The following is a 72,089-nucleotide window of genomic DNA, read 5'->3' as shown; positions in this document are numbered from 1 at the left end:
GGGTTCTTCATTTCACAAAATAATAGTTTAACCTTCTTCCCTTCTACATCGTTGGTGATATTAGACTTTTTAGAGTTCTGTCCAGAGTCAGACACCATCCATTCCCCTTCATCTTTCTTCCAGCGATAGGTGACCGGACCTGAATCTCTGAGGTTCCCTTCACAGACCAGTGTGCAGCTGGTAGAGTTAGATGTACAAGGTACCACAATAGCCACCGTTGGTGTTGGAACATTCCCTGTTGGGAAAAAAAGAATGAACACAGCTCAGAATTAGTGGTGATATTGTCTCCAGCCTGCAGTTAGGACATTTTGATATTAGAAGACAGGCAGCATTTCTAATGTAAAGGATTGTGGGATTGACTGCGGAGTGGAGCAGGCGAGGGGAGCGTGGAAAAGTTGAGATCATCTAAGCTTTATGCAAATGAGCAGCTAATTTTGAGCTGAAGTCGTTCCGATCATTGAATGAGACAGGGCAGCAACCGTTTTGGTATTGGCACACAGCAGACAGCACCACTTGAGTTTGACAGAAAAGAGACAATGTTTAACATGGATAATATTGGGTGTCCGGAGCTGAATGGATAGGCAGGAGTTGACATTATAAATAGCCCGGATGTACTGGGGCCAGAGAAAATAATGTTAAAAAATAATAATAATACAAAGAAATAACATCTCAAATTATTTCCCTGTGTTACTTCATGTGAAATCACATCAGTAATAGGTAGATATTTGTAGTAGGTAGATATTTGTATAGAAAGGTCTAACCAGGGACTGGGGTCGCAAATTAGCCTAGGCTATAAACCCCATATACAATGCAACGGTTTCATGTTTTGTTTCATTGTTTTTTGTATTGTCCCTGTCAAATAAACATAAATAATAATAAGAAGAAGAAGAATTACCGCTACAACATAGCAATTTGTATCAACATAGCATATCGTTGCACTGGTCTGTAGCTGGAGCTCAGCACAAGCAGTTCACGGCTGTTTCTTTTTTTCATCCTTTTCAAAGTTAAGTAGAGAAAATATCATGTATATTTACTCACTAAGGTTGTACAGCAGTGTATGATAATGACTCGTCATGTCAGCAATGACTTGCCATCATACGCTGGTGAAAATAGCTGATTTACAACCTCACAATGCGACATGTTGTGAGCTTGTAGAGCGGCTTTTTTTCGTCAGCAGTTCTGCTAAATCAGCCTACAGCAGCCTATACTGTTTGCCTGATCAGCTGCAGCACGCAAGTGTGCTGTGTTTATATAGCGTAATAATCCCAATGCAAATACCTAGCCATTAGAATGTATTTCTACTTCCTGACAAGGACAGGCAAGAATACATTTAATTATACAAATTATAATACTCAGCAGACATTTCACCCTCCTGAAATCAAATGAGGTAGGGTAGGCTATATCTGTTTTTACAATGATCTGATAAATGCCTAAATGTCAACACAATTATTGTAATTGTAATCTTATGTTCTTTATATAAATGTATAGTAGTTATTTATTTACTTATTTACACATATGGAATAGTCCCCAATGTGATCATTTATTTATTTATGTATTTATTCAATTCATGTATTTATTACTTGTGTCAATTCTTGACATAGATTTCTGGGCCAGTGGTTACAATGGCGCACAGAAATCTTGAAAAGCCTCTTAATGTCTCCGCCTTAATGTAGACCCCTGGATAGGGACTGGGAATCAGAGGGTCCACAGCTTGTCCCTCCCTCCCCGAACATGACACCCAACACTCAACTGTTTTCAGGGCACTGTATTATATAGTTAGGATGTGCAGAGGACAATTTTCACATACAGTATGTGCAAGTGTATAGTGACAAACATATTCCAAAGGAGTGGGGACCATATTATTAATATATTATTCACAGACCTAAACGGCAGCTTAATGTAATAACAATGTCGATGTGTCCATGCTGGTATGAAATATACACACTATTATAAACAGCTTGTCATACAAAACAGAAGAAAGGAACTTTCTCTGCATAGCCAGACTGCTGCCTCCCACAATTTTCAAATGCTTCTATATAGCATTCGGAGATTGTGGAATAGTTGTCTGGCTACGCGAGACTAGATAGCCGGTGGCAGCTGAATGTCATATTAATTATTTAACAGACCAGGAGCACTAACAATCTCTATAGTTTGGCACAGATAAAAACTAAATAAATCATTGTGAAAAGTGTTCATTGGTGCTTCTAGAGGGATTAAACAATTAAACACAGCTTGCATTTTATGAATACAAGACAGGTGGGCACTCGGGACATCTGAGCACCATATTTTTGGGATGACTGGGCACCTGGACGAGTGGGCACCAGGACAGCTGGGCACCAAAACCACCTGGGCACTGGGACATGTGGGCACCTGGACAAGTGGGCACTTAGGGGTTGAGATACCTGGGCACCTGGTGAGGAGGGCACCGGGATAACTGGACTGTTACGACCTTATAAGGTCTAGAGGTTATAAAGGAGTAACATATATTTCAAAACCAAACCAGTGTAGTGGTCAACAAAAGAGTGTACAATTTATTAATAGGATCAACTTAAATTCACAAGGGATAAACAAACAGGGAAAGCGCAAACGTCAGGGTGGCCAAAGCCAGATTAACCCTACCTGAAAAGAAAACAGCCTAATCTACACCGAAACAAAAAGTACAATCTAAACTCCCTAACTAAGAAAAACGGGGACAAAAGGGGGAACAACATAAATGGCGGCAAACCCCTACCAGCTTCCCTGTTCAAAGGCACCCAGGAAAAGGTATTGGAAATATAATTAAGTAGTCTCCTATCTAAGAATGGTTTAGATTACTTTGACTTAGTCTGAATCTAGTTAAGTAAAGACCTATCTAGGAATGCTTAGAATGACTCTAACAGACAGTTAGAAAAAGGGTCTCAGCATGTGGTGTTACAATGGTGTTAGACTTGTGGGCTGTTCTTTCCAGGCTTTTATACTGGCTGGTTGATTTGAGGAATGGGGTCCAGGTGTGTCAATCTTCACGCCACTCCTTCAATCTCCACTGCCAGTGCCACTCCCACCTTCATTCATCATGCAGCACTGAAACCACTGACAGAGGGTTAAACACACACCCACTATGGCCTTATAGGGCCGTAACATGGACACTAGGACGAGTGGGCACTAGGGACATGTGGACACTTGGATGAGTGGGCACCTGAAATTAAGATTGTGTTTTTTAACTTTACATAGCATGCTGCTTTGTTGTTGGTAATTGATATTCAAACCACTGTTCTTTAAACCCCCAAACACAACACAACAACGAGGTCAAAGGTACAATATAAGAGTGTATTTGCCAAAATAGTACTGAGGTCAAAAGTACATTGTAACAGAGTACAAGTGCAATATAAAAAAGCAACAACTGGAATGATGGCCGGTGGAAGCCAGAGAGCATTGGAGAGCATTTACAAACGTGCCATCAGGAGGACCAACACAGCGTGGAAACATGCAGCTGTGCCTCCTGGTGAAACTGCTCCATAATGAAGCAAGCCTATTCCCCATCCAGCTCAAGCTTCTCTCAGAAGACAAGCTACGTCGCTATGAGCGCAAGCAAACTAGACTTTTTCAGGTCAAGTAGGCTACTATATTTTTTCTATCATTTTAGAATGTACCGTTTAGCTATGTTTAAAAAACATAGCTTTGGTATTTTACCATTTTCCCAATTTGTTCTATTTTTATATGATGGTACTTCTTAAATTGTACTTTGAAACTCTGTTGTAATTTACTTTTGACCTCAGTACTATTTTGGCAAATAAACTCTTATATTGTACTTTTGACCTCTTTGTTGTGTTGTGTTTGGGGGTTTAAGGAACAGTGAGTTGAATATCACTTACCAACAACAAAGTAGCATGCTATGTAAAGTTAAAAAACGCTTTTACACAAATCCTAATTCAGTTGCCGACATGTCCTTAGTGCCGAGATGATTTTGGTGCCCAGTTGTCCCGGTGCCCACCTCTCCAGGTGCCCACTTGTGCAGGTGCCCAGTTATCTACACCCCTGAGGGCCCACTCGTCCAGGTGCCCCCATGTCCCTAGTGCCCAGATGGTTTTGGTGCCCAGTTTCCCTGGTGCCCACCTCTCCAGGTGCCAACTCATCCAGGTGCCCAGTGATCTCCACCCCTAAATGCCCACTCGTCCAGGTGCCCCCATGTCCCTAGTGCCCAGATGGTTTTGGTGCCCACCTGTCCTGTTACCGTTCTGTTATGTTAAACCTATCGTCACACTACAGCTACATTGTAGCCTAGGTGCGTAGTCTTTGAGACAAAAAAAAAGGAGTCATCCTTACATTTCTTTTTGTGGTGTGTGAGTCTTTCACCACTTTAGCTCCACAGCCACACCCAGTGGTGTAAACTAACTAGTACATTTACTCAAGTACTGTATATAAGTACAATTTTTAGGTATGTTTTACTTTACTTGAGTATTTCCAATTTTCTGTACTTTTACTTCTACTCCACCACATCTCAGAGGCAAGTATTGTACTTTTAATCCAACAATTATTTGAAAACTTTAGTTACTAGTTACTTTGTAGATTTGTACTATTATTACAAAACATACATTAACCACTTAATTTTGGCCATTTGAAAATAGCCGATATACAAGCTCACAATGCGTCGCGATGCGACACATTGTGAGCTTGTAGATCAGCTATTTTCACGAGATTTGTATACATTAGAAAACTTGAAATGGGACAGGATACCTGTTGTTCGAATCTTTTCACAGAAAGGTTTTACTTTAGGAAGGTTTTGGTTTTAATGACTATTGGCAGCTATGCAGAGTGAATACAGGAACGGTCACCACCAACACCTACTCGGCCCCAGTCAAATCCGGCGACCTCGGCACCCCCATAAGTAAAGATTTGTGTTCAATACTTCAGAAGAATTCTACATTTTTCAAGATTGTTCAACATCTTTCAAAGAAAATACAGCTATTTGTAAAATAGCCGATCTACAAGCTCACAACCCGTTTTACTGAATATTTTATGGCAGGGCAACGCACAATACAGAAACATAACAGAAGAAAAATAAAACAAAATATTGTATTGCACATTCTAGGCCGAGTTAGTATTGGTGCGGAGCGTTCCTGTTACCTACAGTACAGAGTAGAATTCACACAAAAAAAAGGTTTCACTATTTACGGTCAAATAGTTGAACTGACACAGCACTGATTATGTTCCACATCACAGTAATTACGGGGGACTAAACATGACCCTTCGATTAACTCTAACCATTCAAATAAAACATGGATGTGTGTTTAAAAACATGAGCCATAACATTTATCTTTCACAGGACACATTTCCTACTTACTGATCACTTTAACCGTGTACGTCTTGTTCTGCAGTCGACCGTTTACCTCCACAGAATATACTCCACTGTCTTTAATGTTCATGTTGTTGATGATCAACCGTCGAGTTTCTTTATTCAAGTCTGTACGGTCTCTATATGTCCCATAGTAATCCACATCAGGACCAAAGCCTGTATCCCATTCTGCTACCTTGTTGAGGCCATGTTTCCACAGGATGCCAGTGATGGGTTCAGTAACAGAGGTATCTGGAAGCAATTCAAGGATTCCTCCCAACGGTCTGTATGTCACATCTTGTTGGTCTGTGTGGAGAAAATTATTTCAGTCAAGTTGAATAGTTAAAGCAGTCAGTATGAGATACAGTAGAATGAGAGCTTTAGAAGCACACATAAGTAGCTACATCAGATTAAAACTAAACTAAAATAAACAAAACCTCAATAACCTCTACAGTAGCCTATATAATATGTATGTTTTAATGTGTTTGGATGTTTGAATTCAATCAGTGTTTTCTAGCTAAGCTTTCAAAAGGGTCAGCAAGTTGGAACCATAGAGTTAAAAATAAGTTTGGAACATTTAAGTAATGAATCAGGTGTCTGTGTTTTTTTTAGAAGTCTGCCTCTGCACCCAGAATCACAGTTACTGTATAGCAGGTGTAAGGTAATCCTGGAAACTCATAATGAAATATCGGTATAATTTGATTTGACCATGACATTAATAGGTTATCGAATATTGGCAAAAATGTCAATATCGTGCATTCTTAGAAAATGCTAAATGGCAGAAAATCTAGTTGGGGAAAGGGGCGTGGCCTATATGGGGAGTTGCGTCATGAATGAAATGAATCCAGGTGGATCCAAGGAATACAGTTCAAGAGTTATAGAACAAAACGTGTAGCGGCAGGTAGAGAGAGCGCCACCATGGGGCCAATTTGAAAGATTTGGGGTGGAGTGTCTTCCACTGCAAATGAAAAGTCGGTCCAGCAGTTTGTAGAACAGCTACACACACACGCACGCACGCACGCAGGCACACACGCCAAGAGGGGAGCTTGTGTCAAATAGCCAAACTGTACTCAAAACAACCACGGCAATTTGGGAATGTCACCCAAGGGCTTTATACACACAGTGACAAAAAGTCCAGTGAAAACTATCTATAACCTATAGTTAATGCCTCAGAATTGACCTTGCTGTTACAAATAAAAATGATGTTGCTTTTTGGTCTTGTAACATTCACATTCTGTGTGACATTCTGTCTCATGACGCAAACAGTTCCAAATGATATACAGTATACACATACTACTCCAGGCTGCTTAATAAAATAAGCGTAATGCTTAAGACTTCATGTGCCCATTTCTCAGTGCCTTCTTTCTTTTAGTAGGCTACCCACTGCAGAGTCTTCTCGAGGTCCCTCTCTGCTTTAGTGCCCACTCTGGGCAGGTGCCCAGTGTTCTCCTCAGCCCACTTAGTATTAGTGCCCACTTCACCGTGAGGTGGACATAGTTAAATGGTTAGAGAGGCCGTCTGGTAAGCAGAAGGTGACCAGTTAGCCTCCCGACCTCGGTCTGTGTGTCGAAGTGTCCCTAACCAAGACAGCGACCCCCCTCTCCCTCCCCTTAGCTCTCATCATGGCCATCTGAGCAGCCATCAGCTGGGTGAAGCTGAATCTGAATTCCATCCAGGATTAAAAAGATCTCCCTTTCCTTTCACATGTATTTCACTCCTGGACCCTACTTCTTCATGTAAATCACAACAAGGTTTATTTATGTCAGGAAAAAAGCTATTATTTAAGATAAGTTTTACAAATAATTTAGCACATTGGTCTTCAAACAGGGGGTCCGTGGCCTCTATAGGGGGTCCTCAGAGTTACTATAGGGGGCTGGCAAACATGCGTGTGATTTTTGAGAACTTTTTTTTAATTTTCTACATTAACCAAGCTAATAGGCTACTTGATGTATTGACGGAAATACATATAACTATAAGCCAGGGCCAGGGGTGATTCTATATATACATTATTTTGTTTTGATTGTACAACTGTTCCACGTTTGCTTTGGCAATGTAAACATGTTTTCTCTTGCCAATAAAACCCCTTTGAATTGAATTGTTGAATTGATTCTTCTGGGATCAGATTCATCAGACCATTAGAAAGTGACATGCATGCATACAATGCCTTGCAAGTGTGTTCAACCCTCGTGATAAATCAGTGCATAACAATTAATAAATTCATACTTTTGTAATATATAATTTACAATAGGCTACACGGTAACAGCTAAGGTGGGCACCAAAACATTCTGGGCACTAGGTAAAACTGAGCACCTTGGAAGAGTGGTTACTATGGAAATGTGGGCACCCGGAAGAGTGGGCACTTTAGGGGGGAGAAAAGTAAGCACTAGGGAAATCTGGGCACCAGGAAGACTGGGCACTGGGAAAACTGGACACTAGGAAGAGTGGGCACTTTGGGTGGAAAAAACTGAGCACCAGGAAGAGTAGGCACCGGGAAAACTGGGCACTAGGGAAATGTAAGTACCAGGAAGAGTGGGCACCTGAAGTCTTTTGTGTCTGCATTCTAGTGTGACTGTCTGTCACACACTCAGTAGACCACTGTAGTATCATAACATGGCATGCTGCTTTGTTGTTGTTGGGAAGGTTGTTGTTCTAGGTGACCATTAGCACGTTTGATCACAGCATTTGTATATGCAAGTGCATTGAAAGAATGAGCATGAATGGAACAACCACAAACTACTGAACCATTGTCTTTACATAATGTGTGAAGCCAATGCAAAGACGTCATGTCACACAACACTGTTTCCACATGAGAGCTGCTCTTACCATTTCAGCTCCCAAACTGCAGGAATACCTCCGTGCACACGCACGACCATTCATGCGCATCCACACACGCACGCACGCACGCACGCACTCACGCACGCACGCACGCACACACACACACACACACACACACACACACACACACACACAGTCCTATTTACATACAGGCATTTTGCTCATGTTTTCTGATTATTGGTTAGGTGAGCATCATCTAGGCAAGGTTAAACAATTATTTTAACAGTGAACTACTGAGCATGTGACAGTACACCTGGTGCCCACTTTTCCCGGTGCCCAGATTTCACTAGTGGCCACTCTTCTTCCCACCAAAGTGCTGCCCACTCTTCCTAGTGCCCAGTTTACCCACTGCCCGATCAACACACACACACACACACACACACACACACACACACACACACACACACAGAGATAGAGGTGACGGGCCATAGGCTAATAAACATATGCTTTTCATTAAAAAAAAAAAAAAATCATCAGCTTTTCATGGTTTTCAAGACTACACAGTAGGCTAGAATCCTCTGTTTACAAATGAAACTCTCAAAGTAAAATTATCACGTTAAGAAAAACAAACTCACTTTAAGAAGAACTCAAACACACAAACTCATCATGTTTTCCTACAGACATAGAGGGTCAGGGTCAGGGTGTGTCCCATAGAGTTATATATCCTACAGTAAATGTTTTAAAGTGTCTTCTCCTACCTGATGATGTCAGGATGAGTCCAGCTGCTGACAACAGACAGATGAACCATGAAGCTCTGAGGAGAAGAACCTTCATGATGATGATCTATAACTAATCACCAATACAGAAAACAACCCTCAAACATTCACATGCGACTAGACGCGATAATGGAGGAGAGAGATTCAGGATTCTTTTCCGTCTCTTTGTCTCATTAGACCTGCCTCTTCCTTTGGGTTGAAACTTGAAACTGAAAGTAAACTTTAATAACACTAATTATGTTGTTTAGAAGAACAGTGAAATATGGTTCATTTCAGAGGATTTCGGTGACAGATGTAGTGTACTTTGTTAGAACTCACTAAAACAAAACATAATGGAAGACATATTTTGACAAGCAGTTCAAAACTGACTTCAGAACAGTTCCACTTCCACACAAATCACACCAAATGAGCTGGATATGCAGTAGTGTGTAGACACTGGGTTGAGGCACCAGGGGGCGCAGTTCTTCAACATTTAGAGCAGAATAGTCCTTTATGGTATCGTTTTCGCTCGATCATCATCATCGGTTATCAAGAGGTTATAGTACAACTTACTTCCATCACTAACTATCCATTAATCACCATCTAATAATCTAAATACACCAAACTAATATATGATCCAAAACAACCAAGGTTTCTGCTTTGGTGCACAAAAAAGAGACACCTCTGGTCCGCAAAAACACAGTGTATTATAAGTGATATTTTTTACATTAGCCTATATATTTTTTTTAGCTCTATATTCTGATAGTAATCATTCTCTTTGTGTCATCATCAATTTCAATTTCACTTATTTATCCTGTATCCTATGTGTATGAGTCTTTTCTGCAGATTTTCTAAAATGTGTATCTAGACCTAATAATGTATTTTCTGTTTACTATCTGAATAGAGCTTTTACTTTTTAACAAAGAAACTTTATAATAATAATAAAAAAGAATGAAAAAAAATGTAATGGTGGGCATGGCCCAAACAGTGACATCACAAAGTTCACTGTCAAATCCTCAGGTTTTGCTCCTAGGAGTTATTCAAAGTGTCCATTTGGTTACGTTTGTACATTCTTGGGAGTTTAATATGGAAGTCCATTGGTCAAAAAACAAACAAAAAAAATACCACAAAGAAATTAATAATGATAAACAATGATACAATACTTTTTATTTCATTGTGTTTATTTCATTGTCAAATTGCATTTATTTCATTTTGGTATTTATTATTACATTTTTGGACCAATGGAATTCCAAAGTTTAACTAACTAAGCACTTTAATGTGTTGTTAGTTGACAGATGTAAGTTACTCTGGATACAGACCATAGCTGCCTAATGTTATTGTCTACAGTCTACCGTCTATTTATTGAGTCAGAAGAATTCCATGAAACATTGCATTTAAAATACAAAGCACTTTATTTAAGAAGGAGGAATAATAAACATTACAACCATAACGGTTTCACCCACATTTCCCAAAGTACTGTGTTTGCTCAGAAAGAAGAGAGTAGCCCATACCACCCACATCAAACAGTTAACAGGCAGGTCTGCCTGCCTGTTAACAAGACTGCTGTATAGACGAATCCACAGAACGGCAATCATAACTGCAGTGTCAAGCGGCTGCAGCTCCACACCGCGACACCGCAGCTACAGGCAGCGTGTCTTTGGATTCGTCTATACAGGTGACTTAGTGACTTATACGTATTGATGCAGAGTGCAACTTCATCAGAGTCATTGCTTGTTTGCCTGTCAAAATGTTAATGTATTACATGTAAACTTAATCACTGTGATTGATGCATTATTTGGTCGTCATACGAAATGCAACAAGTGTGCACCATGCACATACATAATGTGCAAAGTGTGATTGTTAACAGTTATCACCAGTTAATCAAGTGTTGTGTTTTTGCTGCCTAAACAAACCACACTGTCTATTCAGTGTCAGTAAACGCTATCCATCCTGTAAAGCCATAATAAAAGTAAAATAGGGAGGGGGAAAGAACGCAAATGGACATATCGTTGCAGAAACCTCTTATCTCCCTATTTTGACTTGTGTTTTTTCGTAATTGAATGCCCTACTTAATATCTGGAATACTTGATCATACCACAGCATCACACAAAAGTATCAAAAGTAGCAGATCTTTTGAGCTTGTAGATCTGCTATTTTTGAATTTGAATCCTGAAAAGTAACAGTTTTGGACATATGAGGTTTCCACCCGACAGAGACATGTTGTTAAATAGAATAAAATAAAGTAATACAATTGCATGTACACACTACACAGCTGTAGATTGTGACCCAGAGTCTACAGGATTCAGTTGCACACAGGAGGGTTGAATCTCTGAGCTTGTTGAGGAGCTTGGAGGACTCTGTACTCAGTGAACAGCATTCTTCATGTATCCTCAGCTCCAAATTGATGGCGTATTAAAACACTAACCGTGTCCTTAAAGCAAAATTATGAACCACGCTAAGCAATAATAGTTGGTGGTTTGTATTAATGTGATGATTGGTACAATAGTTAGCACTTCTGTACAATGAAAATGTTTGAGTTTGTCTCATATTTACTGCTAATTAGCACTGTTTAACTTCACAAAGCAGAACACTAAGCTGCAGTTCCATCAGTGCATGCAGGAACATCACTTCTCACAGATCCAGTTCTCATCTTGTGAACATAACTTATTAGCCCATTTTCCATCACTGTGCTGGTATACTGCACAGTTCCAGTTAAGATAGTTACCAGGCCGTCCACTGGCCCAGTGCCTGCAGAGTAAACATCATCATGTATTTTAAGTCAACTCGGTCACTCACATACAGTGACTTTGATAGAATTACAATAGACAAAATGTCTAAAATGTCTCACTCTGTCGTCAGCAGTGCCCCATCCTCCCATGACCATTGTCCCTCAGCCTTGTTGAGACCAATCCATGACTCTTTATCCCCGTGGTTCAGTGCTCTGATACCGATATATGCGGGGATTATTGTGATTAGGGTAAGCTCAAATTTCATATCACACACACCATATACAGTAAGAACTCCTGTAACTTATTTATAAAGCAAAAAAAAAAAAAGATATCAATTTTTATGCTAATATCGGCCGATAATATCGGGAGGCCGATAAAATCGGACATCCCTAGCTTAATTGCCTAGTTTTGTGGATCAGGATGATGGATACCTGGGCACACAGATGTGAGATTTAACTGCTGAAAGGTTTAACACACAAACAGACAGACAGACAGACACACACACTAACCTGTTCTTCTGTATTATTAATAACCACCAGATCTGCTCGTTTCTCCAGACATTGATCTCTGCTTTCCTCCCAAGTTTTCTTCTCAGTAGATCTGTAATAACAGCTGCATCCAAACGTCTGCCATCCACTGGGACACGACTTGACTGAACATCAAACAGGAGTTTAATGATGGATTTTCACTGCACATGTAATCAATTCTACCAGCTATAGTAATATTAGTTCCCAACGGAAACAAGTCCGCAAGGACTTTTTTGGTCCGACCTTTTAGACAAAAGTATTATAAATGTAACTGTGTTGTTTTACATTCTTTTTGCCTAATAAAAAATCTATCAATCAATAGTGAGTCTTTATTGTATCAACTGTGTTTTCACACCTCTTTTAGAAGATGTATGTTTAACTATAGTCTTCCATAGAATCTAAATGCCTGCACATGTGATCTGAATGACAGATTTCTCTCATTCACGGCAGAGAGCTTAACTCTGACCCGTGTCTGAACATGACAGTGCAGGAGTAAAAAACAAGCTGTCCTTTACCTTGCACTGCCTGCGCTGACACTGTTAACAAAGACAGAGACACTGTGGACAGTGTTGAGTGGACATTTAGGACCCATAAAGACCAACTGTCAAGAGTCACATAAAGCGCACAGTAATTCAGTTAACTGTCACAGACATTATTTTAGTTATTTTTTACTATTTACTCTGTATAATGTTTTTCTATTGCCAAGGTCTCAGAGACTTTGACATATTAGTAGTCAGTGAGTGATGATAGTAGGGCATTTCCTGTATGTCTACGTATTAACAAAACTAAAAGAAAACATTTGTTTTTACATCATGGTTCTATGACAGTGGTAATAAACCAGCAATGATGAGGCTTAACTGATTTAAAAAAAAAATACATCCCTGAAAATAATCAAAATTTCAATAATAATACATTGATTAATATTCCTTAAAACAAGCTACCGTATGTAACCTCTCACCTGATGGCTTGCTCTTGGCTTGGCTTGGCTTGACCGGTTTAATTCACTTTCTAACAGTTTTATCTTCAGGTTGAGGTCATCATATCTCGTCTGCCACTGGTGTGTCTGCAGGGTGAGGTTGTCATTGGGCTGTAACTGATCATTGGCTGAATTACCTGCAAAGGACCAAAAGGTGACCATAAAAACACAGATGTTGCTACTCTTCATGGTGAGGTCAAGCATCTGTGTGGAAAAGCAGCCATGAGAAGAAGAAACCTCAATGTACCTGATCAGGTGTGTTTTTAATGTGAATACTGTACTGTGGTCTCAACATGTATAATAAAGTACTAGTGAACACACACACTATCAAAAGTGAAGCTAGGATTCTTGTGTGAGACACAAGTGTCATTTTATTGACACATTAAGTGCATGAATTTGACCGTTGACCATCTGATACTCACAGTCCATGACCTTGTCTACGGTTCTGGTTACAAATATAGCAAACAGCAGCGTAAGAATCACTCCACACGCTCTGACGATGTCTCTCTGGATGGTGAGTTCTCTCTGGAGGTTGAGGTCTCTCTGGAGGTTGAGTTCTCTCTGGAGGATGAGTTCTCTCTGGACAACTGGAGGATAATAGTACAATAGAGCTCAGCTTTAATATGATCACCTTCAATGTTTCATTTGAAAGAACAGAGTGAATAGTAATTCAGCCTGGGTGAATACATTATTCACACAAGTGATTTGGTGCAATGGATCTCTTCATCTTCAATTTCTGCGTAAAAAATCACATGTTCAACAATAACAACAATAAACTTTACAAATTGCAATTGTGACTTTCACAAAAATGTCACATCATGGAGGGACCTGATAGCTGAGTGGTTAGGGCTCATACCACATGGGCTCTAATGCCAGACTGCTAGTCCCCGGTTTGATTCCCAGCTGGCCAACAGTTGCTACGTCGGGGCAAAAAAAAAGCTTGCAGCAAGCTGGTATAATATGTCATTCCTTGTTTTAGTAAACAACATAAGGAATATTAGCATCATTTTGAGTGGACTGAAGGCAGACCTGTAAACTCATGAGAGCTGAGAAAGTTCTGAAATCAACCCCTTTTGGGGGGTCCGTCACATGGTTTGATAATCTACCCTTGTAAATATATATCAGCCTAAGCCTATCAGAGTAAAATATAATTTAGTTAAACAACAATTCCATCGCTAAACACCACCAGCTGCTCTGAAGTGAAAATGTACCAACCTCAAATATGAAAATGCTTTTCTGTTGCTTACTGTTGAAATGTTTAAAACCTTTCTTATCTAGATTATATTTGTAAATGTGTAGTCATGGATAAGATTTTGTATCATGTACTGATAAAAGCACCACAATTAGACAGACATCTATTCATTATGGCGTGCTTTTGGTCTTTAAAGCTACAGCCAAACGGACATCACACAGAGAGCTCAGTGGAAATGAGGTGCTTGCATCCCGTATTGAACCAATTTTTAGGTCAGTGAATATGCCACAGGAAGTAGTAAGGTCAGTGGATACGGTATGTCACAGCAGCAGTAAGTGTCTTCATCTCTATGCCAGGCTGCCTTGATAGCTACTGTCACTGGTTGCCCCTAGTTACGGACACTAGCGCTGCACGCCTAGGCCTGTCACAGGCTTAGGTACAGTGACAGCTCTGTGCACGCCCAGTCATTTTAAAATGTCTCTCTGATACTCCACTATACTCGACCACACCCATAACTGAAGCTGAAATGCATGCAAAAATACAGGCATGAGTGGGAAGAAAACAACTTTTTTTGTCATTTGTCACTACATAGCCTAACTTACACTTACATGACAAAGGGCCGCAATGGAAAAAATAAGCCATTGGTTTTTTTTGCGTTTTACCCTTTTGATAATGATGTGACAATATATGTAATTGTTTTTTTTATCAATAAAGAGGTTCAAAGTCAAAGTAAATCTTTGCCCCTGATGATGTGATGTGATTCATTCTTCAATACTAACGGATTAACAGTTAAAAAAAGGAAAAGGGAAAAGTGCTTTGAGAAAAAAGAAGTACAGTTTTATTTAATAGCATATTTGTCTAAGATTCAAAGATGTTTTTAGATGGCTGTGTCCGGTCAACTAAAGAACAGTGGAATAGCACAATTCCTTATACCTCAGACTTCCCCAAACTATTATATGTTGTTTAATAAATGTTATACATTTGTCTATATTATACAGTAACCAATCTAGGTAGCTGTTGTAGGTGATAATAATTTGATCATGCTAATATTCCATCCATTCCTTCAGTTTTTGGCTGAAGGTTAAGATAGTTACTACAATGTACAATTTAAAAACGGCAATAAATAGCCCCATCAATTTATCCAGTATAATCCTGATTTTGAGCCCTTGCATAGAACTGTTAAAGGGATAGTTCACCCCAAAATGACTTTTGTTCTATTACCCCATGGAGACTTGAATTCAAGTCTCCATGGGGTGACTAACCAATAGATTTTTTTTTTTTGGGGTGAACTATCCCTTTAAGTCTGTTCAGCTCAAAAACTATTTCTGCTAAATTAATTAATAAATAAATGGTGCATTTACTATAAAGTGGTGAATTACATTTACCCATTCACACACACACCCATACACAAAAACATACACGACAGCAGAGGAGACCATGCAAGGCAGCATGGGAGCAGCTGTAGATATGACTGTAGTGTGAGCCCGACTTTGTCTCTGACTATAGTTCTGTGCCGTGCAGTTTCGCAAACTCTGAACCCATTCAATCAGATATACAAGCTCGTAGTGCGGCACTCGGAGCTTGTAGATCTGCTATTTCTTTTTTTTAATCGTGAAAATGTGTGCAAATCTTTTGAATATATACATTTATTAAAGTGAACATATGAAACTGTCAAATGTCTCAACAAATGTCTTCAATTTTCTGAAAAAAATATTGTTGCTATTAGGCCTGTCACAATTATTACATAATCATCTAATCGTAATTATTTCAGATAATCACTGTAATGTTTGCATAATCGTCAAAATAGTTTCCATGATGAAAAATACATTTTGAAATATAAAAAAATCAGAAATAGCAGATCTACAAGCTCTTCACATTGTAAGCTTGTAGATCAACTATTCCCACTATTTTAAAATATTTTAAGTATAAAATTATTAAATATGTTACTAATTTCTTTGCATATATTCAAGTTAAAATCTTAGAAAAAATCGTGTCCTCGCAACTGATTACTTTTATGAATTTTAACTCTGTCTTTGAGAAATTTCAGTCGGGTTTTAGGACAATGCACAGCACAGAGACGGCACTTTTAAAAGTGACTAATGATCTTTTAATTAATGCGGACTCTGGTGACTGTACAATTTTATTCCTTTTAGACCTTAGCTCTGCTTTTGATACTGTCGATCACTCAATTTTAATCAAACGCCTGAAAGACATAGTCGGCATAAATGAGGTAGCCTTGGAGTGGTTCCGCTCATACCTAACAGACAGGAGTTTCTCAGTTGTGATTGGGGAGGCCTCCTCATCACAGGCTCCTTTTAAATGCGGTGTTCCACAAGGCTCGATTTTGGGACCCCTCCTGTTCACAATCTACATGCTGCCAATTGGCAACATCATTCGTCACCATGGCATCCATTTTCATAGCTACGCAGATGATACACAGCTGTACATACCGTTAAAAACTGGTGTCACAGGAAACATACCCCGCCTGCTTGAATGTCTATCGGACATCAAAAAATGGATGTCCCAGAACTTTCTACAACTCAATGACACAAAATCGGAAATCATTTTATTCGGCCCCCCAAATTCAACCCACTCCTTCCACTCTGAACTTGGCACGTTAGCTCCAAATATCACCCTCACTGCCCGTAACCTAGGTGTAATTTTTGACCCAGCCATATCATTTCACACACAAGTCACAAGAGTAGTCCAATCCTGCTACTACCAGATTAGGAATATTGCCAAGATTAAATCATTCATCTCCACTGCAGACCTGGAAACCGTCATACATGCCTTTATTTCATCCCGTCTAGATTACTGTAACTCTCTCTACTCAGGTATCAACAAAAAAACATTATCCCGTCTCCAGATGGTGCAAAACTCTGCAGCCAGGTTACTCACCAATACTAAGAAAAGAGAACATATCACACCCATCCTGGCTGCCCTACATTGGCTGCCTGTGAGCTACAGAATAGATTTTAAGATTTTATTGATCACTTTTAAAGCCCTACATGGACTGGCCCCCAGTTACATTGTGGACTTACTAAAACCCCATGAGCCAGTTCGCCAGCTTAGATCCTCAGATTGGGCCCTCCTGGATCCTCCCACAACGCACTTTGTCACACGGGGGGACCGGGCTTTTTCGGCCCGGGCACCGGTGCTCTGGAATGCCCTACCCTTGGACCTGAAGTTGGCAGAGTCAGTTTCCTCTTTTAAATCGCTTTTGAAAACACATCTGTATATAAAGTGTTTTTCCTAAGGATTGTTTTATGGACTGACCTTAAAATGCCGTTTTTTGCTTTGTTTATGTTTTTCTTTGTTTTCTTATTTTATTCTTTCTCTTGCTGATGTTTGCGGTTTTTAATCTTGTATGTAAAGCACTTTGTAACTTTGTTTGGAAAAGCGCTATACAAATAAAATTCATTCATTCATTCATTCATTCATTCAAGTTATGTGTCACATCTGCCCTGTCCAATGTTTAATTACGAAGCCTAAAAGCCAAAGAGAAATGTCATTTTAATTCACAGAAAACACAGTTAAAATGTTAATTTCAATTATTTGTATGACAGTTAATCGTCAACTTAAATTTTGTAATCGTGACAGCCCTAGTTGCTATATCAGTGCTGCTCAAACTTTTTCATGTCAAAACATGTTTTTGGCCGCCGATCCCCATCAAAATATGTTGTTCCAGGGACCTCCCAGAAGATTTTTCAAAAATAGCAGACCTACAAGCACTCGGTGCCGCGCTATGAGCTTGTAGATCTGCCAAAGTATAAAGATAATGGTTATAGCTAAAATCTAAAATGACAAGGATGCGTTCCAGGATTGAATGGGTTAAATAGAACTCCAACACACATGACAACAAGGTTCTGAGTGAAAGCCATCAAACCTCAGAATAGTCAAGTACAGCAGTTCTTCTCACAGCAGCACAGAGGAGAAGAGATGCATTTGTAAAGCACTCTTCTTCAACAAACTGACAGCTGTCAACAGTTCAGCACTAATTTAACGAGTGACTGTGTGAAGCTTGCAGTTCATCCATCACTTGTGGAGTCAGGCATGTGTACTAATAAGAGTCAACCAGTGTCCGAGCACCTGTGAATGAATCCTATGTGAATTGCATTGTTTATGTCTACATCATTTCTCTCATTTCCATAAATATCTCTCTTGCCAAAGCATATTTGCTGTCCACCCTGCTCTTGTTCAATACAAAGGCTAGGTTAGGTTGTTTTGTTTTATCCTCCACCTGAAAGTCTGGTTTTAGCAAGAAAGAAAGAAAATGTTCAACTCAAAAGTCCTCAGAGTATGATGGGTGCTGACCCAAAAAGAACAAAAATACCACATGAAGTGGACACATATCTGAGACACGTGTTGGTGTGAACTAGTGTGAACCAGCTACAGTAGGTTAAACGGTCAAAATTCTTAGGGTTTATCTATTAATATTATCATACTCTTTAACTAACATATTAAGTTATTTACACTTGTGCTTGACTGTGTCCACAGGGACTGGGGTCCCTTATCTTCCACATTGAAGGTGAAAACCCAACAATCAAAAACGTGTGTCAGCTGCTGCTATAAATAAAAAATAAATACAAATTAAAAGCAAAGGTAGGAACATGAACAGAGAAAATAAGATAGCTTAATTCTTGTTTGAAAATTGGGAAACTTATAATTTACATGTCAGAGTGGCTGGTTAGTCTTTGTAAATTAAGACCCAAAGAGGACATCTACATGATGACATTGGCGGGTGGTTGGTGCTAATCTTGTTCTCCGACTGCTGCAGGCTACCTATTAAATAAAGGCTCACAAAAGCCCCCAAAACAACTGATGAATTAAAATAAATGTCACATCATGAAATGAAAGGGTATTGTCATTCATTCAACATGGTGGCATGTCTCCTGTAGCCAGAACTACTACTTTAACCCATCTGGACCTGAGGCCGATTTTAAAAACAGCTTCTAAATCCTAACCTTAAAGTTTTCAGAAACTTTTTAAATTTTGTATTAAAATAAAATATGTTCCTAACATCTAAAATGACACGGATGCTTTCCCGGTTTTAAATATTGTGTGACAAGCTGCTGTAGTATTGATGTGAGAAGAGAGAGAAACATTGTAAGAGTGTTACTGTGTACCTTGATCCTGTGAGCCAGAGCCGTGGTCTCTCAGACTGTCTGCTCCTTCATTCTCCACGTTCTCCTCCTCTCCTCTCTCCTCCTGCCTCTCCCTCCTGACTCCTCCACCAGACCTCACACGTGTTGATGTGCCTGTCTTGTCAGAAGTATCTGTAGACATCTTAATGAACGACACAAACAAAGTGACTCAAGTTAATTAACCATGTGAACCCTAGTGTCCCTGTTCTGGGCCTGACATAATAAGCAAACATTTGGTGAAAATAGCAGAGCTACAAGCTCACATTATATTGCAAAGCAAAACGTTGTGAGCTTGTAGATTGGTTATTTAAGTATAGGATTTAAGTGGTTAGTAAAAGCATATGTTAATAATGTGCATATCAATATTATGCATTCAGTGATCAAAAATCACTGTATTCCTAAATATTTTTTAAACATATTATTTTTAAATGTGAATTTACTCACTTTGTCATTGACCATTTGACATTGGGCTTCACTGTTGCAGAAAGGTCTCTGACACTGTCAAACCAAAGAAAGTAGTTTTAGACATACTTGCATGCAGGTGCATGCATACAGTCAGACCGCACGCACGCACGCACGCACGCACGCACGCACGCACGCACACACACACACACACACACACACACACACACACACACACACACACACACACACACACACACACACACACACACACACACACACACACACACACACACACACACAGTGCAGAAAAAAACAATAGACCCTTAACCACAGAATGTATGGGTAAACGTGGTGATGACGTGACAAACGAGTTGTGGCTTTCAGATGTGAAATGCTGGGAGGGAAAACTCAACTGCTGTAGATGAACCCTCACAGGGGCGGCGATTTATGTCCGCGCTTCTGGGTGCGCAACGCACGCGCGCGCAGCGCGCCTGATGCGTGGCCGGTCCGAAAATGTGCGGTTATTTTCCGGGTTTGTTACCTTTTTGGGGGGGTTTTGTTACTTTTGTGTGGTTGATTCGGTTAATTTGGTACCAAAAATGTACTCCATGAAGAGAAGATGTCGGTGTTTTTTTCTTTTTTTGTGATGAGTTTGTGATGGGTGCTCTTCATTTCCACCCACAGTATCGGCGCCCTTGAACCCTCAAACATTTGATCAATAGTCATTCTCAAAGAGATAAAAGAAAAAAGTATAAGTTATATTTAGTTGTATTCATGATAGAGGTGACACTGTGGTATAATGATAACTGGCAATGCATGATGTTAATTGATGTTACAAATATTAACAGTGAACATCATGGGTAGTTTATATGGTCAATAAAACCTTGTGTCTCAATGCAGGCAACAGAGTGAGTTAACTAGTTCAGAAGTGAGTTGCGGGCCTGGGCCGCGGCGTGGCGTGGCGGTCCAGGCATCCTAGGCTGCAGTGCCAGCCTGACAGCGTGTCGCGGGTTCCAATGTTGAATCCCGATCCTGACGACCTTTGCTGCATGTCATTCCCCATCTCTCTCCCCATTTCCTGTCAGTCTACTGTCCTATAAATAAATGCATAAAAGCCCCAAAATAAATCTTAAAAAGATTTAAAAAAAGAAGTGGGTTGTAAACATCCAGTTCATCGCTGGTGCTGGACAAAGAGTAACAGTTAAAAAAAAAAGTCCGTACAACACCATTTCTTTTTTTACTTTAAAACACAGAAAAGTGGTACAGCTGGCACAACATCTCACCTGTTGAAGGCTATGTGTGTGGCCGGATCTCCATGTATGGGAATAACTTGGGACACACTGAGTTTGAGGAATGTCACAGTACTGCAATAAAGTATTTTGCAACTGGAACCCAAAATGCGCCTAGTGTTCTCTTTTGTTTTACACAGACAGACAGACACACAGACACACACACACACACACACACACACACACACACACACACACACACACAGACACAGAATTGTGGATTCATGGTTCAAAACAACCGCTAACCTAACCCACTTCCCACTCAACACTACAGTCCTTGGCGATACACAAGTCAAGTTCGATCGGTTGGACAGTTCTCGAGTTATGTAGGGGACACGCTCACAGAGACAGAGAGACATTTTGTGCATTTATAGATTTGTTTTCGGTGGTGGAGGGGGACAACCATTTTAGGAGGCAAAGATATTGAGGCTAGAATAGAGGCCAGGGCTGTGCAGATGATAATGATTAGTCTTGCTAGCCAGTCAATGTTTCACTACATAATGATTAACAGATGAGCCCTATACAATTTGAAACGCCCATCCACAGAATGTACTGTGAGTAGCAAGCTCACACTGTTGAGCGTGACATGCATGAGATAGAGGTTTTATCCATGACCTCAAAGCTCTTACACCCACACAAGACTGAAATACTGAGAATCTGCTGCTGTGCTTTGTTAAACGTACTTGCAAACAAGTACCCTTGTTTCTTGGTAAAACCACACACACACACACACACACACACACACACACACACACACACACACACACACACACACACACACACACACACACACACACACACACACACACACACAGAGTATCTGGGGGGGAGAGACAGACGAGAACAGGAAACAAGAAAAAAAAAACTACAGCTGTAACAATGAACAATATGTCCGTCTTAACACATCAAGCACATACAGTACTGCTCATAAAATATTACCATCTACATTATTAGTGAAACAATACTGGATGATTGATGCTTGTGATATGGCAGCATTTCTTTCTTTCTTTCTTTCTTTCTTTCTTTCTTTCTTTATCTAACAGCATTTGCATTCTTATTTAAAGTCAAAGCACAAATAAAAACAAGTACGGCTAACTGTCTAAGGGACAGCAACATCTCTCAGAGAGGAGGTCTTTTAAAGCTAATTCTGTCTAGTTGTAAAGGTTTTTGCGGGTCGCTCCAGTCTCTGGCTGCAGCAGGATGACTGACTGAATGAAGAATGTTTTTGTGGTGTACACAGCAGATGACGTATGCAACACATGACACACATTAAAGTGGAGCAAACTGAGAAGAGTCTTGTATGAACACGAAGCAATGAATGTGTCCAAGATGACGAGTTTACAGAGGAATATAGATCAGTGGAGTGTTCTAAAAGGAGCATATTTAACAACATCACGTTTCTGCAGTGAGCCCTTGCATGCCGATCTGTAAATGACATCCCTGTAATCAAACAGGATGGTCATTTGCACAAGAGTTATTTTAGAAGATGAGCTGAAAGTTGAGTGGATTCTGTAAAGAAACCCAATGTTCTTACTGTAACCTCAACCTGTCAATATGCTGAGAGGACTGAGTGCTGTCTAGACAGATACCCAAATACTTGTATGTAAAATACTTGTACCTGTAATACCTTACTGACTTATTATAACCAATGTGAAAACATGAGCATACCGTTTTAACACTACTTTCATCATTGCACTTTGCACTTCTGCAAATAAATAACACACAAAAAGACTCAACTACTTAAAACCAATAAAAAGATAATTAAATTAAAAAGAGATGTCAATGTTTGTGTTAATGCTGTGGTGACCTTTGTAGTTGCTACAGCTAGAAAGTGTCAGGCAGCAAAATACCTGAGTGAGTGATGTGTTAGTTTAGTGACATTGAATACTCACAGTGCACGGCCAGGCCTATGATCACAACCAGCAGCATTTAGACACAACATCCTCAGACACAGAGCAACGACTCAGAGGCTTTCTCACTGTTTTAGAGCACCGTCCTGCAACTGACAGTACAGCTATTGTGTGTGCAGAGAGAGAGACAAAAATATACACTTTTATGAATGAATTCGGACTGATATTTTTGTGTGTAAAAGGAAAGACAATACCTTGTTGCTTTTGAACAATAAAATGTTTACCACGCGCATCGGTGCTTCTCTAACTACAACCCTGGATGAACAACAACATTATAGCCCTGTTTAACAGGATGAAGAGCGTTTCCATGGCACACTACACACTGTACACAGGAGGTCAAGGTCACTGAAAAAGGCCCTGTTGGAGGTCAATGACTCCTACAGGGACAAACTGGAGGTCAAGCTGCATGACAACAGCTCCAGAGAGGTGTGGGAGGAGTTGATAAAGGATCACAGGATACAAACAGTCTAGCTCTGTGTCAGAGTGAACCCTGGAACGAGCCAATGAGATGAACCGTTTTCGTTTTTTAACAGGTTTGATCTCCCAGTCCCCCAGAGCCTGGCAACGCTGCCCGGGCTGTAGTCTGCTGACCCTGGCGTCCCCATTCAAACACACCTCCCTCCCTCCTCCACGGCTGCCTTTCACACAGTTATTATTTCCCCCCTTTCTCTTATGGTCGATTTTCCAATGAATGGATGAGGCATCACCAAAGGTTTAGTCAGAAGTAATTGCACCGCTTTTTCGTCTCGTTTATTTTGCAGATGCTAAATTGTAGGATAATAATAAGTAGGTCTATATGCCACCCTGACCCAACTTATATAATAATTATATAGTAGCCTATATAAATGTTAAAGGTGAGTCACTATAACGCCTCATCTTTCTAATGAATTAACATGCTAAGGTGCCTCATCATCGTCTTGGGTCATCAGCTATTGTTGAGTTTGAGTTTTGAGTTTTATTTATTAGCACATAAAGAGTTAAAACAGAAGAATTTAGCGTCCGTAAATAAACGAGACGAAAAAGCGGCGGCGTTTGGATTCCAGGGGCGCGGCCTCTGACCCTTTAGCAGGGTCATAGCCCCCCACCACAGGAAGTACAAAGTATATCATCGGTTTCCACCCCTCCCCTACACACAGCCAGGCAACAAGTACAAGGTCCTCCCTCACCCCTGATATTTACAACCAAGTGAGGAGACAACTCTCCAGGATCGTCATGAACAAGGCCACGGATCTGGACAACACCAATCCCAGGGTCACAGAGTGGCTCACACTAGAGTGCTGGGTAGCTAGCAGCACCATTCTAGCACCAGTTCAACCTCTCCCTGAGGCTGAAGGCAGGAGGAAGCTATACTGATCAAACCATCCCACGATCATACACTCATCATAGAGGGTATGATAAGTGTCATGATGGAAATTCACCACTGCACACAGTGTGAGATTAAAGTATTTAATACACAACAACTTTGTGTCTTGGTCTATTTTAGTTTAGATGTTTGCAACCATCTGGAACACAGTGTCTAAAATCTAAAGTTATACAGAGCGTTTATGTAGGTCATTGTGGTTATCATTTCCTGATCAAGAGGTGACACTGGGCTGTTTCTGCTAGATGGAAACAGGATGCTCGTCTCTGAGCATAAATGTGGCTTCTTAGAATTAACCCCTGACACATCAAGCACATACTGCTCATAGTCATCATTGCCTTCATTACGCAACTGAAACAACACTGGCTGATGTTATATAGCTTGTAATGTGACAGCAGCATTTACAGTTCTATATATCTGTAGCTAAATTAGATAACCCAAACATTTAAAAAAGGATCACCATGGCAATCAGATTGAGCAGGGTGTGTCAAGCAGAGACCTTGTATATACACACACACATACAGTGTGTCTGTGTGTGTGACTGTGTACGCACACATGCATGCACACACATATAATTATTGACAGCCTGCGATCCCTGCTCCACTCTCACTGTTTCTCACACACACACACACACACACACACACACACACACACACACACACACACACACACACACACACACACACACACACACACACACACACACACACACACACACACACACACACACGTATAATTATTGAATGCTTGCACACAAACAGTATATACACACACACAAACATCTGATCTGCATCATTTGAATGATTTATATCAAGTGCCACAGACAAATCTACATAAACAATATTATAGTTCCCATTTTCAGGAAGGACTGGAAGAGCTTGAATTGTGTGATTATTTGTTAGTTGGCACTATTCAAGGCATAACATATTCTCACTCCCAACTCATCAAATTCAAACTCAGTTCAAACTCAAGGTCACTTTCCGAAACCACCGTTACTCTCTCTACATCTTTACTTGAACGGAAGCGGTGCTCCAACCCGAGATGCTACAGCAGCCACTCCTGCCTGTGTCAGTCTATTTGGGAAAACTGCCTGTTTCCTCATGCAGTTCAGCCCAATGAACAGAGGAACTGTCTTCAGCCAATCAAAATGTTGCATTCAGTGCTGTTTAGTTCAACTTAGGTCAGTGGATGTAATATGATCTCATAGGCATTCTGTTACTCAGGCATGCCTGTACAGCACGCCCTGCAGGGAGGAACACACAAAACAACACATCCATGTTCCACAACGCAGTGTGTTGAGAGAGGATGTTGTGTTGTGTTGTGTTGTGTTGTGTTGTGTTGTGTTGTGTTGTGTTGTGTTGTGTTGTGTTGTGTTGTCATCCTCTCTCAACACACTGCTGTTGTGAAGCATGGATGTCAGTTTATCCAACTCATGAGCTAGATTAATATTGGTCTGTACACTGTGTGCTTGAGACACAGCTTCACATTTCATCAACACTCACAAAAACACTAATCCTTCAAATTACACTCATAAGTGTGTAGCCTACACCATGGTTATTTGTATCTAATAAAACATGAAATGACTTAAATATATTCATTTGTTTTTCTAACAATGAAGGCGTCCCCTTTTTATTCTTTATTCTTTATTCTTTATTAGGATCCCCATTAGCTTCCACAAAGTGGTCGCTAGTCTTCCTGGGGTCCTCACATACATAACATGTATACAATAAAAAACAGACAATAGTTAAAAATGTGCAATATAACTAGAAAAAAACAGACAAAGTATAATTATCGGCAAAATAAGTCACTCTACATATAAAACAGAAACAACAATAACCAATCAAGTCACAATACAGATTGTTCGCAAAATACACAGAAAACAATAATGTTACTGTACAAAAATTGTGAAAAACACAAGTTACAACTATATAGGACTCAATTTATGTTTAAGTAACTTTTTAAAAGAAAATCTACTTCTGGTTTGCTTAGCATTTATGGGGAGCATATTCCAAGCTGAAAAACCTCTATAATGAACAGTTCTCGTCATACTATTTAGGTTGTGGCTTGGCACTACCAGATGACCTGAGCTCACTTGACGAGTGAAATGTCCATGACAGAAACCTGAATATAGTACCTGTTCATGAAAGAAGTGTGGTGTGTTGTTCCAAATAACATTAAGCATGAATAACAAAAGACAATATTTTAATTTAACCTCAATTGTTAACCACGATAATTGTTTATGCATCTTTCTTACATTGGCACGAAAAGAACAATGAAGAACTAATCGTGCTGCTCTATTCTGAGCTATTTGAAGTTTCTTTATATGTTTCTCAGAAGCACTTGACCAAACAACAGGGCAATACTCCAGGTGTGACAAAACAAGTGACCGAACAACATCACTCATGACAGAAGATGGAACATAAGCAGAGCATTTCCTTGAAATTGCAATGCCCCTTCCCATCTTCGAAACAATATGATCAATCTGATCAGACCAAGTCAATAAATTATCTAATTTCACACCAAGTAATTTGGTCTTAACTACCTGCTCAACTGATATCCCGTCTACAAGTAAGTTTAGTGGAGCGGCATTAGCAAGAGCATACCTACTCCCAAATACAATGGATTTAGTTTTAGCAATATTTAATACTAGCTTGTTCATTCGTACCCATTTAGTAATGTTATTCAACTCAACCTGAAGATTCTCTCCCAGCTCAACTGAAGATGGTGATGAACAAAACAAAGTAGAGTCATCAGCATACATAATTAAATCAGCGTTTTTAACAACATAAGGTAAATCATTTATAAAAATTGAAAATAGAAGTGGACCTAAACAGCTCCCCTGCGGGACGCCACACGACATATTCCCGCTGGTTGAAAAACTACCATTAAAAAATACTCGCTGCGTTCTGCCAAAGAGGTAGCTCTCAATCCAAGCCAACGATAAGGGTGAGAAACCATAACATTTAAGCTTTGCTACCAGAATGCTGTGATCAATGACATCAAAAGCAGCAGTAAAGTCCAGGAGAACAACCCCAACTAGGTTGCTGTCATCCATAGATTTTAACCATTTGTCAGTCATATGCACTAATGCAGTGCTAGTAGAGTGCCCTGGTCTGTACGCATGCTGTGCATTCGTAAGTAAACCATTTCTGTTAAAATAATTAAACATTTGATTAAAAACTATTTTTTCAAGTATTTTACTAAGCACAGGAAGTATACTAATAGGTCTACAGTTGGATCCTGTAAAACCAGCCTTACAATCTTTAGGTAAGGGTATGATTTTTGACTCCTTCCATAGCTGCGGACAGCTCCCACTCAGTATGCATCTATTAAAAATGTGACATATTGGTTTAGAAAGCAACCCAGCTGCAATCTTGAACACTTTTCCATCTAAATGATCTACACCAGGGGAAGTGTCATCTGAAAGAGAAAGTAACATCTTCTCCACAGTGTCTTGGTTAACCGTATCAAAAGTAAAAGAACATGTTTTATCTCCCATAATACTGTTAATTGTGTTGCATGTTAAATTGACATCATGTGATTGCATACTAGATCTCAAACGTTCAACCTTATTGATAAAGAGGTTGTTAAAGTAATTAGCTACATCATATGGCTTGGTGATGAATTGACCTGCACATTCAACATACATTTGAGAATTGCGTGACTTCTTACACATAATTTCATTCAAAGTTTTCCATAATTTTTTACTGTCATTTACAGAATTACAGATTTTATGTTTAAAATATTCTTTCTTTTTAATGTAATTTAACTTAGTAACTTTATTTCTCAGCTTACAATAAAAATGTCGGTCTGAAAGGCACCCAGATTTATTTGCAGATACCTTAGCTCTATCCCTCTGCTGCATTAAAGCTCTTAACTCATCATCAATCCATGATGCACTACTCCCCTTCACAGACCTCTTTCTAAGTGGAGCATGCTGATCTACAAGCCTCACAAATCTATCCATGAAGATTTTCAGAGCAATATGTGCATCATTTTCCTGACATACATCAGACCACTTTAAATCTTGAACTTCCTTAACAAACAAGTCAGCATTAAATCTTTTATATGACCTCCGGTAAACTATCCTAACCCCTGACTTTGGCATTTTTGTTCTTCTTGTTAAAGCAATCAAATTATGGTCACTGCATCCCACTGCCACTGAGACAGCTTGTGAACACAGCTCATGTATATTAGTGAAAATATGATCAATACAGGTTGACTTATTAATACCACCAATGGATGTAGAAATTTGTGTGGGTAGACTTACAACCTGGGTAAGATTACAGGCGTCAGCCATAGAGATTAATTTGTTACGTAATGGACAATTTAATGAAAACCAGTCAATATTCAGGTCGCCAAGAAGAAATATATCCTTACTTTCATCTGACACAATATCTAGATTTTCACATATTTTATCCAAATATTTTAATGTGCCCCAGTGATCAAGCCTGTGTTTTGTGAGTTAGCACTAACATAAGATTGTTGTGTTGTTGTGAAGTGTTCATGTCTTTCATTGAAACATTAAAACCGAGAAAGCATCCGTGTCATTTTAGATTTTAGCGTTGGCCATTAAAAAATAGCAGATCTATAAGCTTGCAGCACGGCACAAAGCGACGCGCTGTGCATCTGCTATTTTTGCACATTTAAAAAAAAAAGCTTGAAAGTGTTTCTCTTGTTTTCTCTTTACAAATCTTCTCTTCTGGGGGTCCCTGGCACAAAAGGTTTTCAGTTGGTGTGTCCGTGGCAAAATACATATTATTTTGGGGGTCTTTGACATGAAAATGTTTGAGAACTACTGATTTAGAAGAAAATATTTGCAGAATAGGCTTCAGGTCTTAATGGGTTAAGGACTTTTAAGACATGTTGAATACCAAATTGCCAAATATGAAATAAGAAAGAGGCAAACATTGTGAAAATAGCAGAATATCTATCTGTGGAAGCGAGTCAAACTAAATGTAATGCCTCAACTCCTACAATTCAAAGTGCTTGTCAGGGTGGGGGGTCCCCAGTTCAAATATGATTATTTTTGGGGGGTCACGGCCTGAAAAGTTTGTGAACCCTTGGTCTAGGGGCCATCTGTGAGCGGGGGAGGCATGGTGTCTGCAGCAGATCAGGTGATGATGTCACAGGGTCAGGTTATACTGTATTATACTATTTATTGTGTGTTCTAGCCGTGTCTGTATGTTGTACTGAGGCTGAGGTTCTGGATCAGAGCGCAGCAGCAGAGAGCTTTGGCAGCCTATTTAACCTGCACACTGATACAATGACCACTGAAAGGTCTTTAAATCCACAGCAATGTGGTGTGGATGGACAGAAGAGCTGAAGGCCGTGTGCCTGTTACCTCTGCTATCTGAAGAGTTAGCAGAGCCTATATACCAGCAGGCTTCAAAGGGCCCTCTCCTGGTGCAAAAGGGGTACTGCAGCATACTACATACTGGTACGTATGCAAGGGAGTAGGCCTACACACCAAGCTCTGATGGACATGGACTGTATGCAGACCATGATCCACCAGCGCTTGGTTTGTCCAGAGGCTTTATTGGAGGCTCATCAGGTAAAGCTAAGGTGCATGCACAGCACAGTGATACTCATGAGTATCCTTTGGTGACCATAAAAATATATTTTGGTGGGGAAAAGAGCATAGAGCTCTCTGGCCTTACGCACCCTCTCATTTCAGGCATGGATTGGCCCGGGGTTCATTAGGTTACTGAGATGCGGCAAACATGGGGATCATATTTTTTAGAGAGGAATAAAAGTCAACTTGTTGCTAGCTTAGCCTAATCAGTTGTTGAAACGGCGTGATGTATTATTAAATAACTGTGCTCTGTTTGTCACAGGAACACAAATCGAGCAACACCACACAACACCACATAATACATACTCATTGCAATGTTGCAATGTACAATACACACAAGCACACACACACACACACACACACACACACACACACACACACACACACACACACACACACACACACACACACACACACACACACACACACACACACACATTAAATCAAGGCTTAATTAATTACACAGAATGAATAATGGTGCATTTCTAATGAACCATTAATCTGGGCTTACATTTCCACGCCCTGCAGGGAGAATAATTTCATAACTCATCATCACAAGGCTAAACGTGTTCATTCATCCACAGAACACACAGGAGAACACACACATTGTGACATTGCTCCTACTGCTGTAGATGCTTGGAATATGAACACAAACCAAGAAGAAGTTCAAAAGTGTGTGTGGTTGACTTCCATGTTTTTGTTGCTTTCTCTGCCTTCCATCACCTACAGGTCCTTCTCAAAAAAGTCCTATATCAAAAAAATAGCATATCATGAAAAGGTACTCTAAACGAGCTATTAACCTAATCATCTGAATCAACGAATGAACTCTGAACACCTGCAAAAGATTCCTGAGGCTTTTAAAAACTCCCAGCCTGGTTCATTACTCAAAACCGCAATCATGGGTAAGACTGCCGACCTGACTGCTGTCCAGAAGGCCATCATTGACACCCTCAAGCAAGAGGGTAAGACACAGAAAGAAATTTCTGAACGAATAGGCTGTTCCCAGAGTGCTGTATCAAGGCACCTCAGTGGGAAGTCTGTGGGAAGGAAAAAGTGTGGCAGAAAACGCTGCACAACGAGAAGAGGTGACCGGACCCTGAGGAAGATTGTGGAGAAGGGCTGATTCCAGACCTTGGGGGACCTGCGGAAGCAGTGGACTGAGTCTGGAGTAGAAACATCCAGAGCCACCGTGCACAGGCGTGTGCAGGAAATGGGCTACAGGTGCCGCATTCCCCAGGTCAAGCCACTTTTGAACCAGAAACAGCGGCAGAAGCGCCTGACCTGGGCTACAGAGAAGCAGCACTGGACTGTTGCTCAGTGGTCCAAAGTACTTTTTTCGGATGAAAGCAAATTTTGCATGTCATTCGGAAATCAAGGTGCCAGAGTCTGGAGGACTGGGGAGAAGGAAATGCCAAAATGCCTGAAGTCCAGTGTCAAGTACCCACAGTCAGTGGTGGAAAACGTCCTCACATGTTTTGCTTAAGTAAAAGTATCAATACCACAATATAGAAATACTCTGTTACAAGTAAAAGTCCGTAATTCAAAATATACTTGAGTAAAAGTACAAAAGTATTGGTATCAAAATGTACTCAAAGTACCAAAAGTAAAAGTACTCATTGTGCAGAAAGTTTTCAAATGTAGAAAAATCATTTGAAAATAGCAGATCTACAAGCCATAGCTACAAGCTCACAATGTGTCAGGATGCAATGCATTGTGAGCTTGTAGATCTGCTATTTTCAAATGGCCAAAATGTATAGGGTTGAGGTGGTTAATGTATATGTATATGTTTTGTAATCAAAATCAAAATCTACAAAGTAACTAGTAACTAAAGTTTTCAAATAATTATAATGGAGTAAAAGCACAATATTTGCCTCTGAGATGTAGTGGAGTAGAAGTTGAAGTATTGAAAATTGGAAATACTCGGGTTAAGTAAAAATACCTAATAATTGTACTAAAGTACAGTACTTGAGTAAAGGTACTTAGATACTTTACACCACTGCCTATACAGTATAAGTCCATATGGCCACTGGAGATGACAACGATGCGGCTTGTGCCCGTAGTGTTGGAACCATGACCTGTAGGCTACAGAGAGGGCTACTGTCAAACCGTGCTTGGGAACTTATGAATGAAGGTGCAAAAATAAAATGCTAAAACAACGGTCAAAACCAAGTGGTCAGGAACCCCTCAATAAGAGACTTGGCCTTTGCCCAAGTCTTTGATGGCACACCACTCACTCACTCTGCATGGGAGCTGACTGTCCAGGACCACACCAAGGCCATTGGAACCCGAAGCCACCAGGGAGATATGTCTCTGTAAATGTTTAAATCCTCCATGGGGGAGGACTTACCTGGGTCAGAAGAGAAGCTCAGTCTCGGCTGGGTTCATCTTGAGGTGGTGAGAAGATCCACTGTGAGGATGTCAGCCAGACGTGCAGCGATGTGCTCTTCCACCTGAGTGGCAGAGGGGGGGACAGTTGAGTGTCATTGGCATAACAGTGACAGGGGCAGCCATAGAGTGGTTAGTGAGCCCGCCTGGGGAGCCAGAGCCCCTGGTTGTCCCAGGTTTGATTACAGGCCAAGGGCCAGCAACGTGTGTCCCTGAGCAAGACTCTTAACCGCGCCGTAGAAGTGGCTGCTCACTGCTCCTAGTGCAGTGGTTCTCAAACTTTTTCATCTCAAAAGGACCCCCAAATTGACACTTATTAGCCCGCGGACCCCCATTTCAAAATGTATGCCAGGGACCCCCATAAGAGAAGATTTTCCACTGCCAGCTACCAGTGATTCTCAACCATTTTAATTTCAAGAGGACCCCCAGTTTACATGCATTAGGCTACGGACACCCATTTAATGGCATTTATATCCCTGGGACCACAATTTATATTGTAAAATCAATGTTAATTTAACTCTGAGTGTACAAATGGAACCAAATGGACCCGTTCCATTTGTACACTCTCAGAGTTACAGACACACAAGGGTCCATTTGGTTCCTAACTATCCTCCATTTAGCTGGGGACCCCCTGGAACCCCCTCAGGTACCCCTGGGGGTCCCCGGACCCCACTTTGAGAACCAATGTCCTAGTGGTTATAGGATGGGTAACTGCAGGGGGAAGATTTCATGAAAAAGTGCAAAAAGTGACAAAAGAAACCCCAAGGAGAGGGGACTATTCTCTCTATACGATAGCTTGTGAACAGAGATGATGGAGCCAAGAGATAATAGTGTACAGGGAGAAAAGGAGAGCCCCCCCCCCCCCCCCCCCAAGTACAGATCCCTGGGGGACCCCGGTTAGGGAGGATGAAAGCAAACATTCTCAAGAAACCTGGTACTGTAGGTCCAGTCAGTCAGGTAGGAGGAGAACCACTTTAGTGCCGTCCCAGCGATGCCGAGGTCAGCAAGGGTGTCCAGGAGCAGCTGGTGATAGATCTTGAACCCCAGCATCCATATTAAAATAATTGCTGATCTACAAGCTCACAATGCTTCGCATTGTGAGCTTGTAGATCGGCAATTTTTGGCAACAGCATGTGGTGTACATGGGGGGAAAAAAGCTGTCCAATTACAGAGCATTGTGAGCTTGTAGATCGGCTATTTTTGGCAATATTTGGTGTAGATGGGGAGGGGGGGGTCCAATTACAGTGTAGTTTCCCAAGTCTGGACTAGAAGGTTTAAGTGGTTATGTTTTGTGTCAACCCATTACAAGTTGGGAGTGAGTAACCGGGAATTGGAAACGCAATAGGCCTACACACAGGGTTCCTGAAGCATCAAATGTCTGACACCACTGCAACTTGCATGTATAAACAAGGACAAACTCAACATCACAAACAGACAGTCCAGTAAATAGCTGTGAGGACACACAATTAACTCTAAAAGTCACAGCTGGGAACCCCAGGTGGAATCACTAGTCCTTCAATCAAGGCACAGTGAGTGAGTAGCACCAGAGGTGGAGCTGGAGAAGGGAGGGGAGATATACATTGTATGGGGCTCTGTGGCTAATGCATCATACATTTTGGAAATTAAAAAAGGCTGAGCTAAATGAATTAATTTGTTTATTCAAACATAAATTAATTGGGTAAGGCGCATACCACTCATTGGCTCTGATGCAGCCTGACAGTGAGTCGTGGGTTCGATTCCCAAGCCCAATGGCCTTTGCTGTGTGTTACTCACTGTCTCTCTCTCTCTCCTTGTTTCCTGTCCTATCTTCACTGTACTATCTTCACTGTACTATCCTAAATAAAGGCAGAAAAGCCCCCCCCCAACATAAATGAAAATACATGAACAGAAGCATAAAAAAACAACGAAGACACTTTCATTTACCTCAGGATGTGGACATGAGCAGAGCAGCCATGGTCCAAAGACAGAGAATATATTTGAGCAGTTTACACAGCTTTGAAGAGAGAAACAGTTCATACTCAACTATTTTAATCCTTCTCATTTTACCCCCAATAACTATCACGACAATGAGGAGAATTTACAGTACACTCATCACTCTTTGGGTTTGTTTCATTTGACTGAGAAATGCAAAGCCACACATGTATCAGTCACAGTATTTAAAGTGCCTGGTCGTTCAAACTCTTTTCCTCCGAGGTGGAAAGACTGGTGAAGCGAGGTTATTCAAACTCTACAGGATCACACGGATCATGTGACAAAATGGTAGGGTTTTCAGAGCCATTAAGAAGAAATACAATCCAATGGTGCCCTCTAGTGGTTCATATTGTCCATGAACTTATTTAACCTGCCTGCACACATGATGACGCACACACACACACACACACACACGCACACGCGCACACGCACACGCACGCGCACGCACACGCACACGCACACGCACACACACACACACACACACACACACACACACACACACACACACACACACACACACACACACTATGTGCAATATTGTTTAGAAAAGGGAAATATCACAAAAATCATTTGGAAAGTAAAGCAGAGATCAGTATTTAGTTGGTTTGGTATATATTAAAGCTGCACTATGTCACTTTCCTCTTCTACCCCGGATTTGAACCTGGTTTCGCCTTCCTGCTTGCTCAGGGGATAAATGTAATCTTTACCATCAGGTCAAAATTCATGTCAGATCCTGTGTCTAGGTGAGACATGACCTTTGACACAATCTAAATGTCTCAATAGAAGAGCAGGGAGACAAAATACAACCTTACTATATTAACATACTCTACCATACAGACTGGACAAAATTACATTTTAATCATACTTTTTTTTTTTTACACGGTTCTGCTATACACTGTTGATACAAATGGACCCTTGTGCGTCTGTAACTCTGAGAGTGTACAAATGGAACCAAATGGACCCGTTAGGGTCCATTTGGTTCCATTTGTACACTCTCAGAGTTAAATTAACATTGATTTTACAATATAAATTGGGGTCCCAGGGCCAGGGTTAAATTAACATTGATTTTACAATATAAATTGGGGTCCCAGGGCCATTAAATGGGTGTCCGTAGCCTAATGCATGTAAACTGGGGGTCCTCTTGAAATTAAAAGAGAATCACTGGTAGCTGGCAGTGAAAAATCTTCTCTTATGGGGGTCCCTGGCATACATTTTGAATGGGGGTCCGTGGGCTAATAAGTGTCAATTTGGGGGTCCTTGAGATGAAAAAGTTTGAGAACCACTGCACTATAGCACCTAGTGAGCTACAGTCCAACACCGGTCCTTCCCAAAAGTACACTGCTGTGGCCTTATGCTCCATCTACAGGAATTCAAGTCAAGTAGGAAATAAGGACATAATACAGCATAAAGGAACACAAGGAAATATTAAAGTAATATTAATTAAAGAGAACTAAGACACCAGGAAAACACGATGAACCGTAGTCAAAACAGAACACATGCCATTTTGATGCATAGGCTAAATCTCTATTTTCTTTCTTTTTTTCTTCTTCCCTCAAGCAGGCAGCCAACCTGTACAGACATGCAGATGGACTAAAAATAATTAACCACGTCCTGTGTAGCATTTACCATTTCAGAAGGCACGTGAAGACGTTTAGCAGCATCCTGTCAGCAAGAGAGAGGTGTGCATTTACTGTCAAATCACCTGATGATGATGAGATAAGACAACCGACACACACGTATGGGTTGATAGCCGTGATAACAAGCCCATTCAATAGAATGAGAACGTGTGTATCGGCTGCATAAGGAGAGCTGACGTGACAAAAAAAACAACAACATTTGTTGGTCAGAAAGTGTCCCGTGGAGTTGTAGTTCAGACTAAAGTGTGACTGGATCCTCAGAGATGGTTCTAACACTGATGCTGTTCACTGTGTTGGTCTGGAGCTCAGGTACGACTCTGTTTTATTGACACAATTGTTGATTGATGTGGTTTATTTTTTTACATTTATTGGGAGGCCTCGTACAGTGTTCCACCGATGTGACCTCAAGACATTATAGACATTACCAGTGGTGTAAAGCAGTGGTTCTCAACCTTTTCAGGCTGTGACCCCACATAAATAATCATATTTGAACAGGGGACCCCCCACCCTGACAAGCACTTGGAATTGTAGGAGTTGAGGCATTACATTGAGTTTGACTCGGTTCCACAGATACATATTGTGAAAATAGCTGATCTATAAGCTCACAACGCCTCGTCGGCTATTTTCAAAATGTTTGCCTCTTTCTTATATTATTTGACAATTTGGCCAATGTTTGACCAATTTTTATAGTATTGTTTGTATAGCGTTGCGAGGCGTTGTGAGCTTGTAGATCGGCTATTTTCAAAATGTTTGCCTCTTTCTTATATAATTTGACTATTTGTCCAATATTGGCCAATCTTTATAGTATAGTTTGTTGATTACTTTTGATGCAGTCATGGTATTTTTCTTTTCTTTTTGAGGTATTAAAAAGGTCTTAAAAGTCCTTAAATTGTCACTTCACTGTCATCTGGGGACACCCCTCCAATGTACTTATTTTGAAATTATGAGCAGCAGGCGCTTGGAGCGAGTCAAAGGAAGGTCTCGTGAATCTCCTGTTGAGCTGTGAAAGTTTAAGTGGCGAAGAGAATGAGAAACTCCCCCCTCCTAGTAGTTACTGTTCAAGTGCCCTTGAGCAAGACCCTGTACCACCAAAATGTCTAGGCTACAGGTGCCTCCTGTTTCAGTGAATAAAAGACAGGTTGACGGCAGAAACCTCAGAGAACCATGACTTATATCACTTGTTTTCAACATCGGGTCTGGGGTCCTCCATCTCTCCAAATTAACCCTTACGGGTCTGTAACTCTGAGAGTGTACACATGGAGCCAAATGGGCCTGTGTACACTCTAGTTGAATTAAAACAGATAATTTTACAGTGTAGTTTGGGGTTCCAAAGAAAAAACAAATACATTCCATTAGTACACTCAGAGTTATAGACCCATAGGGGTCTTGGACCCCTGATGGTAAAACACATTTACTAACTGCTGGTGCTTTATTATTAGAAAGACTGCTGCGGTGTGTGTGTGTGTGTGTGTGTGTGTGTGTGTGTGTGTGTGTGTGTGTGTGTGTGTGTGTGTGTGTGTGTGTGTGTGTGTGTGTGTGTGTGTGTGTGTGTGTGTGTGTGTGTGTGTGTGCGTGCGTGTGTGTGTGTGTGTGTGTGTGCGCGTGCGTGTGTGTGCGTGCGTGCATGCATTGGTCATACTATATGACCAAAAAGAAAACAGCATTAACAACACTGATTTATTTATTGTGTGTGTGTGTGTGTGTGTGTGTGTGTGTGTGTGTGTGTGTGTGTGTGTGTGTGTGTGTGTGTGTGTGTGTGTGTGTGTGTGTGTTAGAGCTGGGGTGTAGCCTATTTATAATATTAACTTAAACGGCAATATGTTACCTTTTCTTTATGAATGAAATGCAATTTTGTCCAATCTGTATGATAGAGAATGTTAATACAATATAACTTATACAATTTGGGGTGGTTGTATTTTGTCTTAATGCTCTTCTATAGAGACATTTAGATCGTGTCAAAGGTCACGTCTCACCTAGACACAGGATCTGACATGAATTTTGACCTGATGGTCAAGATTCAATTCATCCCCTGACCAAGCAGGCCGGCTCTATTAGCTCAATGGGAAAAGTGTCAGCATTTGCGCAGGAAACCGGGTTCAAATTGGTAGAAGAGGAAAGTTACGTAGTGCAGCTACAAAATGTGTAAAGTTAACTGACACATTCAACTCAGACACCTCCAGAATCTAAATGTTTTCTTTTGTTTTGTGGCATTAGTTGTGTGTTGGTTTCATTTATTTCGTATTGTATTTATTATTGTTTACAGTTGCATTGTGGCACCATGCCCGCTGTGGCAGCATTGGTGTGTGGCATAGATCCACTATGTCACTATGTCATTGGGTTGTAGATATGCAATTATTATATTGTGCAGTGGTGGGAAAAGCACTATTTTTTTTAGCAGATCTATATAGCAGCTCACAATGCGTCACATTGTGAGCTTGTCAATCGTCTATTTTCAAATGGCCGAAATGTTTATAGGGCTGAAGTGATTAATGTATGTCTTGTAATAATAATCAAAATCTACAAAGTAACTAGTAACTAAAGTTTTCAAATAATTGTAGTGGAGTAAAAGTAACGTATGTAGAGTGAATATTGGCATCATGATAAGCCGTGGAAACTGTTTTATTTTATTTTATTCATTAGGGTGTTTTAGGGTTGTTTGAGCTTGTCATCCGTGTGGACTTTTGTGTTATTGCCAGGTGCATGGTACACACATTAGTCGCATTTTATTCATAAACAACTTATCATGGAGCCTAATATACTAAAATACTGTACATCGTTGCTGCCGGGCCTCCAGAATCCAGAAATCCAGAAATCCAGAAATGTAACATTTTTGAACATAATGAGGTTTCCACCCGACAGAGACGATGTGTTACCAGCGTGGCTTTTTTTCTGCGTTGTGTTTAATGGATAGGCTGAGTTTATTTTGACACAGAATAGATAAATACACATCTCGACCGTAGACACCCCCCCCCCCCCCACCTCTGAAGATATTTAGTGCCAGGGACCTACAGTACATACAAGATTTGCGTTGTTAAAATGACTCAAAAGTATTCAATAAAATAAATAGCAGATCAACAAGTTCACAATCCGTCGCATTGTGTGAACTTGCAGATTGTCTATTTTCAAATAGCCTATGTATAGGCTACAACACTGATGATGCGTCCCAGTTGCATCCATGTGATGTATTTCTTTATTAGTTATTCTATTTATAGTGGCTCATAGGAATATATAGACTACGTGACAACCAGGAATAGTTTGGTGACCACAGGAGAGACTGTTGACAGCCGGAATGTAGACGGCATCCCGGGAGCAGTATGGGTTAGCGCCCCATGCTGTGTCTTCTGTGAAGAAGAAGCCCAACAAACCCGCGGTGAGGCCTTTAGGAGGGCCATTCCATTCCAGCGTACATGCAAGCGGAGCTAATACCATTAGACCAATCTAGTGGTATCAGCCCAAGGAACCATCACGCCAGAAGGAAATGTTTGGATCGGGGCGGTGCACCTGATCTGGCGCAGCGCTCAGGTCCTGGACCTGGTGAGACGAAGGAGGAGCCCGGCCAGGAGACAACCCACATTGCCTAGTCCCTCCACGTGCCAGAGCCTCCCCGAGTCCCGGCAGAGTACTTCCGGAGAAGTGGACTGAGTGGCCCTGTCTTTCCCTATAGGACTGACCGTGGGTGCTACTGGGACGTAAGTCGGGGCTTGATCAACCCTGGCTGGGTCACCTGGGCGAGGGTGTATGTTGTATGTTGCGAGACCCGAAACACCCTATGACCCCAGGCTACAACACTGATGATGCGTCCCAGTTGCATCCATGTGATGTATTTCTTTATTATAGGGTTAAAGTGGTTAAGCTAAAATTTTGATTTTGTTATATTAACCAATTTTGCTGGGGGCCCCCTGGGGGCCCTCGGACCCCACTTTGAGAGCCACTGCCTTAGTGCATGGACTCCCCTTTTCCCAACACGGAAACAACTAGGTGCAATGTGACATTAACTACATAAGACAACGCAACATACCTGACACAGGATAGAAAACTATTGTATTGCTTTGTGTACCAGCAAACAAGCAGAAGAATTTCTGCATTTTTCATACGCTTTGTTAATAATGACATACTTTATTTAAAGAGCTCTTTTCAGGGTTCTCAGGATTGCACTTAACATTAATTGAAGTTGAACATTGTGATTCATCCGTAAAATGAATACATTTCCTTATATTTACAGTAGAGGGAATATTGCGTATCACACAGGCGTTATGTTTTTGTGTTGTCCATCTGTCCGTCCGTCGCATTATTGTTAACACAATATGTCAGGAACGCCTGGAGGGAATTTCCTTACAATTGGACTCAAGGATGAATTAACTGATTAGAAATAGGTAATCAAATGTCAAAGGTCAAGGTCTCTGTGACCTAGACTGTATGATTCTGGACACACATGGGTGTAAACGGCAAATGGTTTGCGGAGGCATACAACTGCCATGCTTTCTATGTAAATGATGGTTCTGTCTTTGTAGTCAGAGCTAGCAACACTCTACCAAATACAATTATCACAAACTCTGGCTGTGTGACAAACAACAACATTTTCTCACTTTCAAGCCGTTTAAAGGAATCACTTTGAACATTGAAACTCATTCCCACCTTGTGAACATCAAATACATACTAGAAACAGGAGAAATAAAGGACATCTTCTCCCATATTTAAAGATTTAAACTACCTGCTGTATTGATAGAGAGGATCCATATACTTCATGTTAGAGTGACACTGTTATTTTCTGATGTTACTCCCCAGCTCTCCAGGCTGAACAAACACAGAACTCAACAGGTAAACAACAATGACAGATTACTAAATATGTTACATATATTATATAATATTTATTCTAATGAAAGCAATATTACTTTTGTACAGTTCACTCTCTTCTAGTGTCTGATGTTGTCAGGTTGGTGGTAGAAACCAACACTCTCTCTCTGTCTGTCTGTCTGTCTGTCTGTCTGTCTGTCTGTCTGTCTGTCTGTCTGTCTGTCTGTCTCTCTCTCTCTGTCTCTCTCTCTCACTCTCTCTCCCTCTCTCTTTTTTTCTCTCTCTCTATCTTTTTCTCTGTCTGTCCGTCCCTCCCTCCCTCTCTCTCCCCAGAGTCTGTGAGGTTGGTGAATGGCACTAGTTTGTGTTCAGGCAGAGTGGAGGTGAAGTCTAATCAGTCGTGGGCCTCAGTGTGTGAAGGGGACTTTGACCAGCAGGACGCAGAGGTGGTCTGTCGGCAGCTAGGCTGTGGGGCTCCTTCAGTCCTCCAGGGGACGCTCTATGGAGAAGTGAGGGCTCCTTTCTGGACCAAAGAGTTCCAGTGTGAAGGCAATGAGTCTGTTCTCCTGGACTGTAGAACCTCAGGCTCAAATAGAAACATGAGCTTGCCTAACAAGGTGGTTGGACTCACATGCTCAGGTAAAAATACAAAACATTCTCTTGGTTTTAAATATTATTTCATAATGAGAGAACTTTTTGTTTTTACTGCTTACTCTCTTGTCTCTATACAGAGCCTGATGGTGTCAGGTTAGAGAGAGGATCCAGTAGCTGTAGAGGTATACTGGAAATGAAACACCAGGGAGAGCAGAGACCAGTGATTAGTTGGTCTGACTGGAACCTGAAGTCATCATCTGTTGTGTGTAGACAGCTGGACTGTGGCTCTGCTGTTTCAACAGAATGGTGGCTTGATGGGTCAACACATCGACCCGTGTGGTTGACTACAACTTCTTGTGTAGGGTCTGAGTCCTCATTGACAGATTGTGTAACGAAGGAGTCTGGTACATCCCATGCCAGCCTGGGGGTGGTTTGTTCAGGTAAGACAATTACCTCAACAATATCATTAATGTTTAAAGTCTGTTATTGCATCTATCTCTCGATCTATCTACTGAGTGAGCCATCGATCAATCATGATGATGACAGTACTGTAACACTATCTTTTTTGTTTCTATAAAATATTTGTTGTAAAAATATGTTTTAACTTTGTTAAAAAGAGGAAGACACGCATGTACAACAATAGTAAAAATGGAGCAGCTAGTTCTATGCTGTATTAAAAATGTGTGTGTGTGTGTGTGTGTCTCTCTCTCTCTCTCTCTCTCTCTCTCTCTCTCTCTCTCTCTCTCTCTCTCTCTCTCTCTCTCTCTCTCTCTCTCTCTCTCTCTCTCTCTCTCTCTCTCTCTCTCTCTCTCTCTCTCTCTCTCTCTCTCTCTCTCTCTCTCTCTCTCTCCCCTCCATCCCCAGACACTGTGAGGTTGGTGAATGGGACTAGTTTGTGTTCAGGCAGAGTGGAGGTGAAGTCTAATCAGTCGTGGGTCTCAGTGTGTGAAGGTGACTTGGACCAGCAGGATGCAGAGGTGGTCTGTAGGGAGCTTGGCTGTGGGGCTCCTTCAGTCCTCCAGGGGGCGCTCTATGGAGAAGTGGAGACTCCAATCTGGACCACAGAGTTCCAATGTGAAGGCACAGAGTCTGCTCTCATGGACTGTAGAACCTCAGGCTCAACTAGAAACACCAGCTCACCTGACACGGCTGTTGGACTCACCTGCTCAGGTAAAAGACACACTCTTGGTTTAAACATTTTTTTATAAAGAAAGTATTATTATTTTTGTACTGCTGACTCTCGTCTCTATACAGAGCCTGATGATGTCAGGTTAGTGGGAGGAACCAGTAACTGTAATGGTAAACTGGAAGTGAAACACCAGGGAGAGTGGAGACCAGTGGACGGTTGGTCTGACTGGAACCTGAAGTCATCAGCTGTAGTGTGTAGACAGCTGGACTGTGGCTCTGCTGTTTCAACAGAAAGGATATCTGGTTCTACACGTAAACGTGGGTGGTGCATTATATCTTCCTGTGTTGGGTATGAGTCTTCGCTGAGGGAATGTGCGCTAAAGGATTTTGGTGATTTCACTGACAGACTGAAAGTTATCTGTTCAGGTAAAACAAATCTATCTATCTATCTATCTATCTATCTATCTATCTATCTATCTATCTATCTATCTATCTATCTATCTATCTATCTGTCTGTCTGTCTGTCTGTCTGTCTGTCTGTCTGTCTATCTGTGCATGCATGCGTGTGTGCGTGCTAACAGGACTTGTGGTTTCTGATCTTACAGTGCAGTTATCATAGGTTGTCATCCTGATACCACAATGTCAGGCCATCTTTGCCATGTTTGAATCATGATAGTGTCACTTTAGCCCTGTATTAACCCTCTCTTTCTTTCTCTCTCTCTCCCCCCCCCCCTCTTTCTCTCCCCCCCCTTCTCTCTCTCTCCCCCCCCTCTCTCTCTCTCCAGAGTCACTGAAGTTGGTGATGGTGAATGGGACTAGCTTGTGTTCAGGCAGAGTGGAGGTGAAGTCTAATCAGTCGTGGGTCTCAGTGTTTGAAGATGACTTTGACCAGCAGGATGCAGAGGTGGTCTGTAGGGAGCTTGGCTGTGGGGCTCCTTCAGTCCTCCAGGGGGCGCTCTATGGAGAAGTGGAGACTCCAATGTGGACCACAGAGTTCCAGTGTGAAGGCAACGAGTCTGTTCTCCTGGACTGTATAATCTCAAACTCAACAAGAAACAGTTCCTCACTTAACATGACTATTGAACTCTCATGCTCAGGTAAAAGAAAATGATGTATCTATCTATCTATCTATCTATCTATCTATCTATCTATTTTACAGTATATTTGAGAAAACAGTACATTTGAAAAAGAAGTGCTTGTTTTGAGGCATGGGTTGCCGCCGCCGCCCGGACAGGGCTTACAGTCACAAAATGTCCCTCGGACAAAGAATCCTATTTATTTTTTATTTTACTTTTGTTCTCCCCCTCCTCTCTCCTTCTTCTCGCTGAAACCGCTAATGACGGAAAGTGGGAATAGACGAGAAGATGGGGGGGATTCTAAGCTAAGGGAACTTTACAATGGAAGAAATATTTGGCCCAATGCACTAAGCTGGTCGTAAATAACGTGTAAATAAAGTGACTAGGAGGGTGTATTTTCTCTAAGCAAAAAACGACTGTTAAGACCCCTAGTCTAGGGTTAGGGGAAGCAACTTAAAATGCATAAGGACAATTGGAATGTAAAATTGAATATATATTTATTACAAACAAATTCAGGAATAGTACCAAAAATAGACAATAAATTGCAAAGGAAACCTAATCTAACCCAAATAACTAGAGAACTGAGGTGGTCATGGCCCAGTCTTTCTCAAGGCTTCCAGAGGCAGGTTAGAAAAACACAGACTTTTGATTTGAGGTGAAAGGAGAGAGGAGTGATTCTCTGCTGCCGAAGCTGACAGTCCTCTGATCAGCAATGTTTGAGAGCCAGGTTGTGTCAGCCAGCCAATCCACTGCCTGTGTCACAGGGCTCATCAGAGCCGGCCAATCTGTGGAGGGGACCAATTTCCCCACAGCAGCAGGCAGTCTCCATGACCCCACAGTCCATTATCTATTGCTCCACGTCCCATTTAAGACCATATAAGGTGACCGGAAACAGACAAAAAACTACGCAACTCTCCAAAAGTGTGTTTTCAAAGTTTAACTTCACAACCAAAAACTTGGAATGGACATTATATAAGCCTTTTCTACTGAACAATCGCTCACTCACCTTAGCCGAGGTAAAAAGATGATGCTTCTGGAATATCTGATGATTTTGATCAGAGCTTTTTTGATTACTGAGGGGATTCTGTTCTGTCCTTTGGACAAACCCTCCACTACATCGGAATTGGAAATGTAGTAATGGACACAGCGTTCATACAGTATCCTCATCAAGGTAAGACTGCTTCATGGGATGTGGTCAATATTATAAATCAATAGCACGATAGTTGGCATGAAAGCCCAATAAAAACGGTAAACACGACGAGGGAACTAATAATTCAGCTCTAAATGCATCATGTCTATAATATGCATCCAAGCAATAGATCGTTGACATATTCTTCCTTTCCTTTTTATATGTGTTGACAAATGTTGGGCATATAAATATTTTATTTGAGGTTTGGCACTGTCGTAATAGATTTTTCATGAAGGCACGGTAATGACATATACGCAAGCTGTGTAAGTCAACTTCGGAGCAGACTTAAGAAAGAGCAGACCTCCCACAAAATTAACAAACAAATACAAATTTGTGAATCATACACCTAACTTTATTTTAGGACTTTTAACTTAGGAAATGCCGGTACGTTAAAAATATGCTTAGTGAATCGGGCCAATTATGTTTTTGTCTCTGCACACAGAGTCTGATGATGTCAGGTTGATAGGAGGAACCAATAACTGTACTGGTATACTGGAGATGAAACACCAGGGAGAGTGGAGACCAGCGGTTGGTTGGTCTGACTGGAACCTGAAGTCATCAGCTGTAGTGTGTAGACAGCTGGACTGTGGCTCTGCTGTTTCAACAGAAACTAGTTCTGGTTTTAAACTTCATCCTGTATGGTGGATAAGGTCTTATTGTGTTGGGTCTGAGTCTTCGTTGACAGAGTGTGGAATAAAGAAGTCTGCTACTTCCACTGTCAGACTAGAGGTGAACTGTTCAGGTAAAACAAGACATTGACAGTCTATGTATGTACAGTATACAGTGTATGTATACAGTGTATGTACAGTATGTATGTATGTATGTATGTATGTATGTATGTATGTATGTATGTATGTATGTATGTATGTTTGTATGTATGTATGTATGTATGTATGTATGTATGTATGTATGTTGCATTGTCTGCTGTTTTTTTCTCTCTCTTTAAACTATGAATTATGCCTTTGGTATTTTATTTATACGTAGATTGTTATATATTTCTATCATTTATTTATTGGTACAAGCTTCAGAACCAGCAGTATAATACCCAAGATGCACTGTACCAACAGCCAGAGCTGAATGGAGCTAAATTGTTGGTTAAAATAGATGTGATAGACAATAGGTTAGAAATTGTCATGTTTAGTGTTATGTTGGACATGGCTAATTTATTTTCGAAGGCATATGGTCCTTTTTCAAGGCCATTTTGCCCCAAGACACTGTTCATTTTGAACCATGGTGTGAAGTTAGAAATGATTGTTGGACTCATTTGCTCAGGTAAAATACAAAATAAATTACTTTATAATGAAACTAATGTAATTACTAATTACTTACTGCAAACTCTCTTGTCTCTGTCCAGAGTCTGACGATGTCATGTTGGTAGGAGTAACTGATAACTGTACTGGTAAACTGGAGTTTGAACGCTTTGGAGCATGGATACTGCTGATTCGTTTGTCTGACTGGAACCTTAAGTCTTCATCTGTAGTGTGTAGACAGCTGGACTGTGGCTCTGATGTTTCAACAGAAACTAATTCTCCTTCTACACTTCAACCTGTATGGAGGATTACATCTTCCTGTGACAACTATAATAACAGTAATCTTTACAGTCTCTAATTTCATCTATCTATCTATCTATCTATCTATCTATCTATCTATCTATCTATCTATCTATCTATCTATCTATCTATCTATCTACAGTATCTATAGATAAAACCTCTCTGCTACTGCTGCCTACAGGCTGATTTCAGAGACTCTTATCTGGTTGCCTAGGTCGAGGGTTCCCAAACCTTTCAGGCCGAGATCCCCAAAATATTCGTATTTGAACTGGGGACCCTGACAAGCACTACAAGCTCACAACGCAACGTTGTGAGCTTGTAGATCGGCTATTTAAAAAAAAAAAATCCCCTTTCTTATTTTACAATTTGGCCAATGTTTGACTGGTATTTATAGTATAGTGTGTTGATTACTTTTGATGCAGTTATGGTGTTTTTTCTTTTCTTTCTTTTTTTTTTTTGAGGTATTAAAAAGGTCTTAAAAGTCCTTAAATTGCCACTTCACAAACATGTACTGTAGGGTCCCGACCCACAGGTTGAGAACCACTGACCTAGGTAAATGTGTAGGGGGGGAGTGAAGAAAACCTCTCAGCTGCTGCTGTCTACAGCCTAATTTCAGAGATTGTTATCTGGTTGCCTGGGTAACCGAGTAAACATGCCCTTATCTGGCACCGCTATCAACAGTACATCTGTTTTGATGCTCTTCAGCTTTTTGATGCAAGTCAGCAATTCTCAAATGCAGTGGTGGAAAAAGTACTCACATCTTTTACTTACGTGAAAGTATCAATAGATATCAAAGATTCATGAAATCAAAATGCACTAACTATTGGCATTAAAATATACTTAGTACCAAAAGTAAAAAATACTCATTATGCAGAATGTCCCATTTTCACAAGTTATCATATGCCTACATTTTTACATTTAATTTTTTTTGAAAATAGCAGATCTACAAGCACACAACATGTCACATCACAACGTGTTGTGAGCTTGTATATCTGCTATTTTCAAATAGCCAAAGTTTAAGTAGGGCTGAAGTGGTTAATGCATGTTTTGTAATAATAATCAAAATCTAGTGACTAAAGTTTTCAAATAATTGTAGTGGGGTAAAAGTATTTGTACATATATATGTATCTCTGAGATGTAGTGGAGGAGAAGTAAGAGTATAGAAAATTGGAAATATTCAAGTAAAGTAAAAGTACCTCTAGTTTGATATGCATTAGTCCACAGACACCCATTTGATTAACCCATTAAGACCTGAGGCCGATTTTAAAAGTGTCTTCTATAAAATCCGTGGCCAAATACATATCATTTTGGGGGTCCTTCGCACAAAAAAGGTTTGAGAACTACTTAGGAGGCATTTTGTAGAATCGGCCTCAGGTCTCAATGGTTAGAGGACAGTGAGAGTATGTTTTTTTTCTCTAAACATCCTTGATCAGTTCTGTAGAATTGGTTGTTGGCACTCTGCCAAGCATGGGCTTCCGTTTCTAGACTGGCTGTGGCAAAAGGGCTGATCTCAGGTCTTATTATAACATGCTGTACCATCTATACTGCGTTTCTGTACACAAATATGGTACCCTTGTTTACTTAAGCTTATATTCATTCATCATCTTTTCATATTTCTTCATTTATTTCTTTAATTAGTATAGTCATGAAAAATCCTTGAATTTCTATTATCATAATATGAGCATTAGACTTTCAAGTCAGGTTCATTTGTTCATCTTTTAATCTCCGTTGAGAGTCTCAATGTCAGGAATGGGAGGTTGGTGTTGGTACTGAGCGATCGACAGTTTGTGTTGTGTAACTTTATAGACATCATGAAGCTGTGGGAAGACTGTGGTCACTGGTAGTTTCCAGGCAACAAGCTGATGTCTATGTGAGATAAGATGAAGTTACACCACATAGAGTAGCAGAGGAGGGGTGATGGGTGCATGGGTTTGTTTTTATTAGTGCCTAATATATGAACTGCCATATTTTATGAATCTAAAGGTGCTCCAATCTGGATTACAGAGTTCCAGTGTGACATGCAACAAGTCTGTTCTCCTGAACTGTAGAACCTCAAACTCAACTAGAAACATTTCCTCACCTGATATTCATTCATAGTAGGATATATATCCTACTATGAATGCTCAAAATCACTATCTGTCCATTAATTCGTCTGTGCCTGCGTGCGTATGTATTTCACGTATCTCGAGAACCGTCCGTCTGACTCTCAACTCGACATGCACCTGAGGGAGTGCCGTATGGATTAGATAGGACATGATGTTATGTGCTCCATGTTACAGTGATGCTAATTTATTTTCTAATTATTCTCCTCAGCTCTCCAGGTTAAACCAACACAGAACTCCACAGGTAAAAAAAAGAGAAGAAAGAAGAAAAACTCAACATAGATTACAGTCTTGAACGTCTTATAATGTAAGTAATGTTTTTAATCTCTGTACAGAGTCTAATGATGTCAGGTTGGTGGGGGGAACCAGTAACTGCACTGGTATACTGGAGATGAAACACCAGGGCGAGTGGAGACCAGTGGATGGTTTGTCTCACTGGAACCTAAAATCATCAGCTGTAGTGTGCAGACAGCTGGACTGTGGCTCTGCTGTTTCAACGGAAAATAGTTCTCGTTTTACAGACCAACCTGGCTGGAGGATGACATCTCACTGTGTTGGATCAGAGCCATCGCTGTGGGAGTGTGGAACAGAAGAGTCTGATAATGCCACCCTCAGATTAGAGGTGAACTGTTCAGGTAAAACAATGACCTCAACAATGACATCTCTCCCTATCTATCCATCATTAATTATTTGTTCCATTGTTCATTTTTATGTTCAGTTATTTATTTCCATATTTATTTATGTTAGAGGTAATTTAACATTTTATATTTGTCTTTCTATGTACAGTATATAGAGGTACAGTAAAACAACTTGTCTCTGATGAGTCCATACACATCTATAATGGATTCATCTAAACTTTGATACAATTTAATAAAGAGTGCAGACTCCTGAGTCGTTGCCCTCCAAACCCTCCTGTCTAGCATCAGGGACTTGAGCTCTGCAGTGTTGTTAGCTTTGCTGTCGCACAGTAGTTTATATACGTAGGTGGTACGCCTCTTTCCTTTCCTGGCATTGCCCTGGGTTGGCTCCCACAGTGTCAGTTTGCTTGCCACCAGTTCTGGGTGCTTAACGCAGTGTCCAGCCATCCTTCTCTCTCTGACCTTGTCTGTGACCCGTGGTAGGTCCCCATATAGTTCCACATTTCTGATGTGGTCCTCCTATGTGTCACCTAGTGCCATTCGTAGCATTCTTGTGTAGACTCCATCCAGAGCCCTTTCCTGCTGTGCTGTGAGTGTCCATATCTCGGGCCCATACGGCAGTGCTGACTCCACTGTAGCCATGAACAGCCGCCGGGAGGTCTTTTCCCACATCATATTTCCACGCTCTCTACAATTGCAATTGTCTGTCTGTCTGTCTGTCTGTCTGTCTGTCTGTCTGTCTGTCTGTCTGTCTGTCTGTCTGTCTGTCTGTCTGTCTGTCTCTCTCTCCCCAGACACTGTGAGGTTGGTGAATGGGACTAGTTTGTGTTCAGGCAGAGTGGAGGTGAAGTCGAATGAGTCGTGGGTCTCAGTGTGTGAAGGTGACTTTGACCAGCAGGATGCCGAGGTGGTCTGTACGGAGCTTGGCTGTGGGGCTCCTTCAGTCCTCCGGGGGGTGCTCTATGGAGAAGTGGAGACTCCAATCTGGACCACAGAGTTCCAGTGTGAAGGCAACGAGTCTGTTCTCCTGGACTGTGGAACCTCAAACTCAACTAGAAACACCAGCTCACCTGACAAGGCTGTTGAACTCACCTGCTCCGGTAAAAGACAAACTATAGTTTACTTTAGGTATTATTTTGTAATGAAAATATGACTTTTTTTTTTTTTACTGCTTACTCCTTTGTTTCTTTACAGAGCCTGATGATGTCAGGCTGGTGGGAGAAACCAGTAACTGTACTGGTATGCTGGAGATAAAACATCAGGGAGAGTGGAGACCAGTGGTTGGTTGGTCTAACTGGAACCTGAAGTCATCATCTGTAGTGTGTAGACAGCTGGACTGCGGCTCTGCTGTTTCAACAGAAATTAGCTCTGGTCCTACACATCAATCTGGATGGAGGATTACACCTTATTGCACTGGTTCTGAATCCTCGCTGGGGGAGTGTGTCATAATGGAGACTTATAGTTTAACAAGGACACATTGGAATGCAGGTACACCGAGCGTGATCTGTTCAGGTAATGCAATCTCAACAATAACATTACTCTGTCTGTGTGTCTGTGTGTCTGTGTGTCTGTGCGTGTGCGTGTGCGTGTGCGTGTGCGTGTGCGTGTGTGTGAGTGTGAGTGTGTGTGTGCGCGTGCATGTGTGTGCGTGTGTGTGCTATAATAGGACTGGTTGTGTCTGGTCTTCCAGTGGAGAATGGAGGGACTCCTGGAGGCTTTTAGACTTCTATGGGCTCTTGAGTGTATCTGACAATGATGATGATGATGATGATGATGATGATGATGATGACGACAACTGGCAATTCAGTTTGTTCTTTTGTTCCTAATTACTTCATACATTATCAATTCATATCTAGATTGGTATTGGTTCGATTAGATTTATTAGAAAGTATTAACAGTAAACAACGACAACTGTACATCGAAGATAACACAATAAAGTCCAGGACTTGTTTCCATTGTGGTCCTCACTAATGGTTATATAACCGTATTTCCTCATCATCTGAATCATAATGTTTACCACCTCTCTCTCTCTCTCTCTCTCTCTCTCTCTCTCTCTCTCTCTCTCTCTCTCTCTCTCTCTCTCTCTCTCTCAAGAAACAGCAGCTCACCTAACAATGCTGTTGGACTCACCTGCTCAGGTAAAAGACAAAACATTTGGAATATTATTGTCTCCGCCAGGCCGAAGGCATGGCGGAGACCCTCCGTCCGTCTGTCCGTGTGTGTGTTTGTCGGTCCGTGTGTTCACAGACGGACGGAATATTCCATCCTGATTGGCGAATTCCGAACATTGCTGGCCCACAATACCTGGCGGAGACCTGTGCTCCGATGAGCACTTTTTCTAGTTGTCTCCGCCAGGCCGAAGCCATGGCGAGAGAGTATGTTTTAGCCTCCGTCGGTCCGTCCGTCCGTGTGTGTGTGTGTCCGTCCGTCTGTGAACACCTAGATGCGCTGTGATTAGCTAGCGAGACGCATGATGAAATTAAAAAATATAAGCACCGTAAGCATGATGTAAGCATGATGAAATGAATAACTCATAAATAGCACCACTCATTTCACACCGGGTGTGATTCTGCTCTATACCTGGCTTTTCCGCCAACGTTCTGATTGGTCAGGTCTGTCAACGTTCTGATTGGTCAGGCCCGCCAAGGTTCTGATTGGTCAGGTCCGTCAACGTTCTGATTGGTCAGGCCCGTCGAGGTTCTGATTGGATAGGTCCGTCAACGTTCTGATTGGTCAGGCCCGTCGAGGTTATGTTCGTCCTCTGTATTCTTATTAACTGGGGTATAAACTAATATTGATATTATATATTAGATATTAATATTGAAACACATATCTATGACAAAATGTATCAAAGGCGCCGCTACCTTCACACAGGTGTGATTTTTATATTCCATCCTGATTGGCGAATTCCGAACATTGCTGGCCCACAATACCTGGCGGAGACCTGTGCTCCAAGGAGCACTTTTTCTAGTTTTATAATGAAATTAATAACTTTTTAATTGCTTACTAACTTGCCTCTAAACAGAGTCTGATTATGTCCGGCTGGTGGGAGGAACCAGCAACTGTATCGGTAGACTTGAGAAGAAACACCAAGGAGAGTGGACACCAGTGTTTGGTTGGTCTGACTGGAACCTGAAATCATCAGCTGTGGTGTGTAGACAGCTGGACTGTGGCTCTGCTGTTTCAACAGCAATTAATTCTGGTTTTAAACTTCAACCTGTATGGTGGATTAAATCTTCCTGTGTTGGGAGTGAGTCTTCACTGAAAGAGTGCGTCATCATAGCAGAGCAGACAACATCCATTGGCAGACTGGAGGTGATCTGTTCAGGTACAGTAACAAACATTGACATCAATGACAGTGATGGCATTATCTATCTCACTCCCTCTCTAAATACTAAATGGTTTATGTACAACAACAACAACAACAATAATAATAATAATAATAATAATAATAATAATAATAATAATAATAATAATAATAAGGGTAATAATAATGATAATAATATTAATATAATAACACACTTTACATTTGAGCAAATCTCAAAGACCCTACTTGGGGTAAAAAGTTGATTTAAAACGAATTAATACATAGAAATAAATAAAGAAACTAAGCAAAAGCTCTGTTAAAAAGGGTAACTCTCTAAACTGTGGTTTGATCTCAGTCCCTCCCCGTTTACTAATGAGTTGTTTCACACAATCCCCTCTATCTTGTCACAGGTCTGCTTTTTAAGCCCAACATCACCTTTTCCCCCTCCATCGACTGGGTTTCCGAGTACCAGCAGCAGGGGCTGCAGGTGTTCGAGGGATCCAACGTCACCATCAGCTGCTCCGCCCGGCCACAGTACCCAGGAGGCTCCTTCCACCTCGCCTTCACTGGATCCACCGCCACGCAAAACCACACCCAGCCAGCTGTCAATCACTCGGCCAGCTTCCTGTTGTCTGCAGTGAACCACACCCACCAAGGGAAATACAGCTGTGTGTATCAGCTGCATGTCTTTTCTCACGACTTCTCCTCTGAGAGCGAGCTCTTCTCTCTCAGCGTCACAGGTATAGCCTGAGTGAAATTAACTTTTCAAGGTCATGTGAAACTCAAACGACGTGTGAGCTTGTAGATCGGCTATTTTCAAATAGCCTATGTATAAAATAGGGCTAAAGTGGTTAATGTATTTTTTATAATGTAATAATTGATATCTGCAAAGTAACTCAAATTTACAAATAATTGTACTGGAGAAAAAGTAAAATATTCGCCTCTGAGATGTAGTGGAGTAGAAGTAAAAGTACAGATAATTGGAAATACTCCAGTAAAGAAAAAAAACTACCTCAAAATTGTACTTAAGTACAGCACTTGAGTACATGTACTTAGTTACTTTGCACCACTGCAAATAAACATATTATGTTTTCAATGTATTTCCCTCACAGTCTATCATGTGACGTCCAACTTCATCAGAGTTACAGTTGCAGTGCTGGTGCTGCTGTTGATGCTGTTCATCAGAGTCCTCTATTGTACCTGGAAGGTAACGTATACATCTTTATTCAATGACAAAATGTACATGAAGTAGTTGCACTGCTTTTTATTTAAGAGAGCCAGATCAGATCCTTTAACCCAGCCCAGGGGTCTTCAACGTTTTCAGGCCAAGGACCCCCTAGCTGAGAGAGAGATGAAGCAGGGACCCCCTACTCTATATTGTATACATTTGTGTTTCAGATTAAAGTTTTTTTTTACTTAGTCTGCTCTTTTTTCCCTCTACACCTATAGCCTCTTTGCCAAACAAATAGCAGATCTACAAGCTCTCAACGCCTCGCAGCGCGAGGCGTTGAGAGCTTGTAGATCTGCTATTTTCGGCTAATGTTCCCCTCAGAAAAGTAATTCTAGGGTTCAAGTGGTTAATGTAAAAAAAACTAAATCCTATCACACAAAGATTTGGCGGACCCCCTGTAGTAGCGCTGAGGACCCCCTAGGGGTCCCGGACCCCCTGTTGAAGAACCCTGCTTTAACCCATTAAGACCTGAGGCCGATTCTACAAATGTCTTCTAAATCCTAACAGTTTTCTGAAAACTTTGGTCAGTGGTTCTGAAACTGTCAAATGTCAAGGACCCCCAAAATGATATGTATTTGGCCACGGACCCCCATCTAAGAAAAATATATATGATGTTCCAGGGACCCCCAGAAGCAAAGATTTGAGTAAAAAAAAATAGCTTTAAAAAGTGTACATATTCAAAGATTTGCACACAATTTCACGATTTTTCAAAAATAGCAGATCTACATGATCACATGAACTCGTACGTCTGCTATTTTTGAATATCCAAAGTATAAAATAATGCTTTATAGCTACAATCTAAAATGCCACAGATGCTTAATGGGTTAAGAGAGCCAGATCAGATCCACTAAGTTAAATGTGGGTGTTGCTGTGTTTCTCCAGGCCACCACCAGAGGGAAGAAGAGTGCAGATGTGGAGAACATTGAGATGGATTACTATGACATCGTTGGTTCTGGTGCTGAAGTTGGGTCAAATGAAGAGGCGGGGGTCCAGGAAACAGAGCTGTAACTCCAAGTGGTTCCATTGCCACATAACTATTAATTGACCTAATAACCCCCCCCCTCCTCGAACTGTTTATTGTACATATTTCTTGTTTTTCGTACCAGTAACCTGTAAGCTGATTGTATGACGTTCTGCAGTGTGCATAGCAGTGTATATCTGTCTGTTTTCTTAAATGTCATCATGATTTGAGTGCGTGGGGATCTCATTTTAAATAAGCCATTGCCGGAGGCCCTGCAGGTCACCGAATCAGTTGACATTTTTAAAAGAAATCTTAAGACACAGACACACCTTTTTAGTGTTGCTTTTACCTAGGTGTCTGCATTAATCCAGCTTTATATACATATACAGTATATATATATTTTTGCTTTGTTTTTATTGTTGTTTATTTTCTTGTTTTTCCTAGTCTTATTCTAAATGTTTTCTTTTCTATTTTGCTGTTATCCTCCAGGTTTTTTAATCTTTATTTTTAAACCTATTCTGTGAAGCACATTGAACTGTACTTGATGTATGAAACGTGCTATATAAATACACTTTGATTGATTGTGCTTTTATGAGCGATCCAGTTTAGAGGACCGTGTATTGTGAATTGTACTTGTACTGTTTCCATGTTTTTTCTAAATAAAGTATTCAATCGATCAATCAGTCAGTGGTGGAAAAAGTACTCACATTTTTTTTCTTAAGTAAAACTATCAATATTGCAATGTAGAAACACTCTGTTAAAAGTAAAAGTCCGGTATTCAACATTTTATTGAGTAAAAGTACAAAGGTATTGGCATCAAAATAAACTTTAAGTACCAAAAGTAAATACACTCATTATGCATAATGTCCCATTTCATAAGTTCATATGTATAAAATGTATAAACATCTTTTGAAAATAGCAGATCTACAAGCTCACAATGCCTCGCATTGCTGTCAGGAACTGGTGTTAGGACCCAAGTGCAGGGACTCAAACTCAGAACTCAAACAAAGGCAGGAGATGAAGATCACATAAACTTGACTTTACTTGGTGAATGACATAGGGCTCCCTCACACTTTTAAAGCATGCCACAACTCAGCGCATCAAAACCACGTGACTTCCATAGGGAATTAATTGAAACGCCTTTACCCCCCCATGAGGCATGCGTAAAGCATGCGTGGCGTGCTTTAAATGTGTGGCGGAGCCCATGGGATAACAGTACATACTCGGAACATAGGAACTGACACTAACTTAAGATCCAGCACTAAATTAACACAAAGACAGAGTTTAAATAGTCACTGGAGCTCATCACCCAACGCTGCTCAGCTGGTCCTTACAGGTGACAGCGCTCAGGGCAATCAGAGTCTTGGCTGGAGATTGGCTGAGGGGAAATAGGAGCAGGGCAAGGAATAGTCCAGGGGCCAACACTGATATTTTCACAAATTGGTACCACCTAAGGTGACCGTAATTGTTTTGTATTTTTGTCTTCCTACATGTCTCTAGTTTATATTTGCATATGATAATCCTGCCAATCTAGTAGCTTAATGGCAGTTATCACTCTCTAAACAAACCTACCCCCATATGAAACTGTGATGTGTGTGAATCATTTATATGACTTCTTGACAATACTTTTTGGATAGCAATGGTCTTATAAACAGTTGACCCGAATGTAATGTTACCAGTAGAATCAATTTCTGCTGAGGAATTGTGAGGTATTGTGCATATTTAATGAGACAATTGCATATTTGTGGAAATAATTACACGATAAATACAATTACAGTTAGATATTTCAAAAAGTGTAAAACATGTGGGGGAAAATAGTGGAGATATGTCTGTGACCTACTGGCAATGTGCAAAAGCAATTTGGTGCTGATCGGCCCAACGGTTTGCGAGATTAGCCAGGACAAACTGAACATCGTAAAGATTGTGCACTTAGTGACAACAAAAAAGGATCATCCTCTGACAATTTTTTCATGTGGAATTGAGACACACCTCAAGTTGACATAGCTGGGAGGGAATATGTACAAACATCATAAAGATTGTGCACTTTGTGATAAGTGTTTGAATTTTGGCATGGTGTAGGCCACAGTAGTAGGCCTACATGGTTGTCCATATCTTCTGCAAAAGCAGCGGAGTGTCTTGTAGGCAGTGGAGAAGTTATTATGAATGACCTTGAATGAATATTAGTATAGACACCAAATCTAAGTTGAATAGTAAATAGTAAAGTGGCAAAACAGTCACATCATGTACACAACAGGGGCCGTGATTGTGACAATTGTGACACGTTGTGAGCTTGTAAATCAGCTATTTTCAAATGGTCAAAGTTTAAATAGGGCTGAAGTCGTTAATGTATGTTTTGTAATAATAATTCAAATCTACAAAGTAACTAGTAACTTAAGTTTTCAAATAATTGTAGTGGAGTAAAAAGTACAATATTTGCCTCTGAGATGTAATGAAGTAGAAGTAAAAGTATTGAAAATTGGAAATACTCCAGTAAAGTAAAAGTACCTAAAAAAATGTACTGAAGTACAGTACTTGAGTAAATCTACTTAGTTACTTTACACCACTGACTATACGAGACCTATAATGGTAGACGATGCATTTATGTAGTGCCTTTATCCAAAGCCCTTTACAAACTGGATTGCTTTCACCCATTCAGTCACTGACGGCAGAGGAAACCATGCAAGGCTCCAACCTGCTCATCGGAAACAGTTAGGGGGTCAGTGCCTTGCTCAAAGACACTTGGACGCTAACCCAGTGGGACCCTTCTGATTCCCAAGTGGCCGCTCTACCACCTGAGCCACTGCCTCAGTCAAAACCTTAAAGGGATATTTCACTTAAAAATAAAATAAACATAAAACAAATATATTTGAAATTAAATGAAAAAAGTAACGGAAAAATCACGGCCCCCTCACGCATTAGAAGGACCTTAAACTCAGTCAAGGTTTTAACATTTAAACTGAACACATCTCGATAAAATCATACAGATTACAGGGGTCTTCAATGTTTTCAGGACCCCTTAGCTGGGAGATGAAGCAGGGACCCCCAGTACAAATTGTGTAAAATTGCGTTGCATATTCAACTTTTTCAAAGAGAGCCTCATAGATTAGCACTATCACCAGTGCTGTGAAATCTTTATGTTTGTTTGTTTATCCATCATCTTTTCTATTAATATGTTGGATTCATGTTAATGTGTATTTTCAGACATTTGACCACTTAAACCCTCAATACTTAGTAAACTTGACCTTTGGCTCTGTACTTGGTCTGCTCTTTTCCCCCTCTGTATCAAACCTCTTTGCCAAAAACAGCCATTCTACAATGGGCTATTTTCGGCAAATGTTCCCCTCAGAATAGGTAAGCTAGTGTTCAAGTGGTTAATGAAAAACAGGAGTATAGTTATTGATTGATTGATTGAATACTTTATTAGACAGAAATGTAAACAGCACGAGGTACAGTCAGACATTAGAGCTAAAAGTCATATGTCATATGAGTCATCCGAGTCAACATAGCATAACTCTGCCCGCCTACTCCCTCCCTCCTGACATAACATACCGATAGAAGAACCATAATCTTCTCCATTGTTTACTATGAGGATATTATTTATTGTGCAGTCAATGTAGACATTTGGTTGATTATCGGATGAAAACGTTTGGATGGCTGAATTAGAACCAGAATCGCTAGAACCAGACTCAGTCAAACATTTTTTGCCATACATTTTTCCAAACCCTGTCACCACAAATATGGCGTTCCATAAAAGGCAAACTAAGAATGAAAATATGTACAGGTTTTGGTTGCAGAATGGTGTGTCTGTGTTGTTGTTGTTGTTGTTGTTGTTGTTGTTGGTGGTGTTGGTGTTGGTGTTGTTGGTGGTGGTGGTGGTGGTGGTGGTTGATGTCGGGTAGTAGCTGGCTTTGTTGATTCCGAAGGTCAATCCATTTACTGTGGGGCAAAAGTTTTGAATTGTCACAAATGCTGAAATACAGTTTAGCATGCATACCGTATATAGCATTTATCATTTTGACATTTAGCTATATCATCTGGGTTTGGTCTTATCTGGGGTGTATATGAATGCCATCATATCCTCATCTCATTCGTTAATATGTGGGGTCCCTCAATGGAGCATTTTAGGTCCTCTTTTTTAGGTCCTCTTTTCTTCTTACTTATGACATGAGCAACAAGTAGGTACAATCCTGTGAAACATCCGTGAGAATAGTTCTCTTGAAAACATTCACGAATGCATAAGATTTCTTGGAGCACGGCTCCCAGGTCCAGCATTTAAATAGATAAAAGTACAACTGTGCTCTGGTGTCACAGTGGTAAAGTAGCCGCCCACCACCGTGGAGTATGGGGGTTTAAATCCACCGCGGTGCATCCGGCTTTGTCAAGCGTCTATACAGACACAAATGGCCTGTCTTCGGCCGGAGGGGGACCCTTCAAAGGAGGGATTGTCACAACGCGCATTCCTAGGGACTGGGGCAGCACCTGTCAGCGGGGATTGTTGGGCATGAGGAGTAGGAGGATGGCTCTAACTTCCAGTGGGGGCTCCTCACTGGCAGGTGACATTACACTGTTCTACTTCCAAATTACTACTAAACATAAACAGAACACACGCACGCACGCACGCACGCACGCACGCACGCACGCACGCACACACACACACACACACACACACACACACACACACACACACACACACACACACACACACACACACACACACACACACACACACACACACACACACACAGATGTGTGCAATCAATAACACTTACTAGAGGTGCAGCAATTTCAATGGCAGCCACCACATACGTCGTGTATTTTACGCGGGAGCAGTTTGGGAAGCAGTGTTTCAGCCAAAGCACGATCATCATGGCCAACACAACAACTCCAAAGAAGCAATGCACGATGGGAAGGGCAGGCTGGGCAGTGCAGTCATCATTACTGTACTTTGCACCTGTATGGAAATATGAAATTGAAAGTATGATCACCCTAAGCAGTGTTGATATTAAAAATAAAATGTTTCAAGACTTTGTAAAATTGTTTTATTATTTATTGTTACTTATATATAAGTTAGAGTACAATTCTTAGGTTTTGGATTCTCAACTTTGTAGCAGCAAATTGCTCTATATATTCTGGTAGCAATCATTGGTATATAGAGTTGCCTGTTATTCAGTAACAGGGGTCTCCCTGTCTCTCCAGCTCTTGAATATGGGATACCAATTATATCCAATCAGAAGAGTGAACTCTACAGGATACAGGATAAACAAGTGAAATTGTAAGTGATGACACAAAGAAATGAGCAGAAAAAAAACACCTAACTGTATTGTGTGTTTATTAAAGAGATGGAGAGAAGAAGAGACCCCTGTTACATAGTACCTCTCACATTAGTTAATTTCATTTGAGGTGGACACATTTTTGACCAAGAGAATACACTTTGACTCAAGTACTGGGGTTGTGTACTTCACCACTGGTTTTACTTGCCTACAAAACTGACTAACATGGAAGAACATCAAACATACTGTACGCAACTTCGCATGTCTAAACAAAATCTGTAAAATGCACCAGCTTTAAACTATGGGTTAGTGGAGTTTATAATCAGGTCAGATTTTAAAACATGTTTTAAAAAGACTGACATGAAATGTAATTTACAGGTTGACCAACAATATAAAGAAAATGAGTGCATCTGTGTCGCTCTGTGTGTGCAGTGCAAGTGTGAAATCTGACATCGTTGTGCTCTGCCGTGTCCAGATCCCATGTTCTGAGAGGATGGCGAGCCCTCATTGGCTGGCCTCTTACCAAGGCCAGCCAATGATGAAAAAGTGACGAGAAAGCGATAGAAAGATGACTAGTGCAGGGTCTGTTCAAAGACAGGCTGGCTTTTCAAGCCAACCTGTAAAAAGGAGGGGAAGGATTTAGCCAGCACTTTGAACCTAGCCTGGAATTGGCCAGACTGATAACGTGGATTCACTCTCATGTTCCTCCCCGGTATCAGTCTGGACTTCGGCCCATAGGGAGCGCGTATGAGAAATCAGAAAATGATCTGGCCAATCAGTGACTGCGTTTCAGCTGCTGTCCGTACAACAGTGAAAAGCATCAAAATCCTTTCCTGATTTCTCATACTCGCTCCCCATGGGCCGAAGTCCAGACTAGGGTTACCAACCGTCCTGTAAAATACGGAATCGTTCCTTAGTTGGAAATTAAAAGTGTTCCGTATTGAACTGTTATGGGACTCACTATGTTCCGTATTTTGGGGTTGTGGAATGACAGCGCGATTTTTTATGAGAGAGAGTATTTCTCACACACACACACACACACACACACACACACACACACACACACACACACACACACGCACCACCAGGCCAGGCAGTGCATCTGTCTGCCTGCCTATGTGTTTGTGTGCTGTATACGAAGGGCGCTACTCCGCGCTAGGACCCTGGGGGTGCCGCTCGCGCGTGTATGTGTGTGCCAGGGCCCACACATACATGCGCGTGTATGTGTGGGCCCCGGCCCTTATAAAAAGAAAATACTTCTTGTTCTTAAAAACAAACAGTGGGAAGAACAACTACAGTATGTAAGCCTTTTGAATCTGCACCTTGTGTCAGACGGTCTGTAGCACCAGGTTAGAACTCCCTGCAACGCTCTGGACCAGAGCTACTGTGTGTCAGAGGGAGGTTTCATAACATGCCGGCACAGACATGCTCAAGCGGGTGAAACAAAATAAAGGTGCATCGAACATTGCTCTACCGAAAATAAGTTGCTGCATGTGAGGTTACGTTAGTACATCATACTAGCTTATAGTTAGTTAGACACGGACGGGGCTGCAACAGCATGGACTGCACTAACAAGCTGAACAGTCCAATGTTTAATGATTCAAATACTGCAAAGAAAATCCAATGCTGAGATGATAACAGCCCCAACACTGTGCTGGATATTCTGAAAGAGCAAAGTAAATGCACCCCCTGTGTGTGTGTGTGTGTGTGTGTGTGTGTGTGTGTGTGTGTGTGTGTGTGTGTGTGTGTGTGTGTGTGTGTGCGTGTGCGTGTGCGTGTGTGTGCATGTGTGTGTGAGAGAGTCAGCTGATTAATGGGAAAATAGTGCTGGGAAAATGGTTGGTTGAACTGAAGGATAACATTAAGGCTAATAATGATGTACCGTGCATGTTCATGCACATCATGTATCCTATAATACATTGCAGATAAGTCCCGTCTTCCGTCATCATTCACTCATTCACTGTCTGTGTTGCCAGATGTGCGCCAGAAAAAAGCAACCACCTTCATGAAAAAAAAAAAACTGCCGAAGGGGTCCGCGATGTTTCGTGGGGGTCCCCCAAATTACTATTTTTTAATTATTATTTTTTTAAACTTTTTTGGGGGAAATTTTTATCCCACGATTTTGCAACCCCAAAATAAGCGGGGCCTCGCTAGATCTCCGTGCGCGGCTAGGGGGACCTCTAGTACTTTACATTACTTAATACCATTTTTCAAATATTGTATTTTTTTACATTTTGTACAAAATAGCCAATTGTACATCGAGGTGCCCAGATGTCCCTAGTGCCCACCTATCCTGTATCCGATTTGAACATGCTGATGTACAATGTGATGTAGTAGCCTAATGCAGGTGTAAGACCATTGTGTTTGCATTTTGTTATAGGTATAATGCATAGTTTTGCAGACCGAGTGGGAGTGAGCGAGTGGCCGAGATTTTCGGTATTGGAATTTGGCTTATCTCACCCATGAGAAGATGGACCACACACATTGGACTGCTCCAGATGATCAGCAAAACTTTGGAATCACAGACAATAAACAGAGAGTCAGCATATAAATCAGCATAAAGTGTGTTCAAGTTTGGCAACTTCTTAAAATGAATACAACTTTTCTACAACTAGGATGTCCACTGTTATTGTTCCTCACACAAGTAAAACTAGACTACTTATTCAAGTAAAAAAAAACGAATTAAAAAACTACAGAGGCTCTTGGGTGCTGCAGGGATAAAGTAACTGTCCACCACTGTGGAGTCTATAGGGGTTCGAATACATTATGGTGCATCCGGCTTGGCCAAGCCTCTATACAAACACAATTGGCTGTGTTCAGGGGAGGGAAGCTTTGAGGGAAGGGCAGGGCATTCTTTCTCTCGTACAATGTGTGGGGAGGGTTTATTGGCATACCAACTAGCTTGGGATAAATACGGGGTAAAAAAAAGAAAGAAACATTATACGTAGTACGTATAGCTATAGGCACTAGTGCACTTGTAACCATATATAACTATTTTTAATTGAACCAAATGAACCTTACCTTTGTTATATTTTTCAAATTTGGCACATTTTTCTACAAAGAGAAGATAAAAGAAGAATGAGATTAGTGTGTTCTATGTACATGTTACTGTCTTTTACCAATACAGCATAAAATGATCTTCCTACTATCTAAAAAAAAGAACAATTTCAGATGTTTAAAAAAAACTCTTCTGTATTATGAATAAATAACAAAGAGAGAAACCCCCTAAATTATTTCACTTACACATTGCAACACACTGCAACACACGCGCGCGCACACACACACACACACACACACACACACACACACACACACACACACACACACACACACACACACACACACACACACACACACACACACACACACACACACACACACACACACACACACACACACACACACACACACACTTTTCATGCACTTTTACTTTTCATAGTGATAATAGCTAAAATTGTCAGTCTATCTGTCTGTCTATCGTGTCCTGTGATCAAAAAGAGGTTCAGAACAATTAGTCGCAAAACTGGCACAATGATGACATTCTGAAAGAACTTGGCAGTTTAAAGGGATAGTTCACCCCCCCAAAAAAACATGGGGTGACTAATCGATAGAAAAAAAGTCCTTTTGGGGGTGAACTATCCCTTTACGCTAATTTGTGTCATGATATTGAAAAGCTATTGCTTCAAAACATATCTTGTAAGATAAACCCAGTAGAACAGTATCGTCTTACCTCTGTCCATATTGCTTTTAGTTGCTGCACAAGTGTCACGGCTTTGTGAGAGAAATCGTCTAAACACACCCTGGTCCGCTGTGCTGATGTTATGCTCACCTGAAGCTCTTTCACTTTCACTGCAGCCTGCAGGTGAGAGTTCATTCTAATCTTGCCCCTACACACACACACACACACACACACACACACACACACACACACACACACACACACACACACACGGTCACTTCTCTCTTATTTTATCTTTTTGTAATCAGTTTCCTCCCATACCGTGAAAAAAGGCAAGTAGTGTTAAAATATGAGATAGTTTCATGAGCCATGTGCAGTACAATACTGGTTTGTAAAACAGACCATAGAGGTCTTGCCCTATAGACGAATCCACGATGCACTGCCTGTAGGCAGCCATAGCTGCGGTGTCGCGGTGCGGACACAGGCACAATTAAGATTATCATGCTGGGGCCCTTTATTTTATTTTTTATTTTTATTTTTTTATTTGGATAGTATTTATTTGTATTTATTTGATTGACAGATGAGCTTTCACTACTTATTATTATTATTATTATTATTATTATTATTATTAATATTATTATTATTATTATTATTACCCCTATCGTTATTTGCGTACACGACACTTAGTTCTATTGCTGGTGTACGGCACCAAATTTCCATGGCCAACCATATGGATCCTGTGGGCGTGAAAAATAAGGGGGTGGGCTTTGCATGTTCTCTGGGACCCCATCTACGTATGGACGCCACTTGATCGCCCATCAGCCTTCTGGATGATCTTTTATTCCTTTTTATGTGTTCCTTTTTATAACTGCTAGGAATCTTGCAGTTCAAGCACATTTCCACAGTGTGGCAGGCTATTTTCAAAGCTATTGGAACAGCCCACCGTGTACAGACAGAATCACAATCTATTGCCCGTGTACAGTGCATGATCCTGCACTGTACACGGGCAATAGATTGTGATTCTGTCTGTACACGGGCAATAGATTGTGATTCTGCCTGGGGCCGGCCCGGCCCCAGGCCCCCTCACTCTCCCTCGGCTGGGGGACCCCCTCTCGCGGACCCCCGCGGCTCTCCAAGCCTCACCATGCCTTGCCATGCCTTGCTCTGTCTGGGAGACCCCTCTCGCGGACCCCCGCCAGCCAGGCCGGCCCCAGGGACCCAGAGGACCCCCAGGAACTCTCCCTCGGCTGGGGGACCCCCTCTCGCGGACCCCCGCGGCTCTCCAGGCCTCACCATGCCTTGCTCTCCACCGGGACCCCTCTGGCGGACCCCCGCCGGCACCAGGGACCCCCGGGACCCTCTCCCTCGGCCCGGGGGACCCCCGTGGACCCCCCGCTGCACTGGCGCCGCCTGGTGGACACCCCCTGGGAGCTGCAGCTTCACTCACACTTGCTGATCCGCAAGCTCGTTTCGCGCACGCTCCACTCTGACACCTCCAGCGCGGCCGGGGACCCCCTCGCGGACCCCCGCCGACCAGCCCGTGCGCCCCCTGCGGCCCCAAACTTGTGAGGGGCATAAAGTCTGTAATAAATCACTCCAGACATATTGTGAAAATCTAAAACTTCTGTCATGTCCATCCATATTCAAAGTAAGCCGCATGTAACGGTGTCTGAGAGTAATTTGATGATGCTGATTCTCAATCAATCACTCTTTATTTCAGACTCACATGGGTCCATACAGTATCCAACATAACAATAAATAAAAACACAAAAACAGAAAAAAAGAAAAGGAAGCACATCTAACAGACATACAGACACTTTTTCCAGTGTCTCCAGAGACATGAGAATCTCATGCTGCTTAGCCTAGGCATGGTTAAAGTCCTAATGCTGTCATTGTTGGAGTCTATCAGCCTGGTCCAAAACTGTACATCAGATTCCCGAGCACAGCATTTAGAGTTGGAACACCCTTATTAACAATTCGCTGCGTTACCTTCCCAACAGAACAGGGGGAAGGGTCTGATGTACACAACCAAAATGAAACACAGTAGGCCTACAGCAGTGGCATGACACCAAACATACATATCGATGATCAGAGTACATGTTAAGTTGTATGTTAATATCTCAGAAGCGTTAAAGATTACAGCGTTAAAGAAGACAGCCTGTGCTTGAAAGACCAATACCACACATCCAGAGCTTGGGACTCAAATCTAAAGTCTTTCTCTATTTTGATTTTGAATGATGCTGACATGACAACAGAAACAAAACAATGTGAATACCCACATAACACCCTCAATAGATGTGTAACATACTTCCTGTGGTCAATTCAGATGAATAAACCCTGCAGAAAAGTACCAATATAATGAACTGTAATGAAATGTGAAAATGTGTGTGTATGCCAGGGGTTTTCAAACGTTTGTGACTCGGGGCACCCCTGTAAATAACCTTTTCATTCACGGCACCCCTGAATTACTCTGTTAATGCTTAGAATCTTATATCATATACCTAAATATGCACCTGAGATACAGCATGTCACTGAGTTGGAGCATGTCAAAACTGATGGAAACTCAGTTTCCATCTGTACTGACTGAAAATGACTTATTGACCTTTGAACCACTCGAACCTACCCACTCGAGTCCCTATTCTGAGGGGAACATTCACCAAAAATAGCAGATATACAAGCTCACAACACGTTGTGATGCGTTGTGAGCTTGTAGATCTGCTATTTTTGGTGAAGAGAGTTGGTGTAGATGGAAAAATAACTCATCAAGTACAGTACAAATCAGATCTTTTACTAAGCATAGTGGATCTAAGTGGTTAAACTTACTGAAGTGATGTTGGTGAATTCCAAACATTATCAAATTATTCTTCATCACCCCTGGACAGGCATCAAGGCACCCTAGGGTGCCACGGCACCCACTTTGGGAAACCCTGGTGTATGCTGAGCAAATAAAGATCTAACAAAAAACCAAAGAAATAGTCACTTATTCTCCAAAATTGTGAATGAAGGTATTAGCTGAACAGGATGTGACATTTCAGTCCATCCAACTTTCCTCTCGTCCCTGCATACTCTTACTGGGCCATTAGGTACAAATAAGGTGAAATCTCTGGAATGCCATAAACAGCACATTTCACAAAGATTTACAGAGAACATCAGCAGTCCCTGCATGGGGCTTGAGCCTTGTCACAGATGTCTCATCCCACTTGGCAGCCTCCCATCCCCTCCCCAGAGACACCTTGTTCTACACAGACCATGGCTAGTCTTTGCACTGCTCTCCTGAGAGAGTTGTTTCCATACTGGGGATTCCCAAATTATGTCTAGTGGGTCTCCATATGATTAGCTTAATGAGGCTATAAAAGACAGTACTTTACTGTGGCTCATGCAAAACTATGGCTCGTGAACACAAGCTATGGCCCGTGTACACAGTGGTTACTCCCTATGGTCTGAGTATCTACAGGGCTGACAAGGGACTAGTAAATCTACTAGAGAGTATTAGAGTCTGCTAAAGCCTAGTACACTCTGGTCTAGCCTAGTCCAGCCTCTTCCATGCTAGTATGGCCTATACCACCTTCCCCTAGTCTGTTCTCCCAACAGGCTGGACTATACTAGTTTTGGTGCACTAGGCTGTACTGTACTGTACTGTACTGTACTGTACTGTACTGTACTGTACTGTACTGTACTGTACTGTACTGTTCTGTACTGTACTGTACTGTACAGTACTGTACTAGACTCTACTGGTCTCTAATAGGCTGTTTTAAGCTCTAGTAGGCTTTGCTAGGCTTTGCTGGGCTCTATGAGGCTATAAAAGACAGTACTTTACTGTGGCTCATGCAAAACTATGGCTCGTGAACACACAAGCTATGGCCCGTGTACACAGTGGTTAGTCCCTATGGTCTGAGTATCTACAGGGCTGATGTAACCCAGGTTTCAAAAGGTTTTCAAAAGGTTTGTGTCACTGCTGTCTGTGTGTCACTGACAGAGTGACACACACACTCAGTCTAACTCAATCAATCAGTCACACCAGTGCTTGCAATTGCCAATCATTGCAATCACAGCCACACCCTAAAGCAGAGACAGTCTGCAATAGCAGAGTGAGGTGCACACCACTCTGAGGCTACTGCAGACTTCCACCCAAACTGACTGCTGGCACAACCTGCTGGCTGTGCCTGCATGAATCTGATTGAAATGGCCAGGTTACTTTTCTTGATAAGAAAAAAGAACATGATGGCGAGTACAGTACTGTTTTTTTTTGTAGACCATAGACTAGTACAGATCTGCCTTGTACAGCCTAATATAGCCTAGTACAGCCTACCACAGCCTACTAGAGATTAAAACAGCCTATTAGAGACCAGTAGAGTCTAGTACAGTAAAGTACAGTACAGCCTAGTGCACCCAAACTAGTATAGTCCAGCCTGTTGGGAGAACAGACTAGGGGAGGGTGGTATAGGCCATACTAGCATGGAACAGGCTGGACTAGGCTAGACTAGAGTGTACTGGGCTTTAGCAGACTCTAATACTCTCTATTAGACTTTACTAGTCCCTTGTCAGCCCTGTAGATACTCAGACCATAGGGAGTAACCACTGTGTACACGGGCCATAGCTTGTGTTCACGAGCCATTGTTTTGCATGAGCCATAGTAAAGTACTGTCTTTTACAGCCTCATAGAGCCCAGCAAAGCCTAGCAAAGCCTACTAGAGCTTAAAACAGCCTATTACAGACCAGTAGAGTCTAGTACAGTACAGTACAGTACAGTACAGTACAGTACAGCACAGCCTAGTGCACCCAAACTAGTATAGTCCAGCCTGTTGGGAGAACAGACTAGGGGAGGGTGGTATAGGCCATACTAGCATGGAACAGGCTGGACTAGGCTAGACTAGAGTGTACTAGGCTTTAGCAGACTCTAATACTCTCTATTAGACTTTACTAGTCCCTTGTCAGCCCTGTAGATACTCAGACCATAGGGAGTAACCACTGTGTACACGGGCCATAGCTTGTGTTCACGAGCCATAGTTTTGCAAGAGCCACAGTAAAGTACTGTCTTTTATAGCCTCATAGAGCCCAGCAAAGCCTAGCAAAGCCTACTAGAGCTTAAAACAGCCTATTAGAGACCAGTAGAGTCTAGTACAGTACAGTACAGTACAGTACAGCCTAGTGCACCAAATCTAGTATAGTCCAGCCTGTTGGGAGAACAGACTAGGGGAAGGTGGTATAGGCCATACTAGCATGGAACAGGCTGGACTAGACTAGACTAGAGTGTACTAGGCTTTAGCAGACTCTAATACTCTCTATTAGACTTTACTTGTCAGCCCTGTAGATACTCAGACCATAGGGAGTAACCACTGTGTACACGGGCCATAGCTTGTGTTCACGAGCCATAGTTTTGCATGAGCCACAGTAAAGTACTGTCTTTTATAGCCTCATAGAGCCCAGCAAAGCCTAGCAAAGCCTACTAGAGCTTAAAACAGCCTATTAGAGACCAGTAGAGTCTAGTCTAGTACAGTACAGTACAGTACAGTACAGTACAGTACAGTACAGTACAGTACAGTACAGTACAGTACAGTACAGTACAGTACAGTACAGTACAGTACAGTACAGCCTAGTGCACCCAAACTAGTATAGTCCAGCCTGTTGGGAGAACAGACTAGGGGAGGGTGGTATAGGCCATACTAGCATGGAACAGGCTGGACTAGGCTAGACTAGAGTGTACTAGGCTTTAGCAGACTCTAATACTCTCTATTAGACTTTACTAGTCCCTTGTCAGCCCTGTAGATACTCAGACCATAGGGAGTAACCACTGTGTACACGGGCCATAGCTTGTGTTCACAAGCCATAGTTTTGCATGAGCCACAGTAAAGTACTGTCTTTTATAGCCTCATAGAGCCCAGCAAAGCCTACTAGAGCTTAAAACAGCCTATTTAGAGACCAGTAGAATCTAGTACAGTACAGTACAGTACAGTACAGTACAGTACAGTACAGTACAGTACAGTACAGTACAGTACAGCCTAGTGCACCAAAACCAGTATAGTCCAGCCTGTTGGGAGAACAGACTAGGGGAAGGTGGTATAGGCCATACTAGCATGGAACAGGCTGGACTAGGCTAGACCAGAGTGTACTAGGCTTTAGCAGACTCTAATAGGCAAATTCTATGGGCGGTGTACAGTGTACACAGAGGCCAGTTATAATAGTTTTTATAACTTATTCTATGGGCGGTGTACAGTGTACACAGAGGCCAGTTATAATAGTTTCCCATAGCGTACTATGGGGATGTGTACAGTGTACAGAGAGCACAGTTCTAATAGTTTCCTATAGCTTATTCCATGGGCAGTGTACAGTGTACACAGAGGCCAGTTATAATAGTTTCCTATAGCTTATTCCATGGGCAGTGTACAGTGTACAGAGAGCACAGTTCTAATAGTTTCCTATAGCTTATTCTATGGGCAGTGTACAGTGTACACAGAGGCCAGTTATAATAGTTTCCTATAGCTTATTCCATGGGCAGTGTACAGTGTACAGAGAGCACAGTTCTAATAGCTTCCTATAGCTTATTCTATGGGCAGTGTACACAGAGGCCAGTTCTGATAGTTTCCTATAGCTTTTTCCATGGGCAGTGTACAGTGTACACATAGGCCATTTATAATAGTTTCCTATAGCTTATTCTATGGGCAGTGTACAGTGTACAGAGAGCACAGTTATAATAGTTTCCTATAGCTTATTCCATGGGCAGTGTACAGTGTACACAGAGGCCAGTTATAATAGTTTCCTATAGCTTATTCCATGGGCAGTGTACAGTGTACAGAGAGCACAGTTCTAATAGTTTCCTATAGATTATTCCATGGGCAGTGTACAGTGTACACAGAGGCCAGTTCTAATAGTTTCCTATAGCTTATTCCATGGGCAGTGTACAGTGTACAGAGAGCACAGTTCTAATAGTTTCCTATAGCTTATTCTATGGGCAGTGTACAGTGTACAGAGAGCACAGTTCTAATAGTTTCCTATAGCTTATTCTATGGGCAGTGTACAGTGTACAGAGAGCACAGTTCTAATAGTTTCCTATAGCTTATTCTATGGGCAGTGTACAGTGTACACAGAGCACAGTTCTAATAGTTTCCTATAGCTTATTCTATGGGCGATGTACAGTGTACACAGAGGCCAGTTCTAATAGTTTCCTATAGCTTATTCCATGGGCAGTGTACAGAGAGCACAGCTCTAATAGTTTCCTATAGCTTATTCTATGGGCAGTGTACAGTGTACACAGAGCACAGTTATAATAGCTTCCTATAGCTTATTCTATGGGCAGTGTACAGTGTACAGAGAGCACAGTTCTAATAGTTTCCTATAGCTTATTCTATGGGCAGTGTACAGTGTACACAGAGCACAGTTATAATAGCTTCCTATAGCTTATTCTATGGGCAGTGTACAGTGTACAGAGAGCACAGTTCTAATAGTTTCCTATAGCTTATTCTATGGGCAGTGTACAGTGTACAGAGAGCACAGTTCTAATAGTTTCCTATAGCTTATTCTATGGGCAGTGTACAGTGTACACAGAGCACAGTTCTAATAGTTTCCTATAGCTTATTCTAAGGGCAGTGTACAGTGTACAGAGAGCACAGTTCTAATAGTTTCCTATAGCTTATTCTAAGGGCAGTGTACAGTGTACAGAGAGCACAGTTCTAATAGTTTCCTAAAGCTTATTCCATGGGCAGTGTACAGTGTACACAGAGGCCAGTTATAATAGTTTCCTATAGCTTATTCTATGGGCAGTGTACAGTGTACACAGAGGCCAGTTATAATAGTTTCCTATAGCTTATTCCATGGGCGGTGTACAGTGTACAGAGAGCACAGTTCTAATAGTTTCCTATAGCTTATTCCATGGGCGGTGTACAGTGTACACAGAGGCCAGTTATAATAGTGTCCCATAGCGTACTATGGGGATGTGTACAGTGTACAGAGAGCACAGTTCTAATAGTTTCCTATAGCTTATTCCATGGGCGGTGTACAGTGTACCACAGTGTAAACAGCAAACACAGTGTACACTGTAAACTAACCACAGTGTACACGGTAAACTAAACACAGTGTACACGGTAAACTAACCACAGTGTACACATGAACTAACCACAGTGTACACATGAACTAACCACAGTGTACATGGAAAACTAACCACAGTGTACACATGAACTAACTACAGTAAGTGGCTTACTGCAGTCGCACCTATAGATGTCTGTGTACACATGAACTAATCACAGTAGATCTGTAAAACACGTGGATGGGCTAATTAGATCTGTAAAACATGTGGATGGGCCTATTAGATCTGTAAAACATGTGGATGGAGCAATTAGATCTGTAAAACATGTGGATAGGCCTATTAGATCTGTAAAACACGTGGATGGGCTAGTTGGATATGTAAAACATGTGGATGGGCTAATTAGATATGTAAAACATGGATGGGCCAATTAAATCTGTAAAACATGTAGATGGCGCAATTAGATCTGTAAAACATGCGGATGGGCTTATTAGATCTGTAGAACATGTGGATGGAGAAATTAGATCTGTAAAACATGTGGATGGGCCTATTAGATCTGTAGAACATGTGGATGGGCTAATTAGATATGTAAAACATGTGGATGGGCCTATT

At 41.3% G+C, this 72,089-nt stretch overlaps 4 protein-coding genes across 4 annotated transcripts in view; 2 read left to right on the top strand and 2 right to left on the bottom strand.

Annotated features, from left to right (window-relative positions):
• Positions 1–9,018, bottom strand: part of LOC311053438 (NACHT, LRR and PYD domains-containing protein 3-like) — a 32,890-nt gene extending 23,872 nt beyond the window's left edge. The window contains exons 1-3 of the mRNA XM_084068965.1: positions 8,845–9,018; positions 5,321–5,617; positions 1–235 (exon numbers count right to left, since the gene is read on the bottom strand). The exon at positions 1–235 is cut by the window's left edge and continues 47 nt beyond it. Coding sequence (XP_083925091.1) covers positions 1–235; positions 5,321–5,617; positions 8,845–8,920 — 608 coding nt within the window. The 5' untranslated portion in view covers positions 8,921–9,018. The remainder of the gene's footprint in view (positions 236–5,320; positions 5,618–8,844) is intronic.
• Positions 9,019–11,985: 2,967 nt separating this feature from the next.
• On the bottom strand, positions 11,986–19,573 carry LOC311053306 (uncharacterized protein; the record flags this gene model as incomplete). Its single annotated transcript, XM_084068767.1, has 4 exons — positions 19,392–19,573; positions 13,496–13,660; positions 13,056–13,210; positions 11,986–12,222 (listed from the first exon to the last, which is right to left on the bottom strand). The coding sequence occupies exons 1-4, from the start codon at positions 19,549–19,551 to the stop codon at positions 11,986–11,988; spliced, it is 717 nt and encodes a 238-aa protein (XP_083924893.1). The 5' UTR covers positions 19,552–19,573.
• An 11,273-nt stretch (positions 19,574–30,846) lies between these two features.
• On the top strand, positions 30,847–44,413 carry LOC311053305 (scavenger receptor cysteine-rich type 1 protein M130-like; the record flags this gene model as incomplete). The annotated part of the gene is made up of 7 exons (XM_084068766.1): positions 30,847–30,910; positions 40,727–40,759; positions 41,467–41,769; positions 42,194–42,499; positions 42,584–42,883; positions 43,243–43,554; positions 44,298–44,413. The coding sequence occupies 7 exons, from the start codon at positions 30,847–30,849 to the stop codon at positions 44,411–44,413; spliced, it is 1,434 nt and encodes a 477-aa protein (XP_083924892.1).
• Positions 44,414–44,670: 257 nt separating this feature from the next.
• Positions 44,671–54,764, top strand: LOC311053304 (scavenger receptor cysteine-rich type 1 protein M130-like; the record flags this gene model as incomplete). Its single annotated transcript, XM_084068765.1, has 11 exons — positions 44,671–44,704; positions 45,165–45,464; positions 46,077–46,310; positions 48,586–48,618; positions 48,710–49,009; positions 49,807–50,140; positions 50,703–50,818; positions 52,038–52,340; positions 52,730–53,059; positions 53,432–53,526; positions 54,433–54,764. The coding sequence occupies 11 exons, from the start codon at positions 44,671–44,673 to the stop codon at positions 54,556–54,558; spliced, it is 2,205 nt and encodes a 734-aa protein (XP_083924891.1). The 3' UTR covers positions 54,559–54,764.
• Between the last annotated feature and the right edge of the window lie 17,325 nt (positions 54,765–72,089).

This window comes from Gymnoscopelus microlampas, assembly GCF_963454915.1.
Source record: "Gymnoscopelus microlampas genome assembly, chromosome: 10".
Lineage (NCBI taxonomy): Eukaryota > Metazoa > Chordata > Actinopteri > Myctophiformes > Myctophidae > Gymnoscopelus > Gymnoscopelus microlampas.
The sequence above is the reverse complement of the archived record's forward strand: the minus strand, read 5'-3'. Positions and strand labels throughout refer to the sequence as shown.